Source organism: Cornus florida, unplaced genomic scaffold (genome assembly GCF_030987335.1).
Source record: "Cornus florida cultivar Cherokee Brave unplaced genomic scaffold, ASM3098733v1 CherokeeBrave_3.0.0_Hap2_Chr03, whole genome shotgun sequence".
In the NCBI taxonomy this organism is placed as follows: Eukaryota; Viridiplantae; Streptophyta; class Magnoliopsida; order Cornales; family Cornaceae; genus Cornus; species Cornus florida.
This window is the reverse complement of record NW_026775573.1, coordinates 55830904-55902992: the sequence shown is the minus strand read 5'-3', so window position 1 is coordinate 55902992 and position 72089 is coordinate 55830904. Positions and strand designations below refer to the sequence as shown.

The 72089-nt window shown below is 36.2% G+C and overlaps 1 protein-coding gene across 3 annotated transcripts; it reads right to left on the bottom strand.

Moving 5' to 3' along the window:
• Nucleotides 1–22701: 22701 nt before the first annotated feature.
• LOC132300570 (protein ZINC INDUCED FACILITATOR-LIKE 1-like) lies at nucleotides 22702–46979 on the bottom strand. Of its 3 annotated transcripts, XM_059797718.1 has the most exons (17): nucleotides 46631–46979; nucleotides 45418–45458; nucleotides 41725–41785; nucleotides 41512–41614; nucleotides 41289–41391; nucleotides 41032–41085; nucleotides 40885–40947; nucleotides 39088–39137; nucleotides 38898–38973; nucleotides 34357–34563; nucleotides 31103–31190; nucleotides 30011–30096; nucleotides 29801–29908; nucleotides 26345–26389; nucleotides 26126–26214; nucleotides 24404–24447; nucleotides 22702–23181 (listed from the first exon to the last, which is right to left on the bottom strand). In XM_059797718.1, exons 1-17 carry the CDS (start codon nucleotides 46773–46775, stop codon nucleotides 23069–23071), a joined length of 1476 nt encoding a protein of 491 aa, XP_059653701.1. In that variant the 5' UTR covers nucleotides 46776–46979; the 3' UTR covers nucleotides 22702–23068. The 3 variants fall into 3 exon arrangements, with proteins under 3 accessions (XP_059653701.1, XP_059653703.1, XP_059653702.1); XM_059797720.1 differs by lacking the exon at nucleotides 45418–45458 and having other exon boundaries at nucleotides 46631–46767; XM_059797719.1 differs by lacking the exons at nucleotides 45418–45458; nucleotides 46631–46979 and adding an exon at nucleotides 42010–42047.
• Nucleotides 46980–72089: the final 25110 nt, after the last annotated feature.

Here is a 72089-nt window from a genome sequence, read left to right as displayed (position 1 = left end):
TCAAGTTACTCATAGGAAGAAGCACATGCGCATGTCCTAAAGGTTTAATATCATTGTAAAATCAACATAGACTAATACAAGGGAGCATTCCACTTAACGTCTATGTTCATGGTGTTATAAGGGATCATCTCAAACTAATGCAATGATTCCATCATAACACAATAACAATATCAATGTACTTAACAACATTAATTCTCTAATAACCAAAATCACAAGTTACAATTAAGCATTGGTTGTCAACTTGTAAAATGAATGCAAAATCAATTAGTGGAATACTTGGACATCAAATCTTAGATAAAGCTAAGAACTAAACGGTTATTCCGGGCATTAACCCGCTGGGAATACCACCCTAGTGCGCACTATAAATGGGGAGAACTCATACCTCCCGTACTAGAGCCAAACTCTAGCCTTGTCAATTGTAACAATGTCCCAAGATAATCCAAAATATATCAAGTTCAAAACTTACACACAATATTAAGGCATATATACCACCTTCCATGCACAAGTATTTTGAAACCACACAAACCATGTCTTAGGGTTCCAAGTCTAGAATGACATAATAAATGACAAGTCTTTAACATGATATAATGTGCAGTACAATACCACCAACTTATCAATTTAAATCATGCCTCAACAATAAGCTTTATATACTAGATTACAACATTATAGTATTAAGCTTATAAAATAATTACAATTACCAATAGTAATTAACTAGAATATAGGATTAACATCACAATAGTATAGTAATTCAAAGCAATAAGAGTTCTATACAACATTAATAATCCAACTCAAGATACATACACAATATACATGCTTAAATCAATAAACCCTAAGTCAATCATAAGGATTTCCTATATTATGCAAGACTATCATATTAAAAGCATGTACACAATATATATTAAACCCCAAAGGATTATAAAACACTTAGAATATAAACATACTACCACCCATACCTCAATAGAGAATTGAATCTCTATAATCCAAGTAACCAAGCTTAAAAATGGAAAACAATTCTAGGGTTTTGTAGAGGAGAGCAAGAGGAAACTTTTGTTTCCCAAGGTTTTTGGTCTAAGGTGAGTGGAAGGAGGCCAAAATGAAGGAACAAGCTATTAACCAAGCTTTCCTCCAATGGTGGCTAGGTTTAGGGTTATGAAAAACAAATGAAATGAAAAGGATAAAGTGTAAAATAATGAGTGAAAGGTCTAGAAATCCTCCACTTACTATGTGTTCTTATACTACCTCTCACACACACACAATGCAAGACTAAATTGTGAGCTTACACTTGTCATAAATCAATGGCTCCTTCCTAGGCTTAATTTTAAGCCTACACTTGTCAACCATCTAAGCCAACAAGTACTCCAATCCTAGGCCAACAAGTGGGTGAATCTCCACCCTCCAAATGTCAATAGATTATGTTTCCAAGTCACTCCACCCCAATGCCAACAAGTGGTACCATGAGAATGTGACACTTGTCACATTTCCCAAAAATTGCAAAAAAGTCATTTTTCAAAAAATCTTCCAAATTAAATTACAAAAAGGTCCCTAAAACAAAAAATAATTATTTTACATAATTACACTAAAACCCCAAAAATCAAGAATAATTATAATTAAGTATGCATTCAGGCCCTTTACAAAAAAGTAAGTAACTAGAATATATTTTCTATAAAAGTAAAAATACAAATGTTATGGAAATCAATTATCATGAATGCATGCAAAACCGGAATCAAATCCGTGCACAAAAAGTTAGGTTATGCAAAGAAAAATAATAAACGGGAAAAAAACGAAATAAGGAAAAGATAAAATAAGAAAAAGACAAAAAAAGAAAATCACCGAAAAAGGAAAAAGGAGGAAAATGACCGGGTCATTACAGAGAAAAAAGAAGCCCATGCTTTGATGACTGCAAAATGGCGAGCGCCCACGCAGAGTCATGAAGGTGCATTAGCGGGGGCCTGCAGTGCATTGCAGCCCCTGCAAAATTCAAAATGCACTGGAGAATTTGGCGGGCGCCCGCAGCTCCTTGCAAATGCCTGTATGGTGTCATGGGTGGCACTTGGCGGGGGTTTGTAGTGCCTTGTAGGCCCCTACAAATCTCAAAACTCTCTGGACCATTTGGCAGGCGCCCGCAATATTCCTAAGTATTTCACCAATTTGCTTCATAATCTGATCTTTGCTCGGCCCAATGACGCGATCATCCTTCTTAGCGCTTTTTGCATAGAGCACTATGAGTTCCATGGATCATTAACTTGGCCAAATCGAAGGTCCTCGGCAACGGTATACTTTAATCTTCAAAAACTCATCAAAGCGTCTCTTTTAACTCTCTTTGGGAAACCAACCTGAAAATAAACAAAAGCACACAAATGAAGCTAATATGTACAATACGATCAACTAATGGACTTAACTAATGCAAATAAGGACACTTGAATATGCAATATTCGGCGCTTATGATACCCCCAAACTTACATTTTGCTAGTCCCATAGCAAAACCAAAAATGAAGAATCTTAACAAAAATGACAACATTTGCAATGCTATCAATATTCATCAACCATAGTGTAAGAAAATACACACACAGCTCACTTGCTACTTGGAACAGACAAAGTATTGGAGACGGATTCATTATGCAGACTACCTTGCGTATATGAAGCTTTGATATAACAAAATGGATAAACACAATTCAATTCTCATGCATCAACATTATAGTCTATATAAATACTTCAATTGTCATCTCTTTAATAGAAATCAACTCTAACTTCAATGAAAGTGAACCGGATTCCCAACATGTGTCTTTTACATTCTTTTTCCAATTTCAAAACACAAGTCTTCAAATCATTAAATTTCCCTTTTAAATGAGGTCTCTAAGGCATGATTTATTCAAAATACACACATTTATTATTATTATTATTATTATTATTATTTATGATACATATTATGGTCGTGCAATGCCGAAGTCCCTTAAGTTTTCTAACCTACCCATCTAGCAAGTGTTAGGCCAACAACTCCCAAACCGGATGGCTTTAGGGTGCTAAGTGTAAAGACACTCCAAGGGCTTAATAACTCGAATTGGCAAGGCTACGAACTCCAAAGAACCATATTTATTTATTTTTATTTTTATGAATGACCATGCAATGCCTAAGTCCCTTAAGCTTTCTAACTAACCCATGTAACAAGTGTTAGGCCAACAACTCCCAAATCGGATGGCTTTAGGGTGCTGAGTGTAAGGACACTCCAAGGGCTTAATAACTCGAGTTAGTAAGGCTACGAACTCAAACTAGTCATTATCCTTATTCATAATTTTTTTATTTTTTATTTATTTTTAGACAATGCCAAAGATATCCATTCATTAGGGTCATCAATTCAAATCAACTAAGTCAAGGTCAAGGTCAATTAGGTTACATGCCTCACAATTGAGTTTTCGGTGTGCATCCGTGTAGTGTGAAGCATAGAAGAGTATGAAATCCTATGAAAATCTAATTGAAGCATATATACAAACTGGTTTGAATCAACATGATCATTTTAGATTTTTTTTTATTTTCAAAACTATCATTTGCCTCTATACACAAAGTATTAAACACATGCCTCAATCTCTAACAAGTTCCAAGATTACACTATCATTGCTTTCCAAAAATGATTTTATTACTTTACATGAACAATTAGCGCATGCAAACAAAAACGTAATACTAAAAATGCAATAATGTACCCCCAAACTTGAAGGTCACATTGTCCTCATTGTGAGAAGACAAAGAATGGAATTGGAATTGAAAAAGGAGGGTATAAAGAGCAATAATACTAAGTGGAGGAAAAATCAGTGGTGGTTTAAATAGATCACCATGCGAATTCCAAAAGTAGTGCCCCCAAACTTGAGTCTAAAAACCTATCAAAACACATCTATGCACAACAAGCATCCAATAAATCCAGACAAAGAGAAAAGTAAACAACTGCAATTTATTTAAGTAAAATGAAGTGTTCATGCAAAATAGCAACACATTTGAGTTCAAAATACGAATGGAAAGTCATGCCAAAAGTGGCCCAAAATAAAACCAAATAGTACTACTAAAAAGCAAAATAGATACTGAAAGCATAAAGTCACTCCATCGGAGTGGAGGATGAGCCATCGGCGCCACCTGGGGTGCAGTTAATCAGAGACTAGAGCATAGCCTGTAAAACCTGCTGGCCCTCTTGGGTCTCTTTACGGAAATCTTGAGTCTCCTTACGGAAGTCCATAAGGGTGCCCTCGATGTTCCCGACTCGCAAGTGAAGTGCATCAAGACGAGCTCTGAGAGAGACATAATCGGCACGAGACATAGCAGGCGGCAGCGGCGCAACAGGTGCGGGAACAATCAGCGCAAGAGCAACAGGTGTGGGAGCAACAGGGATAGCCGGACCTCCCCAATCCAACACATCGCCAATGCGGGCCTGTTGAGAAGTCTTAAGCTGGACTGTACTCGACTTCTATGCCCCAAGGTCGAAAAGATACACATTCGTCTTCTTCTCCTCATTACGGGGTGGCTTGAACCTTTTGTTTTTGAGCATCTTGGTGATCAAGTATGGGAAAGGGAACGCCCAAGTGTTGGTATTGTTCGACTGCATCATAATTAGGTCATTGTCGACCTTGAGAAATTGGTCTTAGACAAGCTGCGGGACAGAAAACCAATGCCCCTTCTTCGCCGCATAGAGGGAGCTCAGAAAAGCCCTTTTATGTTCAAAATGTTTAGGAACGGGGAGGACATTTTTGGCCAAGACAGAGTCCACAAACCAGAGCCGGCACAGGAGGAATGACTTATTGGTGCTCGACTTGCGATTCTCGGTATACTGGTTATGGAAAATTTCCTGCACAATTTCTGACAATTACAGATCAGCTAGAGGGTCAACGTACAAAGGCAGGCCCGCCTCATCCACAGGAGATTCCAACGGACATGCCAAAGTCGTGGCAAGGTCATGAATGTTGAATTCAAAAGTTACGCCATCAATAGTGTCTGGCTCTACACATGTATAAAACATGTTAGAAAAGAACTGGCGGACGATGCGTGGATAAAAAGAGCTAGCGCGTGGCTTAAAGAGATTTTAGGCCATGGTCCATCAATTCTTTGACCGCCCACGCCGTTTCCGAATTGTCTTCGAAGCCGTCTATGATGACAAATTTAGCCTTGGTTTTAATGAGCCAGTCAGCCCAATTTGGCCTGGGAGGTTCCTCGAAAGGTCCCTCGGATGAGCGAGCACGTTTGGTAGAGGTTTTGGGCGCCATTTGGAAGAAGAAGTTGGTTCAGGCAATTTATCGAACACTTGGCGTGCACAAAAATTAGGAAGAGAGACAAAAGTTAATCAAAGATGTGAAATCACAAAAATTTTGGACCTGCAATCAACAAGACACAACCCCAAACAAAGACAAATTCTCCACATAATCAATCCCATCCTCCATTGTGCAAAAATTTAGAGAAAAAGAGGGAAATAAAAGCTTACCCAATAATGGAAGAAACCAAAGGAAATGCCTCTTGCTTGGCACAAAAATGGAGATGATGAGGATGATGGAAGAAGGTGAATGGAGATGGAAGAGGGAGAGAGAAAATACAGGAAGAATGATGGAGAAAAGGAATGTAAGGCGAGGGGTTAGGGTCGGCTAGAGAGAAAAGGGAATGATATAAGGTGAAATGGGCCTTGAATTGGGTTTTAAATGACTTACCCGAGGCATGGCCAGGCACCCGCGGGTTATCCAGGGCTCGGCCCGGCACTCGGATGAGACGTATGGCGGGGGCCCGCAAAAATCAAAGCTCACTGCCTCATTTCGTGGGCACCCGCGGGTTTATCGTGGGCGCTCGCAATGCTGTTGGACAGACTGCCTTCTTGAAGTGATTTTGGGCTAACAGAGGCCGGGCTGAGGTCGAAAAATTCCTAAATTTGAAATTTAAGCTTTTATGGACCCTAGACACCATCTATAACCCTCGGAATGAGAATCGGAGCTCAATTGCAAAAGCGATATTTTGGAGTCCCGAATTTCCCGTGATTTTTAGATTTGTCGAGAAAATTGCCGGAATGACCTTAAAAAATTGTGAAAATGATTCCAAGACCTTAAAATGACTAAGAAAACTGAATGTGACTTTTGGAACGCAATTCAAGACAATTCCAAAAAAGTTCACATGTTGGCTATACTTGGTTAATTTCCAAAAATTTCTTGGCTAAGGCAACTCTAGAAGATGGAAGCTTGGAAGTCGAAAGAATTGCTTCCCATGAGTGCTAAATTTAATGTCGATAGCTAGACGAAGCATGATGGTGCATCAGTCCACGTAAACTGGGTCTGTTAATAGGACTTTCTTAACTTTTCAGATCGGGACATAAGGCTTAAGCCGTTGGCCGTTAACCTTAAAGAGAGATCCATCGGTAGGATCTTGAAGTTCGATTACACCATGAGGAAAGATGGATCTGATGACATATGGACCATCCCACCGTGAACAGAGTTTACCAGGAAAAAGTCTCAATCTAGAATTGAAAAGCCGAACTTTTTGTCGTGGGGCAAAAGACTTGTTGACAATGTGCTTGTCATGAAAAGCTTTAGTCTTTGCCTTATATAGATTTTGACGCTTTCATACGCATCATTTCGAATTTCCTCAAGCTCATTGAGCTGTAATTTGTGAGTAGAGCCGGCTTGTTTAAGATCAAAGTTGAGCCTTTTTATAGCCCAAAAAGCACGGTGCTCTAATTCGACCGAGAGATGACAAGCTTTGCTAAAGACAAGTCAATATAGTGACATGCCAATGGGCGTCTTATACACTGTCTGGTAAGCCCAAAGCGCATAATTTAGTCTCAATGACCAATCTTTATGGTCCGATCGAACCGTTTTTTTCCAGAATATGCTTGATCTCACGATTAGAGACTTCCACTTAACCACTTGTTTGAGGATGGTAAGGTGTGGCAACCTTATGAGTGACAGAGTATTTAAGAAGGACATATTTGAGATAGCGATTACAGAAATGAGAACCTCCGTTGCTGATGAGGGCTCTCGGCGTACCAAATCGACTGAAGATGTTTGATTAGACAAACTTGACCAAAACTTAATGATCATTTGTTTTGGTAGCCTTCGCCTCAACCCATTTAGACACGTAATCCACCGCTACGAGAATGTACACATAGCAATAAGAGGATGGAAACAGTCCCATGAAGTCAATTCCCCACACATTAAAAATTTCTATGATTAAGATGGGGGTTAGGGGCATCATGTCTCTTCTAGACATGGATCCGAGTTTTGGCAACGCTCACATGACTTACAGAAATTGTAAGCATCCCGAAACAAAGAAGGCCAATGGAATCTGCTTTGAAGGACTTTGTCAGCGGTTTTCTTGGCACTGAAGTGGCCTCCACATGCAAGCGTATGGCAAAAATTCAGGACACTGGAGAATTCAATTTCGGGAATGCACCACCGGATAATTTGATCCAGGCAATACTTGAATAGCTCCGGATCTTCCCAAAAGAAATTTTTGACTTGGGAGAAGAACCGGTCTTTCTCTTATTTTGACCATTTGGACGAAATTTTGCCTATCGTAAGGTAGTTGACAATATCTGCAAACCAAGGAAGATTTGAATGAGAAATCTGAAATAGTTGCTCATCCGGGAAGGAATCACGAACTGCTGCAAATTTAGAAGATTTCTCAATGAGTAAACAAGAGAAATGGTCAGCAACAACATTGTTTGTCCCTTTTTTATCCTGGATTTCAATGTCAAACTCTTGGAGTAAGAGTATCCATTGAATTATACAAGGTTTGGTCTCTTTTTTAGCGAGCAAATGCCGTAGAGCAGCATGGTCTAAAAAGAAAATGACCTTGGATCCAAGAAAGTAAGAATGGAATTTATCTAAGGCATATACCACGGCTAACAACTCTTTTTCAGTGGTGGTTGAGCTTCAGATAGAGTTTTGCTAGCATAATAAATAGCATGCGGAAGCGTGTCCACACGCTGGCCCAAAACCGCACCCAATGCATAATCGGATGCATCGCACATAATCTCAAATGGAAGAGACCAGTTGGGCGGTTTCATGATTGGGGCTGAAAAGAGAGGGGTACGGAGCTTCTTGAAAGCTTCAAAACAAGCTTCATCAAAATTGAAGGGAATATCCTTGGCAAGAAGATTACACAGAGGCCGAGATATTTTGCTAAAATCTTTGATGAAGCGGCGATAAAAGTCGGCATGAACAAGAAAAGAACGGATTTGTCGGACAGAATTTGGAGGAGGAAGATTAGTGATCAATTCGACTTTGGCCTTGTCGACCTTAATTCCCCTTTTAGAAATAACATGTCCCAAGACAATGCCTACTTGGACCATAAAATGACTCTTTTCTTAACTTAGAATAAGATTTGTCTCCTTACATCTTTGAAGCACAAGGGATAGATTTTGGAGACATGAGTCAAAGAAAGACCCAAAGACGGAGAAATCTTCTATGAATACTTCCAAAAACTTTTCAACCATATCAAAAAATATGGACATCATACACCTTTGGAAAGTTATCGGTGCATTGCGTAGCCCAAAGGGCACGCATCTATAGGCAAATGTTCCAAAGGGATATGTAAATGTGGTTTTCTCTTGATCTTGCGGATCAATTGCCACTTGGTTATAGCCGAAATAACCATCAAGGAAATAGCTTTGGCCAGCAAGCCTCTTTAGGATTTGATCAATGAATGGAAATGAGAAATGATCCTTCCTAGTGGTAGAGTTGAGTTTCCGGTAGTCAATGCACACACGCCACCTAGTGGTGATGCGTTGTGGCACGAGCTCTCCGGCTGAACTTTCAACAACGGTGAAGCCGGATTTCTTGGGAACTACTTAAGTGGGGCTTACCCGCTTGCTATCCGAGATGGGGTAGATGATTCCCGCATCTAGTAGCTTGATAACTTCTTTCATGACCACTTTTTTCATGAGCAAACGACTGATTGACAGTGATGGACTGTGCTTTACCGGTGATGCCCTAAGCGAGTCTGTATTACCGACGACAAAGGAACTTACCGGCGATTAAGGATGAAAACGGCAATAGAACTTATTGTCTTTGTAGCGGCAACGAGCTCAGAACGACTAAATGGTCGGCAAGGGGTCGGCGAACAGATGACAGATGGATATGCAAGGATGACGAGACCGATGGTGAAGTTCTTGCCAACATACAAAGAATGTGTGAAGCACGTGCACTGGAGGAAGAAGATGACTGGAAGCGCATAAGGCGCGTGGACTTAACGCGAGTTACAGTTCCCAGCATGTGGTTGCGCGTAGGAATGGCAATAGGGTGCATGTTGGATGCGAGTGTGAAGATGAGTCTCTTCATGAAGCACGTGATGACTGGTGATAGCAATTGTGATGTCCCTGATTTTTCCTATTTTTCAATTTCGGGGATTTTTTTTTTTTTGAATTATTTATTTTCGTTCCTTCTCGTTTTACGTGTCGAACACCGTGGGATGTACCAGTTGTGTTGCAAGAGTTGGTTGGGGCATTACCTCGAGTTCAGGACTCTTAGAAATGCATTGGTTGTCATTTCGGTATTTTTTTCGTTTTTCGGGCTAGGAGGTCGCAGGTAGGACTCGCTACCGGATTGTTGAGCACATGAATTGTGTTTCAGGTTTGTTGCATGTCATGCATTATTATTTGATGTACAATTGTGTGATTAATATTAATTTATTTATGTGGTTGTAATTGGGTTTGTGTGTGTGTGTGTGTGTGTGTGTGTGTGTGTGTGTGTGTGTGTGTGTAGATATATATAAATATTAAAGGAAGATATTTGACGAGATAAGGCCGTTCCTACACGCCAAATTAATATAGTGAATGTGCGGTTCAAGAAAAGCCTTTTAGGTCAAGTTTAAATTTATAAAAACCACTACCACCACTACTACTAACGTAGCAAGAGTGAGTAGGGATCGTCCGAAGGGATTATGCGTGTTGGAATTTAACTTCAACTTTAATGTATCAATTGATTGCAAAGGAGAGAGATTAGTTTGATTAAACTAAGGTGCAATGAAATTAAAATGCAAGTAAAGTAAACTAGTTAAAGATAGGGATTTAAGAGATATGAAGAGAGGTCTTGGGGTGTTGGAATCACCACTAAGCTCGTGTAATTAATTACTTGCATTCCATTAATGGGGAATACATTGTTGTGAATAAAATGTAACTACCAATTGCAATATTAAGCATGGACCATCTAATTTATGTATGAATTGTCTACCTAAACTAAGTGTAGCACAACCCATCAATTTTACGCATGACCCATCAAAGTAGCAACAATTGTAGCACACATCAATCTAGAGAATCATGGAATTTGCAATAATAAGCAATGGAATATCTAAGCAAGTATAGATTGTCTACCTACCTACAAGCATGAATTAAATTGTAGAACAACCCATCAAGCATAAGTATAAACCATCAAATTAATTGACAAACCCATTCAATGAAAACCCATGCTTAGCCATCACTAGCTTTTCAATCAACCACACATAGACATGCAATTAATATAAAAAAACTAGTGTAGAGATTAATTCCCAAATAACTACACATAAGACAACATGTAATCAAATAAAGAATCAATAGAAAGAATTAATCCATATGAATCATGTAAGAAAAAATTCCTAATTTAATCACACATAGACATGTAAATAAACTAGAGAATTAATAGGAAGAATTAAACCATAGAGATCATAGAAATATACCAAGATTTATGAAATTCACAAGGCTAGAACACTAATCACAACAATATATATAAATCCCCAAAAATAGAAATACAAGGGTTTAGATTACACAAGACTTAGGGCTCATCCAAGCCCTAAGTGTAGATCTAGCCAATCATGGAGGAGGTGGATGTGGTCATGAAATCAAGCTCCAAATATGGCTCCATCTTCTTCTTCCTCTTCTTCTTCTTCTTTTTTGAAGCTCTAGAGATGGAGAGAGAGTGGAGCTAGAGATGTGTTCTTGAGATGTGCCTCCACTTCCCTCTTTTCTTCTAACCCTAATCTTTAACTTTCTAGAGAGATAAAGTAAAATTACAATGTAGAAATAAAATGATAAAAAGCTTATTTACAAATGGGTCTCTTCCCTTTATATAGAAGGTTCTTTTCTTAGTCACTAAGTTAGGAATATAGCCCCAAAAATATCTAATCTCGTACTATGTGATAAGTGGACTTTTGGGCGCGCACGGCATAAGACAGCGCGCTGCCAGCAATGTTCGATCGATCAGAGAAAAACTTGGATCGATTAGAGAAGTTGGATCGATCAGAGAAATTGGATCGATCAGAGAAAAAGTTGGATCGATCAGAGAAATTGGATCGATCAGAGAAAAAGTTGGATCGATCAGAGAAGTTGGATCGATCAGAGAAGAAGTTGGATCGATCAGAGAAGTTGGATCGATCAAAGAAAAAGTTGGATCGATCCAACTTGGCAGTTTTTCAGCGTTGGCCTCCTTTTGCTCCAAATCAGCCTCTTTTTGCTCCGGATCATCACTAAGACTTAGTTTGACTCCAAAAAGGCCTTAAGAATCCATTTTTAGCCCATTTTAACATTATTGACCTGAAATAGACAAAAACACAAATAAGTACTAAAACGGGTAAATAAGATAGATAAAGGTCCTAGAACACTCAAGCTTAAGGGGTTTAAAAGTGTACTTTTCAACGCTCATCAATATTTTTATAAAGGATGTGGGACCCACCATTTTATTAAGTTTTCATCAATGACTTATTAGTCATTACAGAGTTCTCATTTTATCTTCTCTCGGCCACGAAATTTTCTCTCTCAATTTCATTTCATTTTTTTTCTTTTTCTTTTTCCTTTTACCACACTTTCAAGCTTAGATCTAGGTTGTATCTTTGGGATTTTGGCTTTGCCACTGAAGGTAAAGTCGACGAGCACGACGAGGGTTTTGTATTGATCGGAGTAAAGTCTCGTTTGGACCATTTTGGTGATTTTTGAATTTGGGGGTTTTAGTGGATTTGCTCTTCTAATTGAGGTAAGGGTATTCTAATGCATATTTTCTTTAAGTTTGGTGAATCATCCTCTTGATTTTAATGTATAAGCATGCTTGATGTGTTAGAATTTTACTTAATATGAGTTTTATGTTGTATATATGATTTTCAATGTATTGTCTATGTGGTGAATGTCTATGTGCTAGTTATTATAATGTAAAGAAGCATGCTTATGTGTATATATATTTCTTGCCTTGTATATTTGATGAGCCGGATGGTTTTTATGCAAAAATATAATGAAATTCCTTAGATGTTTTATTTAAATTATGCTATGTTGATGAATTTTTGCTGAGAGCTTGATAGTTTTTTCTCTTAAAAGCATGCAATTATGATATGGTGGAATTATGTAAAATTTTATATTTATATTGACATTGAAAAACATGATGCATACATGCACATCATTGGGCAAGAAATGGGTGAATTGATTTGAAAGGAAATGAAAATTTTGTTTTGGGGATATAATTTTGAAAAGTATTTGTGAAAACCCGGGCGCCTATGAGTTGTCTAGTATTTCGTAGCGTTAATGTGATCTAAAGGAAACTCGGGAGAGACCCTAGCATGGTTGAGCTACCTAGGCCCAAAATGACGCCTTGGAGATGTCATGTGGTTGGGGATAGTTAGTTAATCCTTCTCTCGTGGTGCCATAGAGCTGCTATGGGTGGAGTTGCATTAACGATTTAGAACGGTAAAACCGAAATGTTTTGAAAAATAGGGAGCGGCATTGGCATATTATTGCATTACATTGACATGCATTATATACATATGGTTGGATGGCCTGCCTTGTTGTTGTTGTTGTTGATGTTGTTGTTGTTGAAGTTAGTGTGTTTCCCCAAATGACATGATCCTGTATATCTTTACTCTATGTTTTGTGTAGATTCACGGGGTCATTAAGAGGTATGTCTTAGGCACCTCCTACTAAGCCTTTGTGCTTATCCCTTCATTATTACCATTTTCAGGTCATGGGAAGGAAGTGACAGTCGATGCAGCCTTATCCACTTGTATTTGTGAGTCTTCTGTGATGTTAGAGATATGATGTACTATAAGTCTTGCGATGATGTATATATATTATGTATTGATATTGGATAGGACTTTAATGCCCTTAGACTATGTCGGGTTCAGGTAAGAACTCGGTTAATGATTCGGACCCCTGGGTTTGGGTCATTACAGTAGCGGCTCTTCGGATGATGGAGTCAACCACTAGAGTGGAGAAAAATGAGGGCAGAAGGGATATGAAAAAGTGATATATGAAAAAGATATTTGATAGATTGATATATTGATTAAGAATATCGATGATAGCGAAGCCATTAGTGGTCAATGGGAGTGTGAAATCTCACGAGATGTCGGATGTCGTTTGTGGTAATGGCAGAGGTAGTAGCCATGGTCAGGGTGGTGGTGGTGAGAGGTTGAGGCTGGGATTGGAGGGTGGGGTATAGAGGTTTTGGGCATGGTAGGGGCAATGGTAGGTGTAGCTGGATGGTGATGTACCGGTGATGAGAAGTGGGTGTAAAAGGTTAACCATGGTTAATGTTACAAGAGGCCATTTGTTCTACATCAGATCTAGATGGGGAAGTAATTGGGTATCAATGGGTGGGTATGCAACACTACCCAACAGTTTAAGCTTTTAGATAAATGATTTCAGAGCCAAACCCTGTCATTAATTTGGTGTCACGCCAAGCGTCCAACCCAGAAGGCATCCGGGTGAGCACCCCGGGTAGGTAGTGTGGCCCAAGCTACAATGAGGGCGTTACGAGTTTGGGTGAGGGAGAATATTACAAGGGATCATTTGTCCCACATCGGATCCAGATAGGAAATTGATCGAGTATAAATGGGTGGGTATGCAACACTATCCAACAACTTGAGCTTTTGGGTAAATGGGAAAGCGCCCACCCATTACAGTTAGATATTTAATCATCCAATTTGTGGATAATTTTTTTATTAACTTTTGTTTTACACGTGGCACACTCTTATTTGTCCATATAAGCATAAACAGATAATCCCTGCTTAAATGGCCTTAGGTAAGCTTTGTCCCAAGTAAAATAGGTAAAGCTTAAAGCCTCGTGTTAACCGATTCATCAACACACAAAAATGTCTTTGATAAGCACTAAAAAGTGTGCATTTAAACCCCTTGATCTTGAATACTCTAAGACCTTATTCTATCTTATTTCCCCGTTTTAGTCTAATTTCATGTTTTTCTCCACTTTAGGCACTTATCCCTAAAATAAGTCAAATCAGCTAAATTAGAGCATTGGAAGAAGCAATCCAAAGTCTAGTGGAAAGAAGGAGCAAAGTGGTGAAAATTTCCTTTTCGATTAATCGAACCAAGCTATGATTGATCACATCGTGATCATTCCAGCCCTACTATGATGGATCGAACCCTTGTCCTTATCCTCAGGAAAATGTCCTATTCGATCGATCCAACCTTTTATTCGATTGATCAAACCTTTTGATCTTATCTTCATAACCACTTTTGTCCTTGATCGGCTGTCTCATACTCTGTATACATACATGCACAAGTTGAAACCCTAGTTTTCACAGCTTCTACATACATCCTAGCTCCACTAAATGCACATTGCACTCCCCCTGTCCACAGCACCCTTGCTTGGACCTAATGAGCTATCTCAGCTCACAAAATATAAAAGAATAAAGGTGTCAACATGCCAAGTACAACTTACTTAAGCTGTTACACAAGATAGGAATGAATACACAGCTTTAAGTACAAAAATCATGAAACCCTAGCTTGCAAAAATATATACTTAATAGATTACCACAATCAATCTTTACTTCAGCTTCAGTAATGCCTCAAGATAAGTTTCCACAGCCTTTTCTCAACAAAAGAAACTTGTTCAAAACAATGGCAGTTAATGTATAACAAGCACACAACAAATTGTAGCTCAATGGGCTTCAAACACAACTATGAGGATATTTCCGTCAAATCACAGTGTAGCTTCAATACAAACCTTTCCTCTATTCCCACAGCCCTGATATCTCAATACACACTTGTTCAGATAACATAATTACAATGATCACAGCAAGATATAGTAATGACAACACCTAACAGGCTTAAAACATAACAAACCGTAGTTTTTAAGGTTTGTGATGAACTTCTTCAATGTAGCTTCAATTCAGGCTTGTACTTAATTCATGCCACAGTCCTCAATCAATAGTATATACTAGTTTAAATGAATAGCTCACTTAGTACAACAAGATTAAATATTCTCTCTTTAAACCTTAATAGTTATGGTCTTAAGTAGTCACTCTTCAATGATACTTCATACCAAACCAAATCTTTATAGCTCTAAATCATCACTTTACACTTGCTGAGATAAATAATTAAGTTGTTCAAGCAAATTGAAACAATGGAATCACAGAAATAGTTATCAAACACATACAACAAGTTGTTTTCTGCTGGAACGTAAATATCACTGATCTGAAGGGCAATGCTGGTAGTTCACCTCAACAAAACTCGAACCTTAGGTTCACATCTTTGTTTCAACACAACAAACTTCCTTGGATCAACAACCAACAATGGACAACAAGTATAATTCAATTAACAGTTAAAACATGCTCTAAATAAACTTCTACAGAAAAGCTGAACTTAGGGACAAAAATGGAATTTCACTGCAACATAGTCCTGAACTCAATACCTTCAATCACATTTCAGCTGTATATATATGCTCAGATGATTATCACATCAGTACTAGCATAATATATCAATTTTAGTTCACATAATAGACTTGTATTAGTTGAAAACCCTAATTAGTGAGTTTTACAAGTCCAGAAATAGATATAACCACTTCAAATCTAATCTCAACTTGAACAACCTTCAATCATTAATTAAAACATGCTCAGATGTTGAACAAGTAATGTATAGCATGATTATAACAGAACAAGTATAGGTTCAGAGGCAAAACCCAGTAAAACAAGCAAATAGAGAGGTCTGGAGTGTCAAATACATTTACAGCAGTAAACTAGTCAAGTATTTGAGTTCTGCAAATGTAAATCATAGAAATAACCTTGTCTTAACCTTGTTCAACATTCAAAACCACCTCAAGGCAAAACCAGCCTCTCAAACCTTGTTTCTACACCAGAAAATAACAGCTACACACCTCTTGAGATCTTCACAACTTCTGAAATCTTTTCATATGGAATTTTGAGATGAAATACAGCATTAAACTTCAAGAAGTATCTCAGATTTCACTTTGTATATTTTATGCTCGAGGACCTTTGGTGTTTTTAGCTCATATCTATATTCATAGATGCTCACTTAAGGCTCACAAAGGCTTAGCAGCTATAAGGACTATATATAGTACCTTATCACTTCAATGACATAGTCCTAGAAGGCTGTCACCACATTCCCTTAGAAGGAACATATAGCCACGTTTAAGTAACAGAGGCATTGCACAATTTCATACCAGAATTGTAATGATCTTCCATAAATACCCCTTATAGGGACACTTGGCAGATATAGCAAAGACATGGACATTTGAGCTTAGAAAATATATCACTGGTACAATGTACCTTCCTTAGAGGATTGTAAACACTCTCACTGCTATAATACCCGAAATATCCTTATGGATAGTAATTAAAGTTACAAAACTACCTTTGAGAGATAAGATATCATATGCAATGAAAAACTATAATGCAGCCACAAACAAAGTCTGAGAGATGTAAAACTGAGGTTCAATTACACAATGAACTATCCTAGATAAGTTCAATATTATTTCATAAATTGGTGAAATGACTCAACTGCCCCTAAAGATGTCTATGACCATTTTCCATAGGGTAACTCAGATTATAAATTAAACTAGATAACTTCAGTTTCACCTTTTGACATTTCAATATAAAGGCAAACATAGTCTCATGACATTATAAAGGCAAACCTTCACAAACTCACTTGGAACCAACAAGATGATATCATTTATGCAAGACAAGATGTATCTATATCTTGTGTGGTCCTCCAAGAGGTCAAAATTTGAGCCCCATAAAACTTCCATGAGATCCACAAAAAGGGGAAATTAACCCCTTTTCAATAACTAGAGCAGACTGAACGACTGGTTGTAGGGTGTCGAGGTGCTGGGTTGCGCGCGCGCCAAAGGCTGTCAGGGTGCCGAGGTTGGTTAGTTACGATCAGTAGTAACTGCTTACTTCCAATCGTAGTTTTTCTTGGCTACTGGAATTACAAAGTTGCAATTCTCAAATTTGATTTTCAAAATCTTTAATTGGACGACCGGTCGTCCATTGATCAATAATTTTGGTTTTTGTGGACTTTGGATTGGCTACATTCTTCTTTTTCTCTCTTAGTTGAGAGTGTCTATGAATCTTTGGGCCAACACTCTTGATATTTCCATTGATACAAAGGCCCGAGATGATTTGATAATTTGAAAGCCCGTATTTCCCGATTTTTATACCTTTTGAAGATTAAACCCTAAAAATTATGAAAAACACAAAAACCGAATAAATGCATACAATAAAAATACATAAAGGACTAAGACATGCATATAAGGACGCTTGAATATGTAATATTCGACACTTAGCACATGTATTGAGTGGGTTTTGAGTGATTTGCATATGTATATGTTGATGACATAGCCTTTAAATGATGTTTCAATGTTCACTCAAGATTAGCTGTGTTTAAATTTCTTATTTGAAATGTAAGTGATGATAAATTGATTTATCCATGGTTTACTTGTATGTGTTTCCTTGCACACTCATTATATGAAGTTTAAATCCTAACTTAAAATAATTCTTGTGCCTACATTGATGATAATGTGAACTCTATTTTTGGATGCAAAACAATATGGTTAATTTTGTTGCCTATCATGTCTTATATGATGAACTTGTTTACATGATGTAATTTGAGGTAACCACCATATACTATCTCATTGAGGTTATTTGCATTGGATTGCATGCCATTGTAGTATTTCGGACTTTAAGGCATGTGTTGTATGATTAATCTTTGCTTACGTGCATTTGTGAGGTGAAATTTGATCATATATTAGCATGAATATCTACCTAATTGATTGATGATTTTTGGGATATACTCTGTGGATTTGTTATTGTGACAACGAGGGCTTAGCACTCGCGGGTGAAACATGAGTTTCTCCATTTTTTAGTGGCCACTCGGTTGGTTTTTGGCTAGGTTAATAGCCCGAGAACGACCATATTTTTATTGGCGCATAACACCTGGAGTGTGGGTATGTTTATGAATTATCCCTTTTGTTGATTTCGAATCTTATTTTCAAGTTGGCATCCATGTGTAATGCAACTTGTGGTTTATTCTATTTCATTACTATGCTTATGTTTGCTTATAGTGTGGTTCTTTATGATGAGATGTTTACTTCTCTTGCATATTTATATGAATTGTTCATATGCTAGCCTAGGATTATCCCTTGGTAGGTTTCCTTGAGACTAAACATTAAGAGGCACATCCCCTTACTTTGTATGATATGGGCTGCTCTTATGAGGCCAAAGAAATATAGTTTATTTACCTAGCATAAAGCCCAATGAGCATTGTACCTCACCCCATGTTGATTCCCATTTCAGGTTAAGGCAATGCTAGAGAGGATGCTACTTTTATTTGGTTTGGATAGCGTATTTGACGATATTTGATATTTGTGGATATGTATTGGTGTAAGTGATGTGTAGTCTACTTGGGGCCTTTAAGGCAACTATATGTATACTTGGATAATGTAGAATTTTGTAACCTATTTAATGATTTAGAGGATAATTGATGTAATGAGGCCATGAGGCCATTTATATTTCAATGTATGGTTTTCTCCCTTAAATTAATTATCTTCATGATTTTTTGCACACACATTTTTGGCTCACATGTGTTTTTGCCATGATTTAGATACCCTATGTTGGGTAGATTCACCATTTTAATCTCTTGGATATTCCTAATGAGATTTAGAAGGTGTCCATAGCTTTGTTCCTTTAAAAAACTCATTTTTGGACCTTGTTTTAGTTCCTTAGGCTTGCGGAACCGGTTGCGTGCCTGTTGCGCATCATTTGTGTCTCCAAAAATTGGTTTATTGCCCTGCAAAAACCGGTTGCATTTTTGCACAATCGGTTGCGCTACAATTCATCCCCACCGTTTCAACTCCCTGGCTTCAAACGGCCAAAATTTACTCATTTAAAATCCAAATTAGATCATTCGTGTGTGTTCAAATTGAATGTCTCAAAGTCAAATTTCCAATGGTACTAGTCTCATTCAAAAATTCCGAACATAGAAAGAGTTATGACTATTTTAGTGAAGACTGATATTGTTTTTTTTATGAGAAAAATAATGATTTGTGACGAAACCATTCCTCTAGGGTCTAGAACCTTATAAGATGTCTCTAAATGTTTTGTATGACCTAAATGGTCTTCGGTTGACATATAATTCATGGTCACATTATCCAAGTAGGCTAATGTGGGTTTTAGCTTCTGTATTTTGGTCTCGGTATTGGGTTAGGTTTGGGTTATACCCATTAATGGGATATTGTTAGATTACCTCTATGGAAGAAAATAGTTAGGTGTTGTTAGGTATACAAAATCAAATATAAAAGTGATGGAATCGTGGAATAATATAAGGCAAGACTTGTTGCTAGATGGTTTACTTAAACCTATGGAGAAGATTATATAGAGAAATTTACACCTTTCCAAGAAGAATACATTCTAAGTTCTCATATCTCTGGTAGTGAATCAAGACTGGAAATTTTTCCAGATAGATGTTAAAAATGCGTTCCTACATGGTGATTTAGAAGAAGAAGTTTACATGAGTGCCACCCACAAGAATCCAAATTTGGTTTTCTTTGCAAGCTGAAAAAAGCTATATATGGCTTAAACAGTCTCCACGAGCTTGGAATGCTAATGTCACGAAGTGATTCCTAAGACGCTTGTAGGATGGAAGACATACATGCTGGTTGGCAAAGAGCAGAGTTTAACTGGGAATGGTTCCAGGGAAGGGGGGTGCAGGAGCACAGGATGGTACCTTTTCAGAGTTCAGGCAGGTCGACTCGGTTGAGTGCGAGGAGCTTGTCGCTGGTCATGGACTTGACTATGAAGAAGGGAGTTGGCCATCCCTGCATAAACTGGTCGGGAGCTGGAGCCGTTCCCCTGACGAGGCCAAGGCAGGCCGAAACCAGTCAACATGTATCCTTGGAAGGGCAGGTCGTGGTGGCTGACCAGGGCACTTGCGCGAGCTGAAGCAACGCCTTGGTGCCGCACGGGCGGTGCCGCTGCGCCAAATCTCTAGGCCCGTGACAAATGGTATCAGAGCAGGACTTGGGGTAAAGCATGGTGGGGTGCCCCCTTGTCCGTCCGGGAGGGGTCAGAGAATGAAGACGGTGCACTGAAGCTGTGTCGATGAGGAGGAATCAATGCAATGGGGGGAGAGCCTCCATTTCCCCAGGATGAGGCGTCAGTTGAAGTTGCGCACTGGAGGGCCAGAGGGCCGCGCGCACCAAAGTTCGTGCTTAGTCTTGGGTGATGCAAACCATGGTGAAGGGTGAGCATCAAGTCAGCAGGAGGCCCTTGCTTACTCGGGATGTCGCGGAGGCGGCATGATGGAGAAGAGTCATGTTCTTGAGAAGTGGACGTCCCCTTGGTCCGAGGCCTATCATTGGGCTAGTGCAGTGCAGGGAGCTGCACAAAGAAACGATGGTGGGAAGGCGAGCATACCGCATGGAGGCAGACTTTGGAAGGGAGTGGACGCAGTAGTGAAGAGCCGCACTGCGACGAGGGCGTCGCAGGATTTGGGTGGGGGAGAATGTCACAAAGTGATTCCTAAGACGCTTGGAGGATGGAAGGCATGTATGCTGGTTGGCAAAGAGCAGAGTTTGACTGGGAATGGTTCTAGGGAAGGGGCGTGCAGGAGTACAGGATGGTACATCTTCAGAGTTTAGGCAGGTCCTCGGCTGAGTGCGAGGAGCCTGTCGCTGGTCGTGGACTTGACTATGAAGAAGGGAGTTGGCAATCCCTGTACAAATTGGTCAGGAGCTGGAACCGTTCCCCTGACAAGGCCAAGGCAGGCCGAAACCAGTCAACATGTATTTTTAGAAGGGTAGGTCGTGGTGGCTGACCAGGGCGCTTGGGCGAGCTAAAACAACGCCTTGGTGCCGCACGGGCCGTGCCGCTGTGCCAAATCTCTAGGCCCGTGACACTAAGCTCATATCTGTTCTCATGATCAATGGGTTAAAAAAGAGTGTTGTAGATGCTTTTCTATTTGTCAAGAAAGGTATTTCTGGTACAACTGCTGTTCTGATTTTTGTTGATGATATAGTGATCACTTGCGAAGATGAGATGAAATATCAAAGTTCAAGACTCTTTTACACATGCAATTTTCTATTAAAGACTTGGGAGTTTTAAAGTATTTTCTTGGATTAGAAATTGCCTACTAAAAAAAGGGCATTTTTCTTAATCAACAAAAGTATGTTTTGGATCTCTTATGGGAAACTAGAAAATTGGGAGTCAAACCTTTAGTCACTCCCACGGATAGTGGTAGCAAGATTGGTGATGAAGGTGAATTATTTTATGATGTTGGCCAATTTCAAAGATTAGTTGGAAGACTAATTTATTTAACCATTACTCAACCAAATATCTCATATGCAGTTAGTTTGGTCAGCAGATTTATGCATGCACCAAGAGTTAATCACATGAATGCTGTAAAAGAATTTTGTAGTATTTGAAGGGATCACCAGGAAGAGGCATATTAATGCATAAGAATGAGTACAATTCTATTACTGCCTACACTGATGCTGATTGGGTTGGGTGTTCAATTGATTGAAGGTCTACAACTGGGTACTGTACCTTTGTTGGAGGTAACTTGGTAACATGAAAGAGTAAGAAACAGAATATTGCTGCACCATCAAGCGCATAACCAAAATATCAAGCAATGGCTTCAAGAAGAAGTGAAGTTATTTGGCTTCGAGCTTTATTGCAGGATTTGGGTTTTAGTTCTTTTGAACCAACAAAATATTACCAACAAAAATATTTTGTGATAACCAAGCTCCAATACACATTGCTTTAAATCCAATCTATCATGAGTGAACTAAACATATTGTGGTGGATTGTCATTTCGTTTGAAAAAACCAATATTATTTGTACATATTTTTACCGAGGATTTGCCCGTTGTCAAGCTTTAAGAAAGATTGTCTAAGTTGGGCTCTATCAATATTTTCGCACCAACTTGAAGGGGAGTGTTGGTGGAGAAGAGAGATTTATTAGATTTGTTCTATTTTTGTGTTGATATGGTGAACCCTAGCAGTAATTTCCTTATATCCTTATAACGTGATCCTTAATTGATACCACTATGGAAAGTTTCCTTAATTGAGATGATATTGTAATATTTTTTATGCTGTTGTAATCTCCATTGAGACAAACTGAATAAGAAGAATCTTTCTCTCTTCTCCTGTGTATGAGCCCTAATGACTAAACAATGTAATATTCTTCTATTGTTCTTTTTCCTATTTTCTCTTTTCTTCTTCTTGTCTTAAATTATTCTTCACAGGGCTATTCACCGATCTAGCAAAAAATCAAATTGGACAAAGCGGTCCTCACTAACCTTTTGCTGTGGCCTTAGGACCAGAGCACAAATCTATTGGTCAGAAAACGCATCCGTCTACAGCATTGCCATGAAAAAATTTAAGTTGAATTGTAGACAACACAGCACACTAAAGGATTTTCCTTAGGTTAAATGTAACACATTCCTTCTTTAGAAATGAATACCATCATCTACTCCAGGAGCAAATATATCATGAAACAATGAATTATATTGACTATATTTCACAAACATGAATTAATTGATATCAAATCCTACAGTCTCTCATGAAACAATTCTAATTTCATAAATACAGATTATTCAATGACCTAAAGCATTCGGAAAGAATACACTGTTTTTGATCAATTAGTGCACCAGCCCGTTTTTTTTTATTACATATGATATAAACCAAGCAAAAGAATCATGTTGAAGATAATCTAGCAACCTGCATTCTGACCGGTAGTTCAAGAAATAGTGCTTTGGTTTATATCACTACATCATATGTAATAAAAAAAGACTAAGCAAAAGAATCATGTTGAAGATACTCTAGCAACCTGCATTCTGACCGGTGCTTGAAGTTCAAGATAATGTTTGATTTTTTCTATTCATTCGTTGAGCTAGAAATGGTCTGAACGTCATCAGCACTCCAATTGCCTCAATTACATTCAGGAAGAAGAATATCATCTGGTCACCTACATTGATTGTAATTAGGATGGTTATCAGATGGAAGAATGGAAACCCAGTACAGAACATGTTATAATAAATATCAGATAGAAATAAACATTACTCTGGATAGCAATAGGTAATAAGCAAGAGTTAACTTCTTATAATAAATATGAATATATGGCATGATAAGGGTAATATCGGATTAGGGTAGATTTACTGAAAACAGAATAGAATGTCATACTTGATGTGTACACATACAATGCCATGGAAATTGATGAATAGAAAAAAGTTAGTTTATGGAAATGCTTTGTAAACAGAATTTTCAGCAAAGATATCACAAACAAGTCTGAGTTTTATACTAGGGTGTTTGAACGAAGTGTAACTGAATCTTGTTGCTCATTTTGGTCACCTTGCCAATGGAAATGAAGCTCAGTTTGGGGTTTGAAGACTGGATATTGAATATCTTAAAACAATGTGCTCCATGAGGTTTGAAACTTGAGAAACTTTATATATTTACCTCAGAGGATTTTGGATACTTACGAAAGGTTTTTAAATTTTTTAAAAGTAAAAATATGTTTTAAAAACCTTGTGTTGGGAATATGAGTCACGTGTTAGCAATTTCTTACTCAAAACTTGTAATGTGTTTTAGTGTTGTGACTCTTTTGTATACAACCTCAAATATGATGGAGATGGAGCTTAGCAAAGAACACAGCAAAAAATTTCTCAAAACACAATCACATAAATATAAAGGTCAAGGTAAGTTGAGACCATAGAGACCAATTATGACCTATAAAATTTCTCAAAATTAAGCCACTCTTGGAAATGTGAACGTCATTAATAATTGAGATGATCGATTTTGAAGTTGGAAGTTATGTAATTAATATGGGTAATTTAGGAAAGATCAATATAATATGAAATTAAGGTTATACAATAAAAACCACAAATGTATCTGTAAAGAAAGTTAGAACTGGTATCAAGAACAATGATTTAATATGTTGTTTTTCTCTGATAAAGAGTTGAAAACAGGTGAATATCTCGCACAACATAAGTCTTCTTTAAACAAAAGATATGGAAAAAGAAAGAACAACTAGCCACAATGTTCAGAACTTGCTCTAATGCTTATGTTTAGGATTCATTTTGTAGATCTATTTGTTAAACCCACTGTGAAAGGAGGAACTTACAGATAGATGTATTAGACATAATAACAAAAAAGTGTCCAAATTTATATGACAAAGCTGAAGAAATTACCTGGAAGAAATGCAGCATCAAGACGCGATTGTGCCCAGGAAAAACTGCATCAACCAAATTTAAATAAAATAAATAAATGATTAATATTAAAGAATAAAAAAGATAAATAATTTGCAATATAACTTGTTATTATGTAGTACTAGTGCTATATATTTTGACAAACTACAAAATAGTGTAGGCAAAAATATAGACACTGGTACAATAGCATTATTTTGGAAGGACACGCCAATAAATTAATCTTATACTGTTCAGAGAACTAAACCATCCATGAATTGTTTTAATCTTTATAGTATGTTTCTGTTCTTATAAATTCTGTATTCCATAATAACAGTAGATGGTGGTGGTAGGGATGAATGGAGGCTCTGCTTGGATGAAAACCAAGGAGGGAGAGATGTGGGGGGGAGGGGGGGTTTGATGGTCGGGGTGGAGTGAAGAGGCAGTATGGGCCTAGGGCTGTGAGTGCAAACACAAGGGGCACTAGGGCTCAGATCCAAAAATCCTATACTGTTCTTGCCTGGAACGAAATGGGATGGCCTTCTATGTATGCGTCCATAATACTACTTTCATATGCAACAACTCATTTGGCTAGGTGGAAAGAATATCTTTCATATCATGGTATCATCATAACCTGCAATTTTTATTTTTTTTTTACAAAACAAAGTGCTAATGCATTTTTAACAAATCAAAGTGCTAATGCTACAACTAGTCCCATATATTATTAAGCTTCTATATATAATAGAGTAATCTAGCTTAGAAAAACATTTGATGACATAAACATGAATAATATTATTAGTCGGGTGGAAGTTTGCTGGAAAGCGAACACTAGCCAGCTCAGCCTAGGAGAAAGTGAAGAATCCAAAGGATGCACTGAAGACAAAGTGCATCACAGAGGAAACTTGATCTCTCTCTCTCTCTCTCTCTCTCTCTCTCTCTCTCTCTCACATACACACACAGAGATGGTCTTAGATGTAACTCTCTCGGCTTACGTAAAGTGTGTGGGCACAACTCCACAAGTCTTCGAGCCTGTTTGGGATTGCTTTTCAACCACTTAAAAGCACTTTTATTTTATAAATTTTTTGTTTGGAGTGTTTGGAAACCATTAAAATCACTTTATTGGTTACCAATTTTAGCTCTGTAGAGCTTTTGAACGAGCTAAACTTTCTGGCTTTTAAAACTGCATTTTGAGTGTAGGTTTCATATTTTAGGTAATTGTTTTTCATTAGACAATTTCATCCCTTTTTATATTTTATTAAGACAATTTCACCCATTCCTTTTATAAAGTCATGCTATTATCAAATTCACAATTTCACCCATTGTCTTAAGGTAATCAAACTTCTACTCAGGTTGCTCAAACAATTAAATAGTTTCCTTCCCTCTACCCTAAATCAAACCCATTATAGATGAACCAAATGTGTCCTCTAGTCTAACTGAGATCGTATTGTACTTATTCAAATTCTTTTTTTTCCTAAATGAGTACTTATTCAAATTCAAAAACTCCAAAAAATTAAAAACTGTAATATCCATATCAATATTATGACAATATCCCAAGTTGGATGTAAAATTGTTATAAAGAAATTTGACATTTCCACATGCACATTATATACTATTATTGATGTACCGCAGCCCATTTGACACTTCGAAAACCCAATATAAGTAGCTTTCCATATGCTACCAGTTTCTCAAAAACTTAAGAAAAAGAAGCTAAAAAAATAAAGCACTCACAGTGCTCCTCCTCCAGCTGGACCGGCTGCTTTAAAAAGTGACATTGCAGTCATAGAAATGCCATTAGCAGCACCCCTTTGGTGTTGATCCTGTTGGGATTTTATCAGGTCAAGTCAAGTAAAGACATAATACAGGTAAGAAAAGGTTGTTTGACACAGAAGAGAAAAGAATGGGAAGGGAATCAAACCAGATTAAATCAAGAAGAGAATAAAAACTTACCACAGCATTATTTTGCAGAATGAACAAACCTGTTATAATGGACACCTGATAGCAGTTAAAAGTTACAAGAGAAACATTAATTCTTTAATAGTAGAAGACTGAAAATCACCATTTCTGATGATATGACTATAAAATTCACTCAGGTAAAAATACTATAAAATTCACTCAAAGTTATATGTCTGTATTAGTATAATAGGAAGATCATATGGCAACCGTAAAAGCACTTGTATGCAGTCTTTTGTTCATAAATGTATTTTTTTCCAGTAAATTGTTCACAAACGCATTTGAATATGCATGATTTGGTATCCATTTGAGTCCTTCTTCACATCATGTAACATTTGGAATATTCAGTATCAATAGCATTGAAATGTTCACATGCCCACAAATACAATAATTTCAACTGTTTACTTTTCAATCCCATCTTCACAACAAATGGATCATTCGTAGGCATTTGCCTTCCCATTTGCTGCACTTACCCAAAAACTGCATTGTTAGGATTATTAGGATTCAAGTCTTGTGTTGGCAAATTTCGTAAAACAAAACTTGCTCAACGAATTGTAATTTTTTATGTTTTTAGCGAGTGAATTATAAATAGGTAGTTAGATATAATTGAGTGTGAAGACTACATTTGGTGAAGAATATACATCAAAAGGACTGTATGTTAAGCTTCATCTACAAATAGTAAAGGTTTCATCTTTTCAAGTCTAAGGTTAACAGGTAAAATCACACTTGTTATCATCTGTCACCATCTAGGTTCATGCATACACGTGTTACATGCATTAAAATTGAAAATTGCATTTAGAACCTACTCTTATACTTTTTATATATTTTTATATATGCATAAAAAGGAAAACGTGTTTTAGCACGTGTTTATATTATATATATGTTAAGGTTAAGATTCTAGAGCTTACTCATATATATGTGTGTGTGTGTGATAGTGCGGCCCGAATTTTGCTTTGGCCCGGGTCACATTGCAACCTAGTTTCAACTTGAAATGGGGAAATAAATTGACCCATTTTTTCTCTTGCGGGTCATGGACCCTATTTAGTACTCTATTGTAGACTGATGTATAAAGGGCATTTAGGGTTAGGAGTGGGACAATGAGAGAACACTAATAATTGCAAGAGAGAGAGAGAGAGTAAGAGTGAGAGTGAGAGTGAGAGTGAGAGCGAAAGCTAGGGTTTGAGGGCTAAAACTTGTAATCTCCGTTTTTTGCATGGCTATTGTTTTGTTCTTGTTTCACTACGTTTGTCCCAACAATATACATATACTTTCCTTGTTCATATTAAGAAAGATTACGTGCTACAAACTATATATGCTAAATTTCCAAGATTCCTTACACTTACTTAGGTAGTTGCTTATGCATCAAGAAAAAGTTCTCCAAATATGCATTCATGGATCCAAGTTTTCTAGAACATAGACATCCTTCTGCATTAAGAAAATGTTTTTCTAGAACCTTCTGTGACCTACAAACTTGGGGATCGAAGGCTCATAGGTACAATCAATCGTAACTAGTATAAATATCAATCAAAAAAAATTCTGTAGGCACGATCGAAGTGACTCTGTTCATCTATTGATCTGATTGCAGTGCTACATGTATTGATCACAGGAATATACTCAAGATTTGTTTCCTAAACTGAGTTTTTATAAATTAGAAGCCTGTAGATTTGTGGAACAAGTCGTTCCTCTATAAACACTAGTGTGTCCATTGGTGTCGAGTGCCCTAGAATGCTAAGAGTCCCCCTCCCCCACCCCCCAGGTCTGTTTAATGCAATCGTGATCAGAACGATCTCGTATCGCTGCGTTCTTAATTGTTACTGTAATGTCTGAGTCAATGCCAAACTATCAAACGGTCTTTTTAAGAAGCATTCTGTTGAAAATTGTGTCTCAATTTCCTATTCCAATTAGGTTTCAGAGATGTATTATGTTAGGAAATTTATTCTCAAGCAAGTCTTGGGTTCTAAGAAATTGTAATCCTTGTCCAACAAGGAATTGGGTTTGGAATTCTATAAATAGATATATAGGCTTTGGGTTGAGACTTATGAGATTGAGAGAGATGTAGTCTCGCGAGGGAGTTGATGAGTAGAGGTAGTTTATAGGATGGTAGAGTATGAAAAACACCAATGACATTGGTAGCGAGGAGATAAGACTCGTGGAGTGGTACATGATGAAAAGACATGCACTTGGTGTTGGTACTCTATTGTTCTAATATCTCTATGAATCATAGTGGAATCTCTTCTCACCCATGGACGTAGCCCTGAGTTTGGGTGAACCATGTATATCTTGTATTTGTGTGTGATTGCTTTGTTGCCTGTCCTTGGATCTCGATGTTCGCATGTTTACGCTGCTCCAACACACTCCCTTTCAGCCAGACCGTCTTCCAATAGCATATACCACTCTGATCAACCTATCTATCAGACAACTCCTCTTGCTATCTATTAATAAATATGTTTTCTAAGAACAAAACGTAAAACAAAAGCAAAAAATGATCCAATTTCAGGAACAAATTACTTATCTGAAAAGGAGAAAAGGTTATGGCAGCAACAGGAATCACATATAAACATGGTCAAGAATGTTGGATTGTGGTGCCTTTTATGATGCATCATTGTAAAAGCAAAAGAGAAGAAAGAAAAAGCATCAAAGAGAAAATGCCAACTAAAAAAAGTAAAACTAAAGAGTGTGGTTATAGGACCAATAAATTAACGCTGGGATTGAACCAATAATTCTCTTTCTTCATCATCAATAGAATCACTGTTCGCGACCCAAGATTCTATTTTATCATCAATCCAATCCCCAATCACATTTTTTTCTTTTTCTTATCGATGAATAGATCTCTTTACTTGTGTGACTTAGATGTCTCGTATTTCTCGAAAAAGTGATCCGATTGATAGGATTTGGTATGATACTTATGAGATCAATGAGATTGGGTTACTGTATATAGGGTCATAACTACTGAAAGCAAAGACAGGAATAGTAGATTGAATTTTAGTGTAGACATCTTACGGTTCCCATGAGCAAGCAGACCCGGGATGACAAGGTCAGCTGGGACTTTATAAGAAAAAATTACTATTGCCAGCAGCAGCTCAGTATATTTTATATGCATCTCTACTATACCATACATAATTTCTTATAACACCCAAGTGTTTTTAATATATGAGGAGAGCATTATGGTGTCTTTTCATGCAGCTATTAGTATGTAGATGATTATTTCCCTTCAATTGTCTGAGGAAATAACCTACTTTGTATAAGAAGTACTAATCATCTTGGCAGAAGCATAAAAAATGGAGCTTGTAATTTAAAAATAAATAATACATTTGCTGCAAAAGATATTAAGCATTAACTATAACTTTACCATTGCTAAAACACTAGCAAACATATCTATATATATATATATATATAGCATACTTCATAGAGGGGTTTAGATAGTAGAATCTTGGAAGTTTTAGATGCACTTACGGATAAAACATTCTTCATCACAGATGCGCAATTTAACACCAATGAGAGGCTGAATCCAGATAGCATGGCTATATAGTGGTAACTTGTCAAAAGAAGTATCGCTACAACCTAAATAAAGGGCAACATAAAAAAAAAAGGAATAAATACATGTTAACATAAAAATTGGAAACATGGAGAGTACATTGGGCTTTACAAGGTTTGATTGCTTACTCCTGCAATGCGAGTTATCATGATAGGGCCAATAATCCTCTCCACAACAGGATAGAGAGAAAGTTGAAAGACTAAAAGGCCGAAACCTAAAAATTGAAAAAGTGGTTAGCAACACAAGGTCGTGTATGTATATTAAGCAATACATGTATTACATGTTAGAACGATAAAGAATAAAAAATTACCTAATACGTTTATTTCGACTAGAGAGGGGGAGAGAGAGAGAGAGAGAAAACAGAGTTATCGTACCATATACATTTCAATCTGACCCAAAAAAGAAATAAAGGCATAAGATTCCTAAGGGTGTATTTGATAATATGATAAAATATTCCAAGTAATTGGAAGGATAAATTGGTATGTGATGATGGTATTGAATCTCAGCTTACTAGAGTCTATTTCCGAATTCTACAGGATCCTTCAAGAACTAGAGATGGCAACTCAAGAAGTTCAACTTTGTCCTTGATCTCGTTTTTCTACAACAGAGCCTACTACCTCAATTGATCCAGTACCTTCCAGTTCTTTAGGTTTGATTACACTAAAGAGGAAAAGGACACACACTGTCTGTTCTACATGTCCCTGTAATTTCAAATATTTTAACAAGTAGCAGTACCAGTAAGGACTCAAACTGAAATTACATCTTTGTTCCTATTCATCTTGTCTTTTCAGATTAAAATGCAAGGAGGACAATAAGGAGGCATATGGAGAACGATAATCTATAATTTCCATGTCTGTAGACTGCTAAGAGAGTTGAAATTAAGCAAGCACCTTAGCAATTAGTCTGAAAGTTCTTCCATAACAGTAAAAAGGAAATTTCTATGGCATCATTTATAAAAGCATCCATATTTTTCTGATACAAATTTAATTTCCATTTTTATCTTCTAAACTAAGTGGTGCCGAATTTTGCTTAGGAAACTATAATCCTGCTAAATTCAACAGAGTTCAATTCTCTTCATGTTTGAATGCAAAAGAGAAAAGAGAAATAAAAAAATAAATGCAATAGAAGAAACCGATTCTCAAGCCCGTGACATTTTTATGCAAAATAAAGCTTTGAACATATTTAATAATTTATGGATGGGATACCATCCATTATTGTACCTGATATTGCAAGAACTTCACCAACATTCTCAGTTGAATAGCTCAAGCCCCCATACTTTCTGGGGCTCACAGCCCATAATGAGAATATCTGTAAGGACATTGTTTGTCAGAGATTCACAGTAAGACAATCAGATACAAAATTTTAAGAAAAAGAAAATCATATGTATTAGAATGAAAAAATAGTGAAAAAAGAAACATGATTACTTTATCAGTGATGCCAATATTAGCTTAAGTGACATTGTTATGTTTTAGAGTAGGATATAAATGCCATTAATCATTGACTGCTACCAAGGGCTGTAGACTAGTGGCAGTTCCTCACCTTCCAAAGTAGAAGGTCGAGGGTTCAAGTCTCCATAAGAGCAAAATGGCAACTGGAAAAAAAAAAAAATTCATTGACTGCTCAAGTGCATATCAATATGCCTAAACTAATTAATTGTTCAATGAAAAATCTTCACTATACTATTCATTCAATATTTTTCTTTCCGCCATTACAATTTGCACAGCTGTAGATGAAAATTCAAAAAGAAATGAAAAAAGATATATAACAGGAAGTTTCGCTAAAAAATTATCTTCTCCTACAACTGAAGGAAAAGTTCAGGACTAAAAGAGAAACTTGAGATCGTGTTTATCGATTGACAGAAAACATGGAGACTTTATGCTAAAATGAGGTTCTAAGAATATATAACGGTAATAAAGTGACACTATAAGGGAACTAAAACTTGCATTAGAAGAGATGGCAGTGATACTAAACAAGGTAAAAGTAACATTGTTGAAGAAAAAGAAAAGGGGACAATAATAAGAACCAAAAAGAAAGAAAGGGAAAAAGGTAATGCGCCTAAGGCTGCCATGTATTCCAATTGACAACCACTGAATGGTCCCTCCTGTGATCAGCATGCGTCACCTCCCATTCAGGCCAAGTGGCATAACCTTCAATAATAAGTGGATCCAGCTCTTCGATGTGTGTAAGCCTAACAATTGTGCAAACCCAACAAAAATCCTACCTTAGGGGACCTTGATTTGGGATATCACCAAGGTGGTCTTGTACAAAGACTTTCACCAAAGCCCTCTTCCAAGCCCATCCCATGGTGCAAGCATTGAGAATATACCATCTGGGATGCTTGCAACGTGCCCTCTTTCGGACCATCTCATTGGCATTCCAAGGAACTCCTTCACCTCAATGTGGTGAACTGAACATTACACAACAGACCACATAGGATCCTTGGAATCCAGTGGCTTGACAGCTTGAGTTTGGGAAACTCATGATCTCAAGACTCTCAATGACAAGAGACTGCTTTTTGGTCAGTGAGAGAGAGAGAGAGAGCACATCTCCTCTGGGAGATTTGTCATGCTCAGTGGATTTTACGGAGCTGACAAATTCTGATCGGTAAGCTGGTATGTCCAGGTTGCTATTTTGGCCTGTCACATGTCCTGGCCTTGCAAGTTGGCTGTACAACCCTCTGACTCTCTATATATGAGCAGTTATACAACACCAAGTAGCAAGTATATCAACTCTTGTGTTCTCTTGTCCCTCATGCAAAACCGACACGTCCATAGGTGTTATACTGCTAACCTTCTTTCCCTCTCTAGATCCCCGTGCCCCACCAGACCAAGTTCAAACTCATACGACTCCTGCACTATCCTACACATATTACTTCCTTGGCTAAGAACCCATAAATCACCATCAACATTTTTTGTGACTCTAAACAGGAGTATTTACGCATGATAGCAATAACATGAAGCAGTGTTCATCATTCATAAGAAATGAGTCTTCCAGTCACTCCTTCAACTCCTAAGAGTCCAAACTAATGGGACCAAGCAGGCTGACGAACAATACACTACATCAGATTCAATGGCACCCACTGACATAAAGGCATTGCTCCAGTAGAAAATACCCATGCTACTTCCTCCTATCCTAGAATCAATGTACAAATCCCTGAATCTGTTGACTTTCTAGCTTGCCCTATACCGAGTAGAAGACTGTTCCGAAATTCATTTGCTTGAATGGACACTGTTTTTATGCTAGAATGTATGGTGTCTGTCTTATCACTTATGTTACCCTTAGTTCTCATGAAGCAAAAAATCTAAACTCGGCTAATTCTTTGTCTCCAATTAGTTGTGCATATACTTTGCAAACCAATTATTCAATTTTAACGGATATCTTGGACACCTAACCACCAGATTATCATTAATGCAGAAGACAGGCTAATTGCACAATGTCAGAAAAGGAACACAAAGCAGGCCAAGGACATTAACACTTATTTTTGCTACTTATGCAAGAAGATAAGGAAGTGCTATGAGTCTAACTCAACAGGTCAACGGGACAAGAATATGCTCAACTGGTACAAGTCAACGGGATTTTACTAACTCGTCCTGACTCTGTGAGACATCACAGAGGCTCAGTGCCACAACTTGTGCGTCAATTTTCAGAATTATTGATCTGCTACACCATACCTCTCCGAGCATGTTGGGATTGATTACCATCTAGCAGTGGCATGTCGACTCTCCTGCTTTCCTTCACGTACCCATGTCAACATGACACTGGTAGGGATACAGGATATGTGTCCAACACAAAAAGCCAAATCGGATATCCTGATCATAGTGAGATAGATGGAAACCTTTTCCTTTACAACATTCCATTTATATGGAGTAGTAATTGAGTACATAATGGTAATAATATATCTGTAATGGTAGTAGTGTGACCATATCCGGTGTATTGGTAATGACGTAACGGGAATCGGTTACTACAGCCATGATTTTTTAATCAATAGAAAAATCACTTAAATGAAGAAAATTTACTTCAACAAACTCATTTCCTATCAAAAAATTACATTCTAAAAAATAAACTTCCTATAAGATAGCTGCTTCTTAGTTTCATAATGCAAATTGCTATTAATATGTGATCAGTTTCTGCAGACATTGTTTTTGGAGGATCAACCATAAGTTATTTATGATTATTTATGATGATTTCTTCCAATATTAAAGAAGCAAATCCTCCACTTCAGTTGTTTATGTGTAACTAACCATGTCACTTCTGCCTTGCCATTACAAAGAAAATTTCTTTTGTCATATTATTACTATATATGAGCTATTGTGCCAGAGGGAGTTTTTTTTTAAGCCATGCAACAAAATGCTAAATCCCAAAGGGGTTGAAATCATGGGTAGTAAACCAAAATATAAGAATGGAAGACATCTGATAAAACAGTATGCAGATCAAACCACATTTCAGAAACCAAAAGTTAGGCTGTGGAACCTACCTCTGTATAAGCCATATCATGAAGTGAAAACACACAATAAACTATGATAGATGACATTAAGGGCCAGTTCTTGAGCAGGCTTTCTTTAGAAGTAGGTTCTCTTTCTTCAATATCCTGCACTATTTCTTTTGCATCAGATCCATAGCAAGCAGCCTCAAGAGCTTCAGCTGAGTTATCACGTGATTTATGGTGCATGTGCAAAGTTTCCTGCATTTTTCCAGATAATTTGAAACCAAATTGCAGTAAATAGTCAGATTTAGTGAAATCAGGTCTTATACGAGTAAAATATAAAAACTAAAAGAATTACAATGCTATAAATAATCTTTAATTGTTCCTAGTTGCATTACAATCCCAAGGGAAAAGATAAGATCCTGGTAATTTAGACTAAATAAAGAGGCTGGAAATTTGTGGGCAAACTGAGAGAAAAGATTTTCCAATGCAATGCGAGTAATTGATGAAGGTAAACAACTAGTTGCTAAAGATCAACCACAGAAAAGGACCAGCATGAATAAAAAGTAAGGCACATTTTATCTAACACATCATTATCATCCTTGTCTATATCCCATATAATGGAGTCGGCGACACGAACTCTCTTTTTCCATTTTCTTCTATCACAAGTTTACAAGCCATTTCTCCAATTGTATATAAATATATATTTTTAAATCATTTCTTATTACTTCACCCCATGCTAGTTTGGGTCTGCCTCTTTGTCTCTTACTTCTTAGTCTCTCTTTCGAAACTGGTGCATCTATGGATTTACATTGTATATGTACATACCACCTAAGTCTACATTCTCTTATTTAACCAGTAACCGTCACTAATACTACTTTTTTCTCACAAGTTTGATTAATTATTAACCCTATCATTTCTACTCACTCCAATCATCCATCTCAGCATTCTCATTTGAATTACATTTATTGATAATCTTTTTCCATTTTTTAACACCCAACACTCAGCTCAACTTGTTGAATGACCATCCAGTAAAATTTTATTTTTTAAATTATTTGGTATTCTCTTACACATAAAGCACCATTAGTCTGCTTCCATTGTCTAGCATGTTCAGATCCTACTAATTACATCATCATCAATCTTAAATATCGAAAAAAATGTCATTTTGAGAAATCCTTTAATCCTAGATTATTAGTGTTATATTTTAATTTTCTGAGACTTTATTAAGTTTGCATTTTATATATTTTGTTTTAACCTTTGTTAAATTTTAACCCTATTTATATTTTAACCCTTTTGCAAATAATATATTTTTGAAATACATTGACCTCCCCTGAGGTTTAGCCTAATACACTCGGATGAAACTTTTCAAAAATTTTGCATCATGTTCCCCTGAGTTTGCTCACTTGCTACTATTACCCCCACCATCCAAAAAAAAATAGAAAAAAGAAAGGTGATCTGACCAAAATGCCCTCACTCCATCTGAAATTGCTTAAATAACCTTTACAATAGCATTTATTTACTAAAATACCTCATATTTTAGGACAAAAATACCCTTTCCATCTTTTTAGGATGGAGTACTAGATGCATAATATTAAAACTCCGAGAACTTTTTACAATTAGGAATTTATTAGGGTCTAACTTAACCAGAGAAGCCACTTAGATTTGTAGATTTTACAAATCTGCACAAATGGTGACTGATGAAGGTCACATCAATTGTATGGCTTTCAGGGTGGAGTACTAATTGCGTAAGACTGAGAACACTGAGACCTTTTTTACAATTCTAGTCTAATTTAGTAAGAGAAGACACTTAGATTTTCACAGATCTATGAATGGAGACTGATGAGTGATGACATCAATAGCATAGAGCCAGAAAGAAAATTATAGGAACTGTAACTTAAGGGGAATACACACAGATTCTTTTGCCCATTTTTGTGATATAAGGAAGGTAATTTCTGAATTGACACTTGTGGAAACTTGCGTTTAACATATTAATCGCCAATATAAGAAGGCTATACATTTATAAGAACTATATATTATTAAGTTTTTCAGACATGTTTTCAATGTATTTAAGCAACTGCAATAGGAATGCATCTAATAATCTTAGAAACAACACAGAGGAAGTGGACAAGTCAGAGACTGAGTTGCTATGTATCCCAGTGTTGATCTTGCGCCATAAGTTCGTCGTCAGTTGATTCCGAAGATGTTGAGATGATTATTTTTTTTTCCCTAGTTGGTACTCACACACACATGCCTCCACTGAGGCTCGAACTCCTGATCTCTCTTTGAGAAGTAGGAGCTTGGTACCGCTAGGCCACTGGCTTGTTGGTGTTGAGATGATTATTCAGTCTCAGGATGCGAAAGGCAGTGGAAAAGGAACAGAGGTGGTGCCGCTGCCGGGATAAATCAGTGAAATAGCAACTTCCCCAAGATGAACCAAGTGGAGGTCAAGTGACGATGGAGGAAGAGGAGCGACAGCGATCGGCAGCACAAAGCCCGAGGACTCAACGGTGTTGCTCTGGCTAGGGCTCCACATGTTGGGGTTAACGACAGTGGTGACAATGGTTGTTTTGTTGTCGGTGGTGGCGGCGGCAGCGACAGTGGGTGGAGAGAGGATGAAGTGGAGAGGAGAGAGAGAACGGAGAAGAGAGAGGAGAGGGATGGTGGTTGTGGCGGCTACAGTGGGCGAAGAGAGAGAGAGAGAATGGGGGTGACCAGGTTATGATCAGAAAATCCTAAAGTCTTCATTTATGGGAAATTTGGTATTTTTATGCTGAAATTTTGGGGGTATAAAGGTAATTTCACCTTAAAAATTAACGTCATTGCAAGAAATTTGAAAAGTTTCACCTAAGTGTAATTTGTTTTTCTCTATACTACGATCAGTATCCATTGTTTTCCAATAAATATTCAATTTTTAAATAAGTTGAAATCTTTTAATTTTTAAAAGCCCTTTTCCAAGAACTTATTTAAAGCAAAACATTGAGCCTCCCCTAGATCAATCTTGGTGAAATAAGGTCTTTCAAAGTCAATTTACCTGTGCTCTAGACATGCGATTCAGGATGCAAATTTCATATTGTATTATATGCAAATTTGTTTCTGCTTAGTCTTTAACAAATGTACTCGAAGACTCAAGATACTTTGACACAATACAACACATGTTTTGAATAGAAATTTTCCAACATATGACTCATATACCTAACAACTAGCCCATAATGACTTAGGTAGGTATGGATTCCATTTGAGGTAGACAATAAAGATACACCATGATGGTGTCCCATACCCCATGTTTCCAATACTCCCTCGGGTCTCATACTTCTTTCAAAATCCAAACTCAACTTTCTAAATCAAATATAGTAGTAGTGTTTCACAAATGTTTTAAGGGGGCATAACACCTTCCATTAGAACTGGTAAACCCCCAATATTCTAAATATCAGTACACATAGATCATTATGGAGCGACGACCCGTTTATGTTGGGCCTTTTTTTAAAAATGATTTTCAAAATCAATTTCTCAATTTGTTTTCAAAACCTCATCTCCAAACTGTGACTTAACACACTAAAACTCGGTGTTATGTGACGACTCCATATAAATGTACCTAAGGTCCTACCCTATGATTTTGTCACACAAAACCTTATTTTAAAACCATAACCTCCATTGACAAGCCTTGAGAAGGTAGGCCAAAAACTAGGCATGAGAATGAAAAAAGAGAAAAAAAAAAATCTTGCTTTATCTTGCTTTGATACCATAAAACACTAAATCTTTTATTTCTGTGACTTGTATGTTACATAATAGATAAATAGATTACATTTGTATTACGAATACATTGACTTTATTTCACAAGGAAATATTTCAAAAAAACAAAAGAAGAAGATACAAACACATTACATTTTTATTTCCTGTTACTCAGAAAAGTTACAATATAAGTTAACAAATAAACTTCATGAGAAAAATACATACACTAAGAAAATAAAAGAATGCTGAAAATATGAGAGAAATCAAGACTAAAGTATTGAGGATGAATAAGATCATTGATATGGATTGTTTTATATCCTTTCTATCATTCTAATTACATGGATCACTTAGGGTTTGCATTGGACTTGAACACATTCTTTCCATTTTAAACGTTGATTTCCCATACCGATTTCAGGATCAATTTGGATTTTGATGGGACCCACAAGATCCAACTACTTTACAAGCATTAAATTGCATGGATAATTTGAAGTTTGCATAGGGTCCATGCTACAAAATATGAACTGACTAGAACCACCACCCCATCAATGAAGCCCAAAACTTATCCAAGAAAAAGTAAGGTGAAATTATAGATCATACCGTTTTTAACATAAAGGGAAATTGTTTTTATCAACTTAATATAAAGTCTAGATGTCTCTCTACACAATTGTTAACACGTCAATTTTTATTTTAACTAAATTAAATTAATATTATTATTGCTACACTATAAAATTTAGCAAGCTCTGTTCAATTAAAAGATCCCAAGCAGAAGTTGAGATAAGATAAGTGACAAGAATGAGCAAGATGCTTTTGAAAGACAACAATAACATAAATGGCATGCAAATTAGATTAACAGAGAAACTTACCGGAAGCCAACAAGAAGCAATGGTCACAATCAATGCAAAAACTGATATGCTGAGGCAGGGTAAGAAATAAGGAAATCTGCATCACAGGTGGATTTTTGGAACAAGATAGATTTAGTACACTGACAGCAAGTTTTGAAATGAGATATTTGAGCTGCATCATTACAATACAAAGCAATGGAAGCAAAGTTACCTCCCAAAAACAGAATCTTTCGAAAACAGAAATGGATATTTCTCTGCAGGCTTGACGACCAAACACCAAAAACATAATTTAGTTAGTAATGTTAAACCATGCATAAAGAGGAGACAAATGAATAATCATATAACACATTTGGGAGGAATTCAGTTTAGAAGTTCTTCACATCTTAAAAATAACATATTGTGTACGAAGTGATTGTAAAATAAATATTAAGAAAAATAAAATTCAAGAGAAAAATTAAGCATGAACAACACAAGAATATAACGTGGTTCAGCCAGTACGGCCTACATCCATGGCACACAAAGCCCAAAGGACTAAATCTCTTTCATTATATTCTCTCTTAAATTTTGTTTATAATGACCACCGCTATTTATAGGTGAAAGAATACAAACATGTGATAAATAAGAAAAATATATTGATGGAGAGATTCTTAAGATCAATCCCATAAATAACTCCTATCAATATTCTATCATGGGCTTAAATAACTCCTTAAGAGATATTCATTATTATCATCATTATCATCCTTGCCTTAACCCCGTATGAATGGTGTCAGCCAAATGAATTCTCTTTTTCCATTCTTTTCTATTAAAAGCCATCTGTTCTCTAAATTTAACTTTTAAAGTCATTTCTAATAATTCCAATCCATGATAATATCAGACGCCCTCTTTGCCTCCTACCCTCTATGCAGATAATTGTTCCTCTTCTCACCAGTGCATCTATAGGTCTTCTATGTATGTGTCCATACCACCTAAATCTACTCTCTCTAATCTTGTTCCTAATAGGTGCTACACCTAATTTTTCCCTCACATTTTGGTTTGTAATCCTATCATTTCTAGTCCCTCCTATAATCCATTTTAGCATCCTCATTTCTGCTACATGAATTCTTTATTCTTGCTTCTTTTTTACCGCCTAACATTCTACACTACATAAAATAGTTGGCTTATGTTCTATAGAATTCCCCTTTTAGTTTATATGGTATTCGTTTGTCACACAAAACACCACTAGCTTGCATCCATTTTGTTTTAAGTGTTCGCTTTGGATAATCTTTTGATTTTGAAGTGTAGCCATTACATCATTATCGGATTCTCCTATAAAGATATTCTCTAGCAATAAAGGCTGTTGCCAAGATCAACAGTATGTGCTTGGATTCTCAAGTATGAGTGTAACACTCTGAACTTTTCACCAGATTAAAAGCATTAATCCGAGCTTAAGTCACAAATTCCAAGTGAAATTAAGAGTAATTAAAATGTAACAGACTCTACTGATCATTAAATAGCCTCACACATAAATAGCATTTATATTATATTTCAAGCTTTCACACGTGTTTTTGAACTTGTATCTTTTGTGACAGTGGTGAGAGCTGAATGTAATCGGTCAAGGTAATGCATTAGCATTACAATTAGAGAAGGCCTTAAAATTATTCATGTTGAGGAACACTGAAAATGTGTATTAACTCAAGAAATGAGACTTCCAGATGCAGAGCAATTTTGAAGAAAAAAAGAAGAAGAAGAGCTGATCCTATTTATAGGAAGCAAATTAGGCATCAGACTGCCCAGCTGTGCAGAGACAAATCATTGGGGAAAATGTTCAGCGAGAAGAAGAATTTGCATCACATTTAGTGGTTAAATCCTCAAAGGACCTCAGCCGGCCCTCCTCATATAGGTTGGTTAAAGCCTAGGTTTCTATAAAATATATATATAAATAATAAAAATAAAATGATGCTCATCCCGAAAATGAAACTCTGGACCATGGAGTTGCTTCTTTTCAAGCAAAATAGATAAATAGATGTACCTGGGCAAGGAAGCCTCCCAGAGCTGGGCCAATGATCAGACCTATACCCCATGCAGTACTAACCTGACATAAAAATTAACACTGTCAAATGCATTGATGTAATCCAATTTTAAGAACTATTAGTATATGCAGACCACAAAAGCTTACTGTTGACAGTCCTAAAGCTTGGTGCTCTTCACGGAAAATCTCAGATGCATAGGCCTGGTGATGGAGAAATGTTTAACAATACAAGATGAATTAAATACACAAAAAAAGTAGCAAAAAAATAACATAAACCTAGTTATACAAGATGAAACTGAATTAAATATAACAAAAAAAAGCAAAATGTAAAGCAAACATAACTATCTAAAATATAATCATTCAGCTATGTGTTAGCAATCAAATGGATATTCGATAAGGGATACCTTTATTGGTCCAAGTAAACCATTAAAGCTTCCAAGAAGAAACCTTGTAGCGATTGCCATCCAAAAGTTCACGCTAAGACCAAAGAGAGTGTTGAAAATAACCCTAAAACCAAAAATCAAAAATAAAAAAATCAAGATTGTTATGCAAAATAGATAGTACATAGTTCCAAAAAATCAAATAGCCAAGTTAATTGCAAATATTCGCACAAGTTCATATACTAACACTGTGAAAGTTCCCATAATAATAACTGGTTTTCGACCATATCGATCAGCAACTATGCCCCAGAAAACAGATGTCAAAGCTCTTCCAAGCATAAATGAGGACCCTTCATGTTATCAAAAGATTTATTAGGACTACTCTGAATGCAACCCAAAAAGTGATGACTGATTGATGTGTATCATCAATGCTGAAAAGCTGAAAAGAAAATTAGCTCACCCACATAACCGGCATAGTAACCGATGTCTTCTTCTCTTTTTGCAATATGGAAATCCCTTATCTACAACAAAAATAAAACTTAATTATACAACAATATGCATGCATAAATAATTACTTATGTATATATAATTGTCTTAAACGAGAAACAGAGAGTACAGATATTACAAATACGACAGCATAGTCAAATTTATTGAAGTCAGCTCATCAAAATTTCTGATTATGTATGGATAAAACAGGCTACATAGAAGAAGAATTAGAATCCAAGATAAAAAGAAAGAACATTACTTCCTTAATCCCTCAACTCCAATCATTATTACATTGGCACCCAGAGTTGCGCTAATAATAATATCCTGACATCATAAAATGGTAGCATAAAAAATAAAAATGTTGAAATGAAGTTAAAATAGCTCTCATGGAAAGAGCTGATAAATAGAAGCATAATTATATTTATATTGCATGACCGACATTCCTCGAACATAGTGGAGAACTCAAAAACTAATATTTCTGGTATATATTTGAAGTTCAAGGCCTCCAAAGTTAGGTCAGCTGCACTTGGAAAATAAGTAAAAGGGACCAAAAGCAATTTGTAGGAGGAAAGAAGTTTGTTCTGACTTAAATGTGCTGCCACCATCAGCCACAAATGGGCTTGCCATGCCATCATGTCCAGTGCAGCCCACATGCACCGTCACGTCATGACCTTGCCCCAGGCAAGTTGCCACCACCAAGAGTCCATATGTGATTGCCGTGTCATGCCCCTTCGCTTGGGGTGTGCACCCATATGTTGCCCGCCCTTAGGGTCACGCCCTACTCATTTAACCGTCGTCACCTGTTGCACAACCATGTCCAATGCATGTTGGCACCTCCCAAGCTTGCCTCAGGAAAGTGTGCCTTGCCTAACTAGGTGAGGTGGTCCCAAGAGCACCCCCACATAGGGGTAGGGGTTGGAGGGTGTGAGACCTCACCCCCCCTATATGTGCATAATTCAAAGTCAAGGCTCTGGCAGGAAGAGACATGACCGCCACTCTAGGAGTTTTAATTCCACAATAAATTTTAGGGACCTCCAAAATTCGAGGAGTTGTTGCAATGCGTTCTAATGGCTTGGAGAAGATTCCATATTTTTCCAATTCCATTCTACAAGGTGTACCCCAACTCTAATTGTTGGAATATTCACAAAAATGTCACTGACAACCCACTTGTGCCCCGGGCATAGTTCCCTGTATCAGCAGAGTCTTGGCGACTCATCCAAGTTGTAATGGACTCGGACTCAGCCTAGTCTAAGTCCAGTTATTCCTAGGGAATCAGCCGAATCTCTTATGAGTTCTAACAACTCAACTGAGTCAGCACATCTGATGGTGTGCAAGGTAATAAAATTTCACAACCACAATAAATGATTCTATTACATTACGCCTGATACGGTCTCACACCCACGTCGGCAGCCGCATCCGCATCTTCGAACCATGGACCCAAGTTGGCTGTCGAGGCCTAGCAAAATATCACTTTGGCTATTCCATGGTTTAAGCTTGCCTTCAAGGGTCTAACACCTTGCACCATCGTTCTCCTTATTCTTCACCACACTCCGTGCTAGGGCTAATATTCCACATTAAGCCTAACTACCGCATTGAGAGATTCACACTTCCCTGATTATTAATGTCTTGTCCTCTGGACATGCATCAAACTCATTACATTCAAGACCTTTTTAGCTTGAACAAGGCATAACAAGCTTATGACCTCACTGTGAGGCAATCACAAGTTATATATTAGTGGCATAAGATTTTGTCATTAGCATTGGGAAAAACCTGATAGAAACCTACAAACCTCAACGCACCTTGTCTAATGGCTCCATCCTTTCTACCAATGGCACTTGGAGTACCCCCTCTGAGATGGCTCATTTCTTTATGCCATTTAGGACTTACTGCCATAAGAAATCCATTTTCTTAATGGTTGGACAATTACTTCTCTAGCAACAACTACTACTACAACCACCAAAGCCTTTTCCTAATCACATTTCTAGCATGCACTTATTTCCTATAATGCAGTTGAGGCACACCAAAACAAGCAACAAATCTCTGTCAGCTTGGGGGTTAAATAAGGGAATCTGACCTCACTTCAGCACATATCTCCCTCATTGATTTTATTGTGACACTCGCAACCACACCATGCAGCAACACTGTGTTGACTTGTGTGCCACATCTTCATTTCATTGCATATCACCTACTAGATGATGATCCTCAGGACCACAACATGTATTGAAATGATCCTCAGGACCACAACATGTATTGAATCTCCATAGTGTTCTACAATAATCCAAATTCCACAGTTAATACATGTGATGCCTCAACTTGATTTTGCAAAATGGGCCTAATTTAAGTTTCTTAGTATAGAGCTCACAACTGATACAAAACACCTCTAGAGTGCATAACCTCTGGGTTGTGTCATGGTTAATTTGGCATCCTAGGAGTTGTGTCTTAATAGCTGTGTTGAAGGATTTAAATATTAAAGTAAAACCCTCTCTAACAGCTAATGATTTTAAAGTAGATGGTGGTTAACATGGTATCGCAGTAGGTAAGGCCTTGTGTTCTAACCTCACCGTCACCCTGATAATTAAAATTGAAACACGTGTTGGACCAAAAGAATACCACACATGAGGGAGCGTGTTGAAGGATTTAAATAATAAAGTTACACCCTCTCCAACAGCTTAAGCTTTTAAAGTAGATAGTGATTAACAGGCTGAAATCAATGATTTGTCAAGGTTTACTTCCTCTGTGTCTTATATGTTAAATAATCTCTAAAATAGAGAAACATGAGGGTGACCTCAAGACACACAATCACCACATGTCTTGCTCAAAACACACTATTTTTCCATTATATATTCTCCATAGATATGTCAATACCTCCATTTGGCCACATTACTCTTAGCCTGTGAATGTGAATTTATTATTCTCCACACCTTTATATTCTCCTATAAACAAGACGTGACTACTACCTTATATTAAAGGAAACCGCAAGACACCGTATTTGAACTCCTTACCCCCCTTCAATTGGGAATTTTTTTTGAAACATAATTAGTAGGGTTGCGATGACCCTAAAGTTCTCTCGTTTTTCTCCATTACTACAACAAGACAATACTTGTGTTTGATCTTGTACGCCAACCTTGATATCACAATGTTTCTTGCAAGATGTGAAGGAACAAGATTCCAGATAGAGAATTTAAATAAAAAGTACAGCAGAAATTGAAAAAAAAAAATCCTAAATCCTAATCCTATTTTAAGTAATGTGAGCACGTTCAAAAGTTTAAATTCCCTGGCAAACCAAGATTGCTTTTTTAAAATCCAGCAAGCACAGTCAACTTGGGACATGATAACTTCATTATAATTAAACACAAGAATAATGCAATTGAAGGTACAAGTACCCGAGATATGTACACAAAATTGTACAAAAATCTGTTTGGTTGACAATTATTTGAAAGCTGTTTTCAGAGAATTGAAAAATAGTTCTCGAAAACAATTATTGAGAACAGTTTTTAGAAAATTGAACCAAGCAGGCCCTAAATCGTCTATTTAAATTCAAAACAATCCATAAGGAAACAATTATGTGCTTAAGTGAATGTAAAATGATGAATTAAATCTAGAGTTCTTTATATTGAAACACATGTCAAAGGTAAAAAATACCAAATCCAAGATGTTATATACTCACCATGAAGTAGAGGAATGGAAAAAGAGATGATATTGGCAGTGCTGAAAATTAAAAAATAAAAAATAAAAATAAATAAAAATAAAAATAAAAAAGACATTAGAGGGTCAATAAATGACAGAAAACTCATTACGAAGCAGATAAATCTCATACAAGTGATGCACAAATTTTATATCATACAAAAGGAGAAAGAAAACTACAGAAAATATAAATATAAGACAAGCTTAATGATCCAACTTTCAACAAAGCAACAAATTTAATCAATATTTAAGGGTTTTAAATGTCGTATTAAGTTGATGATGTTAGCTTAACTTTTAATTCCAAACAAAAAGAATTTTTTGAATAAAAAGTGCATCACCTATAGGGGAGAAAAATCTGACACAAACAGAAAACTCCTACAGCAATGTAGTATTATTCACACTAACAAATTTCTAATATACACTTTGTGGAGAAAAATTGCATGCATAATCTATAATATTACAAGTTTCCTTTCCAATGTTTGCTGCTTTGTCCCAATTGGGCTTAGCCACTTATAGGTCTTAGCCTGCAACTTGGCTGCTTTGTCCCAATTGGACTTAGCCACTTATAGGTCTTAGCCTGCAACTTGATTAGCACCCTTAAAAAACATTTCGTTCTTTCCAACCATACCCGATTGCTGCACTTCACACATATATCATTTTTCATCTTTATGGCACCCAATTCATCCAATAATTTCATGTTTTAGGCACATTTCAAAGATTAATTCCTCATATCAACTTTCTTATAGACCTCCCTTACAAAATAACCCCTATTTCAGCTTTTGAATTAGTAATTACTTCTTACTGAAAATTACAGTTTTCAACACCCCCACCCACCAACGACTAAAATCCTCTTTTATCAAAAAGTGGTCATATTCCGTCTAATTAGTAAAGTATTTTACAAAAATGTTGTGAATGAACAGAACATAGGAGAGAATTTTGTTCTCTACACACATGTACAAACAAGCACACAGACATAAAATATTATCAATAACAACCCAAAACCATGCAGCCTATTGCTGTCAAAATACAAAATAATACTAGCATGGGAGGCAAATACTCATGAATAACAAAGTGACTTAGTTGATAGAGCAAGTAACTTTTCGAGCTAGGCCATCGGTGTCCGATCCCTCTCCTAATTTGTTAAAAAAAAAAAAAAAAAAAAAAAAAAAAAAAAGGAGAGATAAGCGATTGGTCACCTGTGCAAAGCACCACAATCCATATAGAGACCAGTTCCTTAATAGGTAAGCCTCTCTTCAACGCTTTAAGCTCATCCGTTTTACATCCCGGGCAGTTCTCATAGTAATAGGTCTTCAGCAGTGGCTCTTTATGCTCATCTGCCATTTTTATCTGAACCCAACTACAAATTCAGCACCAAATGGCTCTTAGGAGAGACCAAACACTTCGAAAAATAGGTTCTCCCACAAGATATTAAGAGCTTGGCCTACGGTGTCTGGTTGGACTCGTAATGACCTGTGAGGAGTATAAATATGTGGAACGTGGGCATTGTTCCCATTGCATCATCGCTCACGTTGGTCAGATAATAGGGACTGACAAAAGTGACCAACACATTCACGCCATTCATTATATATGCATGTGTCTGTAATCTATTATAATATAAAATAAATAAAAGAAAAAAAGAGCCACATAAAAGAAAACAAGTTGTCATCTTAAAGAGTCATTTATTCAAACATATGAACGTACATTAATTCCCATCAATGTCGACAATGATTCACAAAAAGACAAAAATCATTAAAAAGGACAGGACAATTGACTTTATATATACATATATATATATATGTATATATGCCGCATGCGTAATGTCATAAGTGATGCTACTTAGATCTATATTTTTTTATTAGAGAGAGAAGAATTTTTATTTAGTGGAGCAGAAAAAATCAATACTCACCCTGTCTACACAGGCTTAGCGTACGAATACTTCACAGAGAATCCATAAAAAATTTCATTAATAACTGATTATTTTAATCCTCAGAACAAATCAATGAATTTAATTAGGTCGAAAAAAATACTTCGACGACGACACAAATAAGAAGCATTTTTCAATTTTGATTTCTCCTTCAATGGATGAAGAGCCATACCGTTCGTTCGTTATGGGGAAGGTCCAGAACAGGAACCGATAAAAGGTATATGTTTGCGGGACCCGCAATAGTCGTTTCCAACTTTTCTTCCGCTTTTCTCTGACGTGAAGCCATCGTAGAACTATTTTATGCTGAGATTCCCTTGTCATTTCTATTTGTCGGATTCGGATGCTCTCCTCTAAATCCATGGTAGATCTATGAGCATTTCATTAATACGAGGTGCAGACATGTGAAATGGTATCGGTTCCTATTAGCGTTAGTGAAGTATGTTTGGATTCTTATTAGTATGTTTGAATTTATGTCATTGTGGTTATTAAAAATGGTTAGTAATTATACGTTTTAAGAAATTGATGGCTAAAAATAAACTTGATATGAAATAAATTAAAACTAATCATACCATATATATATATATATATAAAAAATTAAAAAAATTAATAAAAAAAAATTGAAAATTAATATAAATTAAAAATATTATTTTACCTACATCTAAAGTAAACTAGAGGACAAGTGAAGGAAACACCTTTGAAATATATTCCGTGTAGCACTTTTACCCTATTTGAAAAAGTGTACAAAAAACATTCCTAATATTTTCACATTGTGCAAAAATACCCCTCCTGATATAAATTAGTATTGTAATACCCATTTTGTCTTTTTACTCTTTCAAAAATGTCTAAGGGATATATATTCTCCTAATATCAAAGTATAGGGGTGTTATGTGTACATTACCTTCTCTTTTTTTTTTTTTTTTTTTTAACTTTGAAAATTTGTAGAACAAGGATTTGAATTTGTTAAGATTTCAGTTCAATGTTTCTACTATTTTTTTTTTTTTTCAAACAAAAAAAAAAAAGGAAAAAAATTTCCAATATTAGTGTGCACTGATTTTCGGAGTTTGGAGCAGATTTATTTTCTTTAGTTTGCACTTTATTTTCGTTTTTTATTTTTTATTTTTATCTTTTCTTTACTTTTATTTTTATTTTTATTTTCTATTTTTATCTTTACTTGTCCATTACCGGTATCCTCCAATAGTGTCATTTTACAAAATTATTTATTTTTGTATATTTTATAAAATGGTTCAATAAGGGTAATTTAGTCAACTTAGGATTTAAATTTGTCAGAGTGGCCTATTTGCACAAAATTGAAACTTTATGGGTATTTTTTGCACGTGAGGGATATCTTCCAATAGTGTCATTTTACAAAATTATTTATTTTTATATATTTTATAAAATGATTTAGTAAGGGTAATTTAGTCAATTTAGAGTTTAAATTTGTCATATGGACCTATTTGCACCAAATTGAAACTTTAGAGGTATTTTTTGCACATAAATGGTGTGAAATACATTGTAAACATACTTTAGGAGTATATTTTTCACTTAACCCAATAAACTAGGCACACAATATGTGATTTTATAATAAACATATAAAATAAATTAGACATATATAATATGTGATTTTATGATTGTAATGACCCAGTCATTTTCCCTCCTTTCCTTTTTATCAAATTTTACGAATAAATTTTTTTCGTTTAATTTTCTTTTCCAAATTTTGTTTCTCGTCACTTAGTGCCGTCTCGAGTGCTTAGAAATAGTTTTCGAGACTCTTTCGTTTGGATTGACAACTTCCTTTAAGGACCGAGTCATTTCCGTATTTTCACTTTTTGGATATTATTCACTTTTCGTCATCTTCCCTATTTTGTCTTTTCCCCATTTGTAACTTTTTGGCACAACCTCACTTTTCGTGTTCGGAGTTGGTTTTTAACTTTACGTATCTTCATTCTAAGTGGTTTCCACGAAATACGTATATTTACTTTTGTAAAAAAGTGCTCTGTTTGCTCCCGATGTCTATAGGGGCATGGATGCACAGTTTTTCAGAAACTTTTTCTTTTTTGGGGTGTTTTCCATAAATATCTTTTAGAGATATTTTATTTCAGGGGTTTTTAAGAAAATATTTTTTAAAGATATTTTCATTCTGGGTCATTAGTACAATTAACCCTTTTTGGAGGGGTCACTGTGCAATTAACAAAAGTTATTACAAATTACCCCGTTTTGAGCCTGGATCCTTGTACGGGATTTATTTTCACATTTCGTCTAGTCGTGTACTCTTAGAATTTCCACCTGGTCGTTTTCCCCAGTTTTAGGGATTTCTGACATCGGTTGCTGCTGAACTTGTTCGGGGCATATCTCTCTGCTCGGGACTTGATTTTAGACGACGTTTCTTCCGTTGTTCATATTTTCTCATTTCAGTTCTTTTTTGTTCACGGAGTTTCTCTATTTGAGCCCGTCTACTCAAATTCCACCTTTCCGAATCCGGTAGGGCCCTTTCGGGGCACTTTTAGGGTTTTGCTATAAATAGAATGTCTTAAAGTGAAAAATCACTTTTTCCATCATCTTCCTCCCTCTTTGGCCGGCAGCCATGGAAGCCCCTTGGGCTTCCACCTTTTCTTCTTCTACTCCACTTGATTTCCTTTGTAAAAAGTCTCCTGCCTTAACGTTTATCGTAGACCTCGTCGTGCTCTACCTTTTCCCCTTATTTAGAATCGATTTCTGACCATTTTTTAGTACGAGTTTCAAGTTCAAGTTTGGATTTTCATGGTACCTCAAAGGTTAAAGTTGCTTCTGAGATACCCCTCGGATCCGAGACACAAGTTGATCAGGCCCAGGCCCAAACCCGAGGGAATATCAAACAATTAATATTTTATAATGAACATGGAATACAAAATAAATTAAGAAATGAAATTAAAGCTGGAAGGAACTAAAAATACAATCCGCAAAATATTATAATTATTAAAATCCATCAAACCCAAACTCCAAAACTCCATCAGTTTACAACTTGGGAATCCATCTCTAGTGGACCCCTATTAAACATCCAAACGGAAGATAGAACAATTGTAATAAACGTCCAGAAATAAAACTATAGAGAGAGCCCTACATCGTCGGAAGAGTGAATAGAGACCTTTGCTCAGCACGAACACGTCTAAGCCTGGAACTGTCGTGTACCTGAAAAATAGAAGTGGGTCAGGCCCACGCGCAAGTTCTATACTACTACAATCCAAACAGAGGCCCGATACGCATGTACATCCTAAACAATTCAACAATAGCTAATAGTCCGTAAATATATATATAGTCACACTAAAGGACTCTCACTGGACTACAGGCCGGTCTCAACCTGAATAGATGTAACATGCTAAAACGCACACGAAGTGGGCATATGTACCTATACCTAAACAGGGTACACCTCCAACCATCGTAGCCAGCTACACATCCCGATGCATATACGCTCCCCAACCATCGGTCCTGAGGCTCAAGCTCATACCGAGGCACCATAACAGTACATATATAAAATCCATTCAAAATCCCTGGTATTGCCGCTCAACAAGTAGTTGCCATGACAATACAAATCCACGGGACTTAACTTTTAGTTAATCCCATTCTTATTCCAAGTAGGTGGGTAATGGTATTGTTTTAAAAACCAAACCCATCCTTAGTATGCCACCGTCCCATACCGGTGCCTACTTTCCAATCCTCCAGTAGTCAATAATACCAATAAATCAAGTATATATCAACTAAATTCCAACATCCAACATTCAATGTTAGCAGTGATAAAATAAGCATTGATAAACAGGGTCACAACAACAACATATACATGCCTAATTTAAGTTGTTCCCTTTAGTCTGATATAAAGACAGAATTAATTAAAACTTCCATTTAACACCTTACAAATGACATACAGATATGTAGGGTATATATCACAAAATCCTAACCTCCACAGTTGATACTAACTGTGATAATGTAAGCATCAAAACAATATTCACAGTATGTATGTAGACATGCTCAAATTATAGTGTTCCACAAAACCGATCTAGTGTTAAACTCAAATCCTCCTAGTATTTAAGTTCCAACAGTTGCTATTACAGAAGTTAAGATAGCTATCATCTACACCCATCCTTCCAATAATTTATACTAGCAGTGGTAAGGAAAAACGTGAACCACAGAACCACAATGCATCCACAAACATGCTTAGTCTAGGTTGAACAAGCATACAACACTACTGTAACTACCAGTTTCATAGCAAAACAGATATCATTTTAGTTTGGTTTAATCTTCATTAATCCTGAAATCATTTAAGAGTGCAAAGAGTATGAAGCCTAAGGGAAAGAGTAAGGATAGAATCTTGCCTCAGAAACTTTTGTTCAAAGTTTCAACGTCGTCTTCTTAAAAAAATCCCGGCGAGTTCCAAAACCCGGTTACTGTTCATGGGTACGAAACACTATTCCTGAACTCAAAATCTGATCTTCACCGTTCAGATTGTGCGACACTGAGTCATGAACCTATCCTCCAAATTTCAGCTCGATCGGACCACGGACGAAGCGGGATCGGATGTTTGATGAAATCTGGGCAGAATGGAAAAAAACCTGTGCGACCTAGTTACTGTTCACGAGTACGAATCACTGTTCCCGAAGTCAAACTCTGATCTCCACCGTTCAGATTGTGCGTCACTGAGTCATGAACCTCTCCTCCAAAATTCAGCTTGATCGGACCACGGACGAAGCGGAATCGGATGTTTGATGAAATCTGGGCAAAATGGAAAAAAAACCAGTTACTGTTCACGAGTATGAATCACTGTTCCCGAGGTCAAACTCTGATCTCCACCGTTCAGATTGTGCGTCACTGAGTCGTGAACCTCTCCTCTAAAATTTAGGTCGATCGGACCACGGACGAAGCGGGATCGGAGCTTTAATCAAACCTTGGCAGAATGTGAAAAACTGCGTTTTTCCTTCTCCACTTCCACAAAACGTGTGCTTTGTTTTAAAAAAACCCTACACAGACGTCTACCTTTTTTTCCTTCTCCACTTCCACAAAACGTGTGCTTTGTTTTAAAAAAACCCTACACAGACGTCTACCTTATACTTATAGAGTTTTCCTAAACCCTAGGTTCATTTAAGTCCAACTCACAATCCTAACCGACCCATCCAATTAACGTAGAAACCTACGACGGCTATAATATAAAACCCTAATTTATAATATAATTAAAACCCTAGTTAGATGTATTTACCTAATTACCCTATTCACCATTAAATACTTAACAAATAATCTAATTGAACAAAATAATAATTAGTAAACCCAATTAAACCAAATAAGACACACATAAAATAAGACACACATAGAATAATTAAACCAATTACACTTAAACCATTAATGTCAATTAAATAATTAAAACACTAACAAGTAATTTCAATCAAATAACTAAACCAATTACACTTCAACCATTAATGCCAATTAAATAATTAAAACATTAACAAGTAATTCCAATCAAATAACTAAAAATAAATATCATTTAAATAAATTAAATCACCACAAAAGAAAAAAATTAAGCACCTAAAAAAAAAATAATGACACATAATCAAATAAAATGCACTTAAATAATAAATTAAATACCATTAAATACCAGGAATATCCTTTTTAAAATTAGGGGTATTACAGCTTCCCTCGTTGTCCCAGACATAACTTAGAAGTATCGTCGAATTCAGAGCACTTTTCTTTCGGTGGGGATTTGAAATTTTCATCTCAAATTGAGGTAAAGGATGTTATAGTTTATATTCCTGATGTATTACATGTTATTGATGCTTATACAACTCATTTACATGTCTATGTATTAAATCTAGAAACTTTATTTATTTATTTTCTTGTATGAGATTTAATTCTCCAGGTTGGTTAGAGTTTGGTTTAAACATGTGGTATGATATTATATTACACATTGATATGTTCATTGACATATATTAAATTGAGAGCATTTGGACAAGTATTGAAGTTTTTATTTAATATTTTTCTAGAATGAAAATTTAATTCATGTGGCCTTATCTAGCTTGTAATTAATGTGTGATGTCATATTATATTAGGCCCTAGCATGCTCTTCAACATATTTGATTAATTAAAATCTAGAGATAATTAATTAATTTGATTAATTAATTTTTTCCAAGTGCACTATTCACTTCATTGGAATTTTGACTTTATATTATTGATGTGCATGCCATATACTTTCACATATATTATATCGGAAATATTTGATTAGGTTTTGAAACCTTTCATTTATTATTTTCTTGTATGAAGGTTTAATTATCATGGTTGTAGCTTGCATGGAAATCACTTGTATTAGGCTATTAAATCAAGTCTTGGCATGTTTTATAACATACTTTAATTTGAGATCATTTGGGTGAGTTTAAAAATCTAGAGTTTAATTAAAAGAATTAATTAAAATCTATTTAATGGTTCCATTGGCTTGATTAAGTTTTTAAGTTGATATTTGCAATGACTAGGACTTGTTTACTAGTATTTATTAATTTGGGACTATTTGAAGTTGCTTTAGAATCTTGGGATTTAAATTAATATGATTTAATTAAATTCTAATTTATTATTCCAATAATCTAATTAAGTTTTTGAATAGATATATGTGATGACCATGCTATGTCCTTTAACATGTATTGATTTGAGGTTATTTGGAATTGATTTGGAATCTAGAGAATTTAATTATCTTTATTTAATTAAATTCTATCTAATTGTTCCATGGATTTAATTATGTTTTGGATGTTGTTTCTATGTTTAAATCATGGACTTGGACTTGTTGTACATTCACTTGGTTGCATTTTGAGTATTGGATAACATTGTTATTATATTTAGATTCATGAGTTTACGTTTTCAATATTGAGTAACATTGTTATAACGTGTAACGAATCGCACACTAAAAATTCGACATTTGTCATGCCATAGTAGTTGTAGACTTAGAGCATATATTGTATGTGTTTCCAAATTTGGTTGTGCGTGATAGATAGTTGATTATCTTGTATATGCATGTTGATATATACGTTGTTGCACAACTTGTTGATTTTGGAAACTTGGGGATGTCGTTGTATGTTTACGGCTAGGACATGATTCTAGTGCGGGGGATTGTCCCTTTACAAGTCTAGTGCACACATAGGGAGGTTACCTGTGTGCTAGTTACCCTAAAGTAACTATGGTGTCGGTTTGATCAGGCGTGATGTCGGAGTATCCACCTTGTTTGATTTCGCATTTCATTTCCAGTTGATAACTAGATGATATCGTAACTTGCTGTGACGACCCTGGTTTTTAGGCCAGCGTGTCCTGTGATGAACCATAAGGATGATCCAATAACGGATCCGAATGCGGAAGCGAAAACAGAAAACAAGACTCTAAGAAGTCAAAGTGGCCTTCCATGAGGTTGTGGAACTCAACAAGAACTGATGCGAAAGTAAAAAATCGAAAATATGACAAATAAGCCCCCAGGGGCAAAATAATCATTTCTGAAAACTGTAAATTCGGGTGCCACTGAGCACACCGCTAGAAGGACAACGAAAAACTAATCAAGATGGACTCAAGAATCGCATGATTCGGAGTCCGGACGAAGGAGAAACGGCATGACGAAGAAAAACGAGCACTTAAGGCAAAAGGGTAAATTGGTAATTATCCAGGAAGAACCGGATGTAACCGAGCACACCGTTGGAAAGACAGCGAAAAATTAATCAAGTTCAAAAAAAATTCACTTGAATCGGAGTCCGGACGAAGGAGAAAAGCCCAAAAGAAGAGTTGACGTCGCGGCGGCCCGACAAGGGGCCATGACAGCCCCATGCGCACGCCCATGCGCGCGCCCATGCACGCCGCGCACGCGTTGGGTGCACCATGGCTGGTAGCAGCAGCCCATAAAGCTGCTATGGGGTTATTTTTCAGAAAAGTCCAGAACAAAGGCTGAATTTGGAGGCCTAGATGAACTTTTTTGCAAAAACACAAAGCAAAAAACCCCTTTCAAAATTGAGAGAATTCAAAAAAACCTCAATGTAGAATACCCGAAATGCCCCTCCATGAAATCTGGTCATGGAGGTCCAAAAAGCTGCTATGTTGAAAAACTGAGAGCTGAACTTCGTAAGCGATTTCCGATATCAAGACGACATTTTCTGGAAAAACACGAAGAAGAAACCCCCCCTAAAATAATGTTTTCTATTCAACCATGTCAAAAGAAGAAAATAAAACAGATGTGAAAGGTCCATAATGCCCCTAGATCAGAATATGCAAAAAAAATGCGAAATGAATTCACAAGAAGCTCAAAACACAAACGATAAGGTCTTGCCCGGAAACGACCATGCACGCAAACGTAATTGACCTATTTGGACGTGCTACAATGGTCTATGACTTAAAAATACCACCGATACAAAATCCGACCCCCCAACAGGTAAAAAGGCAAAAATGGAACTTGGAATGAAAACTCGAAATCCAAAAATACAAAACGGGATCAAATGACCGTTTGGCCCTTGGCCACACTTCAAACATGATTTATGAGACCCTATGAAAGAATGAGAATAGAATTCCCACATCCGATGCAACCATGGTGAAGCAATGACTTGCGATTTTTCAAGATTTTCATAATATTTCATGAAGTTGAAAAGTACATAGAATACAATATAATGGTCATTGGCCTCCGGTCTCATCTCATACATATCAAATACATTGAAAGAAGTGTACTTAAGTACACATTACATACATGGAATCAAATATACATATTTTGACATATAAGTCTACAAAATGACATTTCATGCTAACATTCGCATGAAATGAAAACTCGAAAGTTATACGACATCCAAGGAGTGCTAGGCGTCACGAATCAAGTCTTCGTACCTGAAATATGCCCCAGTATCGTAGGGGTGAGTAACATAAAGCTACTCGTAGGAAATGAGCATGCATCGACCTAGCATTTTACAAATTTATCTCCTTAAGGTGAAACATGTTAAAGGGGCTCATGCCACATAACGTCTATGTTCAAGTGAGACTCGGGGAGCATCCTAAGCTACCTTAGAGTCTAAGCAACAAGAATCATGATATACATACGTGTATGAAACGAATCATGGTTGGGATAATCCAAAGAACACGACAAGAAGAATGCTTGAGCATAGATTAACATGAATTGCATTTTCAATACAATTGAACTAGGTCTAGAGTAATCCATACAACATGACAAAAGCATATTTGAATACAAGTTAACAAGAATCACATTATCCATGCAATTCAACAACAAAAGAGTATGTTATACAATGTAACAAGGTTTAAGTTCTCAAAGCCATCAACTTAGAATCTAAAGCACAAAATAACAGTAGTGGTTCATGCCATCTAATGTCTATGTTATAAATGAATCAATAGGATCAATCATAAGCTTTATTAGAACGTCAAAACACGATTTTTAATATCGATGCAATTTGACCAACATTGGAACTTCCAATACAACGCATAAAGCACAATTTCGCAAAGTTAACATCCTGTAACTTAAAATGGAACGACAAATAAGAAACAACAAGTTACAACATCATCTTGTTATCAACTTGAGAATGAAATGCGAAATCAAACAAAGTGGATACTCAGACGTCACGCTGGATCAGACCGACAACATAGTTACTTTAGGGTTACTAACCCATGGGTAACCTCCCTATGTGCGCACTAGACCATATAGAGGGACTATCCCCCGTACTAGAACCACGTCCTAGCCATAGTCAAACAACGACATCCCCAAGTTTCAAAAATCAACAAGTTGTGCAACAATGCATATATCAACAGGAATATGCAAGATAATCAACTATCTACTAAGCACAACCAAATTTGGAAACCTATACAATACATGCTCTAAATCCACAACTAATATGATATGATGAATGTCGAATCTTCAGTGTGCGATTCGTTACACGTTATGCATGAAAGATGTTAAACACGAAATGTGCAAATCATTACACAAGGCAACAATATATTCAATAAGGAAAACATATTATCACGAATACAAACATAGCAACTATGTTATCCAATGTTCAAAACATAACCAAATGAATATACAACAAGTCTAAGTCCATAATTTGAATATAGAAACCACTTCTAAAACACAACTAGATCATGGAGCAAATTGATAGAATTTAAATAGATAAACACAATTAAATTCTCTAGATTCCGATTCAATTCCAAATAACCTCAATTTAATACATGTTAAAGGACATGGCATGGTCATCACCTATATCCATTCTAAAACTCAATTAGGTTGTTGGAACAACAAAGTAGAACTTTAATTAAATCATGCTAATTTAATTACCAAGGTTCTAAAACAACTTCTAATAGTCCCAAATTAATATATACTAGTAAACAAGTCATGGCCAATACAAATATCAAGTTAAAACCTTAATTAAACTAATGGGACCACAAAATAGATTTTAATTAATTCTTTTAATTAAAATCTCTTGATTTTCAAACTTAACTAAATGCTCTCAAATTAACCTATGTTGGAAAACATGCCAAGGACTAATGTAATATCATATTACAAGTTTATTTCATTCAATTTACGACCATGCAAATTAAACATTCACTAAAGTTAAATATAAAACAAAAGTTGCAATTCTCATGCAATAAATCCCAATTTAATATATGTGAACAACCATACCAAAACTTAATTTTCTAGCATGACACAATACAATTCCAAGTTGTATATCACCATGAGGATTAAATCTTAAACATGGAATTTAATTAAATAAAAGGTTTCAAAACCTAACCGAATATTCTAAATCAAATATATGTGAAACTATATGGCATGTAAATCAAGAATATCAAGTCGGAATTTAAATAGAGTGAATAGTACACTCGGGGAAAATTAATTAATCTAATTAATTAATAATTACTAATTTTCAAAACACCTCCAATCACTTTCAAATTCAACTATGTTGGAGAGCATGTTAAGGCCTAATTTAATATGCTAACACATATTGATTTTAAGCTAGTTAAGGCCATGTGAATTAATCTTTCACCTAAGATAAATATTAAATAAAATTTTTAATACTTATTTAAATGTTCCAATTTTAATACACGACAATGAGCATATCAAGGGGTAATATAAAATCATGCTACATATTTAAACCAAGCTATGAGCAACCGAGAAAATTAGATCCCGTACAAGAAAAATAAATAATAAAATCTCTAGATTTTATATTTAATCATACAAATAAGTAGTATAAGCATCACAAGCATGCTATATAACAAGAATTTAAACCTAGAAGATCTCCTACCTCAATTTGAGATAAAAATCCTAAAGGCCCACCAAAATGGAACGGCTCCGAATCCGACGAAACTACTAGGTTTTGTCGGGGACAACGCCGTGAACATAACCCCCATGAAAGCCCCATCAAAATTATAACTTGACCTCAAAACCAAACTCAAGAAATGATCAAAACTAAATTCTAATAATGGGGAAAGGTAGAGCACGGTGAGGGGAACAACAAACGTTAAGGCCGAAGACTTTCCATCAAGGAAAAGTGAACCAAAAGAGGAGAGAGAAGATGGCAGCACCCCTTGGGCTACCATGGGAGCTCCAGGTCGTGCATGAAGAAGGGAGAAGATGAAAAATGAAATATCTCACCTCATTTTATAAAAATCTCAAAAAGTGCCCCGAACGATTCCCGTCGGGTCCGAAAAAGTAAAATTTGAGTAAACGCGCTCAAATGGCAAAACTTTGTGAACAAAAAAGATTCAAAATGATAAAATATGAACAACGGAAGAAACAGCATCAAAAACCGAGTCCCGAGCAGAAAGTTATGCCCAAAACAAGTTTGGCGCAAACCGGGGCCAAAAACCCTAAAACTAGAAAACATCGACCAGGAGGAAATTCCAAGAGTACACAACTCGATGAAATGTGAAAATGAATCCCGCATAAGAATCCAGGCTCAAACAAGACATTTTACAATAACTTTCATTAATTGCACAATGGCCCCTCCAAAAAGTGAAAACCGCACTTATGGCCCAGAATAAAAATATCTTCCAAAAATATTTTTTTAAAAACCCCTGAAATAAAATATTTTCAAAAGATATTTTTGAAAAACACCCCAAGAAAAGAAAATAATTTCAAATAACTTTGCATTCATGCCCCTGTGGACACCGGGAGCAACCAGAGTACTTTCTTGCAAAAGTAAAGATACGTATTTCGTGGAAACCACTCAAGATGGAGATACATGAAGTCAAAAACCAACTCCGAACACAAGAAGTGTGGTTACGCCAACAAAGTGTCAAACGGGGAAAAGACAAAATAGGGAAAATGACGAAATAGGGAAAATGACGAAAAGTGAATAGTGTCAAAAAACGAAAAATGTGAAGATGACTCGGTCCTCAAAAGAAGTTGTCACTCCACGGAAAAGAGTCTCAAGAACCAATTCCGAGCACTCGAGATGACACTAAGCAACACGAAACAGAGCTCAGAAAAGAAAATTAAACGAAAAAATTTCATTCGTAAAATTTCAGGAAAAATGAAAGGAAGGCAAATGACTAGGTCGTTACACTTGTTGTTCCTTATTTGATTTCCCATTTTGAGTTTCAAGATATTGACTTTGAGAAATCATGCTTTATGTGTTGTATTAGAAGTTTCAATGTTGGTTAAATTGCATCGATATTATGATTTGTGTTTTATTATTCTAATGTAGCTTAAGAATGATCATATAGATTCAATTGGAACATAGACGTTAGGTGGCATGACCCACTTTAGTTGTTTTCGTATTCTAGATTTCAAGTTGATAACTTTGAGAATCTATGTCTTGTTGTGTTGTATAGTATGCTTATATATCGTTTAATTGCATAAATATTGTAGTTTATGCTAGAAATGTTCTAAGGTAGCTTAGGATGCTCCCTGAGTCTCACTTTGACATAGACGTTAGGTGGCATGAGCCCCTTTAACATGTTTCACCTTAAGGTGATATTTATTGTAAAATGTTAGGTGTATGCATACTCATCTCCTACGAGTAGCTTTACGTTACTCACCCCAAAGTTACCGGGGACATTTTTCAGGTATGAAGACTTAGTTCATGATGCTCATCATACTTTGGATGACTTGTAGCTTTTAAGTTTCCATTTCATGCAAATGTTAGCATGAAATGTCATTTTGTAGCCTTATATGTCTAAACTTGTATCTTTGATTCCATATATGTAATGTGTACATAAGTATAGCTTTTACAATGTATTTGACTTGTGTGAGATGAGACCAGAGGCCAATAACATTTATATTGCATCTTATGTAATTCTTGATTTCATAAAATGTTATGAAAATATTGAAAATTCATAAGTCATTGCTTCATTACTTTTGCATCGGGTGTGGGAATCCCATTTTTATTCTCCTATAGGGTTTCATTAATCATGTATGAAGTGTGACCAAGGGCCAAAAGGTAATTTGACTCCATTTCATATTTTTGGATTTCAAAATTTCCATTTCAAGTCCATTTTTCTTATATTTGGCCGTCGGCGGGTCTTATTTTGAGTTGGGGCTTCTCAAGAGTTGCGGACCATTCCTGCATGCTTAGAATCATTTATTACACTTGCTTGCACATTCGTTTCAACCTAGAAATGCATTTAGGGTCAAATGCATACTTGGTGCAAAGTTGCATTTTTTGAGTTTTTATTCCTTTTCTGATCTAGGGGCATTTTGGCCGTTTCACAGTGTGTTTTTTTCATTTTTCTCTCGCATGGCCGGGTAGAAAATTTGATTTCGTGAAGGGTTTTTTTTTTTCGTGTTTTTCCAGAAAAATTTGTTTGATAGCCCGTTTTTGCTCTCAGATGTGGACAGTTACTGTAACAACCTTTTTCCCTCTTGACTTCTTCTGATCTAGGGGCATTTTGGGGATTTTGCAGTGAGTTTTTTTCATTTCCTTCTACGTTGTCGGGTAGAAAACTATTTTAAGGGGGGTTTTTCTTGGTGTTTTTCCAGAAAAATTCATTTCGAACCTTGTTTCAGCTCTCAGTTATGGCTGATTTTTTTTGTCTTTCCTAGAATGTCATGGTGCTCGTGGGATGCTCGTGGGGTGCTAGTGGTGCCCCGTCTCGATGTTGTGACGTCGATTTTTGTTTTCACTTGTTTTTCTTCGTCCAGACTCCAAATTGAGTGAACTTGTTTTTGAACTTGATTAATTTTTCGCTGTCTTTTTAACAGTGTGCTTTGTTGCACCCGGATCTTTCTAAATAATTACCAGTTTACCATTTTAGCCTTAAGTGCTCGTTTTTCTTCGTCATGTCGTTTCTCCTTTGTCCGGACTCCGAATCATGCGATTCTTGAGTCCATCTTGATTAGTTTTTCATTTTCTTTCCAGTGGTGTACTTGGTGGCATCCGAATCCATATTTTCAGAAATGACTATTTTGCTCTTAGGGCTATTTTTATTTAGTTTTTCTTGTTTTCCGCATCCCCTACTTTCTTTTGAGTTCCATGACTTTATGGGAAGTCACAGATGTATCTTGAGAATGATATACATTCTAGGGACATCGTAAAATGACTATTTTGCCCCTAGGGGCTAAATTGTTATTTTTCTAATCTTTTGCTTCCGAGTCAGTTCTCATTGAGTTCCACGACCTCATGGAAGGTCATCAAAGTGTCTTAAAGGTGTGTTGTGCCTTGGGAGACCGTTGTCTTATTTCTTACTTCCACATCTGGATTCGCTATTGGGTTAATCTTCAATTTATCACAGGACGCACTGGCTTGAAAAACCAGGGTCGTCACAGGTGGTATCAAAGCGTCTGGATTCGAATACCTTGGACGACGAGTTTTGGGTGTATATCATGCTCACGTTGTTTTACTTTGATATGTCATTTGTACCTTGACAACATGTCTTGTTTGATAACATCTCTTGTATGATAACATGTTCACATGCTCAGGTGTTTTGAGACATCAATTATTTGTTAAGCATACTTTTTGGGTATATATGCTTCCTGATAGCATAGTCTGGGTTGCTATCATGTCCTAGTGTGATATCATGTCTGTGTGCTTATGTTAACATGACCGTATGCAATGTATGTCGGCATACCTTACATTTTTCATTCACGTGTATTGTCATACCATGTACTTTCGTGCTTCTTGATAACATATTTTGATTTGATAACACATCTGTTTGCTTATGTGGCAAACTGTTTAGAAGCTTACCTTGACTGTCTTAGTGTATGATATATGATTGTTTACCTTAGCACATGGTACCTGCTTGTTATGTTAGCATGTGGTATATGCTCGTCTGTCTGATTACATTGTATACGCTTGTTCATTTTGACATGATTATGTGCAGCATATTGTTATATTTTACGTTCTTCTCCTGTATACACTGGTATGTTTTATATGATCTTACTACTTGTGTAGTGGATAGTCCGTTGCTAAGTTACATGCCAGCTGTTTAATTTCATTCTAGTTTTGACATTATCTCTTTGGGTCTGTCGTATCCTTTGGATGCATTTTATTTTACGAAGTTCTTCTTTGGATAGGAGAAATTCATTCTGTAAGGACCCATGTCGGGAACCTTTTTGTCTGTTTTGTTGGTTAGATGTTTCGAGACCTCAGTCTGATGGTTGATGCGAGTAAGGCTCATGTGAGCATAGAATCGCAGTCTTTATCTGGTGGAGTGAGACGTAGGCCAGGGAGGCACCATTTCATTTCTTTTTTCTTCGTGGCTTTACGACGTGGTCGGGGAGTGTCAAAGGTGTTTTGCAATGTAGGAACTGCTGGTTCTACTTACACTGAGGATTTAAGGCCTTAAGCGTAGCGGTACCTATGACATTGTTGTCAGAGTTTTGGGATTAGCCAAGATGGTCTGGCCATACATCATTGGACTATATCCCACTCTCGCAAAATGCCTGGTTCCCATAGTACTTTTGGTAATGATTATTTCTGACATTGATGTAATTAGTATCGATAGGTTTTTCCGAGTTGACCTGGTTGGGGCAGGTTATGAACTAGCACCTTATACTGTCATGCTACCGTACCAAGTTGTATGTTGTGGGCGAATGCTAGTTGCCGTCGATGCTACCTTATTGACGAGTAAGTGTGGGCGGGCACTAGGCACTGTTATTGCTACCATACATTTGAGTACGTCGTGGGCAGGTTCTGGTCGCTATTTGTACTGCCTTGTCGCTCTTTCCTTTTGTCGTGTTTCAATGTTTCATTGTCTTGGAATTCTCTCGGTGGTTGACGTTGAGTTAACGTACCGATTCGTATGAGGTGTTGTCTCGGTTCGTGGTTTCGTGTTCCTTCAGTTGATCTTGAGACATCTGGAATTGTCCTTTAGTGCTTTATGAGTTGTCCTTTGGTTTAACCTTGTGTTCAGTCTTAATTCGGTTCTCCTCGGGATGTTCCTAATTTCGGGGACGAAATACCTTTAAGGAGGGTAGGTTGTAATGACCCAGTCATTTTCCCTCCTTTCCTTTTTCTCAAATTATACTATCGTGTTAAACCTAAACCCACTTATTCATGTCATATTCAAGTTATACTATCGTGTTGTGTCAAATATTGTCACCCAAGGGGTGAAAATCACCTCCAGTTAAATAGGGTGCCATTTCCACCATTTTGCAATAAGTGGAGGAGAATTGGCCACATTAATTAAAAATCTTGGGTAACTAAATTTTCACCACCCTTGTATTTCATATATATAAGCTTTAAATATTGTATTCCATATATATAAACACATTTAAATATTGTATTCAAAATACGCCAATCTTCTTCCAAAATGTCGTCTTCTTCATTTCTCTCTCTAAAAGCTTCATCAGCTTCCATTAATGGACTCTCCAAGTACTCACAATAACTTTTGAACTTCAAAGCTTCACTTCAAAACCCAAAAAGACTCCAAAAACCCATGTAATCTCACTGGAGTATTATGTAGAAACTCTAGAGTATCATCCATAGATCTAAGGTTTGTTTATGTAAATCTCGATTTTTGATCTGTTTTTTCTTATCTGATTAAAGAGCACAAACATCATTGGTTCGTACTCTTTTTAATAGAATTTTGTTGGGATTTTACGTATAACAGAAGCATGAAATAAAGTACGTACTGTTTGGGATACAAAATACTTATTGCTTGGGATGTTAAGTAGGAATATTTTGGGATGTTACGTACATTTTATACTAACTTAAATTACAAACTATTCGGATGTTATGTACAAATAATCTATTAGGATTATGTTAGGATGTTGCGTATAACTTATATTGACTTAAATTACAAACTGTTTGGGATGTTATGCAGTACACAAATAATTAAACAAAAAAACCATGCCAGTCCAAATGTTGCTTTGTTCTAATATTGCTATATTAATTTGGAATAAAATGACATAGTATACGAAGAAAGGGAAGTAAAAATTTATGAAAACAAATGAATGGAGAAATAGATCTCAGAAATTTATGGAAACAAAGGAATTGAGAAATAGATGTGTGATTTGTTTCTGATTCATTTTTGAAACAAATCAAAGAGAATTATCGAGATTTGAAAGAAAAAGAAGAAAATAAGTAAAAAATGATCTCTTTCTCTCTCTAACTTTCTCTCTCAGAAACCTCTCTGAAACTTTTGGGCAAATCTAAGTAAGGCGGGATTTGGGTTGATTGAAATATCATCAATGGTCTTTCTCGTGTTCCAAATCTCCACGCAAACTGCAAAATCTGGGTTCCTAAAATATTTTGAAAAGAAATCAAAATCTGGTTGCTGAAATGGTAGGATTTTGGAAAGAAATCAAAATTAATATTTTGGGAGAGAAGAAAATGGCGAGAAATGGGTTGCTGAAAATAAGGGAGGAAAGAAGAAATAGTATTTGTGAACAGTGTATATATATATATATGTGAAAATTATGTATAAAATAAATAAACATTTTTACCCACCTTAGTAACTACTGTTCATTAACACAAAAAGGAGGAAATGGGGTACTGTTGGACTGGAGGTGATCCTGGTCCGTCACCCAAGTGACCACATCTCCAAACAAAAGGAATGGGAATCATAAAACAAAAGAAAGGCAACTTAATATATATGGAAACTGGATCCCAGATGATCACATCGGTGGGAATAGCTCAGCGTTAGGGATGATCCAATGAATATTCAAATTTCAGACTCATGAATTGAATCGCACATATATGTTTGTATTTTTACCTCTCTCTTCTTTTTCTTCTTATTCTTTTTAATGTAAGAGATAACAAATATTTTGAATTTTGAAAGCAAGTTCTCTTCTTCTTCTTCACTATTCTAGAATAAGAAGTAAGAGATTTCAAGTTTTTTGAGTTTTAGAAGAAAAAGTTGAAAATCAAACTACGCAAGATACTAAGAATCTGGTTCTAGGAAGTATATTCGGCTGAGTATCGGTCAGTTTTTAGAAAACCTATTGATACTAATGTGCATACCAGCACTCACCAATGAGTATCAGTATCGATAACCTAAGATAAAATAAGAACCAGCTGATACTCATGAGCATACTTGCACTCAACGGTACACCAGTGAGTTTTAGTATCGATAACCTGAGAAAACGTTGTGAACCGGCAGGTTTGCATAAACACGTTTTAGACTAAATCGGAATAGAATTGATTCCAACAGTTCCTAAAAAAAAAAATTAGAATTGAAACCGGAACCATTGAGGTTTGGAACCGAACCGAACCGTATCGGTTTTGAACCACTAATTTTTTTTTTTTACCTTTAAAAAAAAAAAAACTCAATAATTCACTACTAACTATACGAATTTGGCTTATCAAATAAAATACAAATAAACCTCTCAACCAAGAAATAAAAATATATTTGTAATATGTAGATGCAAAAAATCTCAAACAAGCACAAGAACTCGAACCAGAGCCCTTTGCCTATGCAAACTCAAGAAAAAATTTATGCAAGGTAAATATAGAGACAATATTTGGGAATTGCTTGCTTTTATTGGGGACTTAAACACTTATTTATAAAGTACAAAACCCTAGCGCAATTTATTTTCTTATCAATCAATACTTCCTTATGTTGTAGAGTCCTTGTTTTAGTTTGACAAGGAATACTTTTGGGCCGAATAGGCTTTAAGGCTTTGCACAATCTTCAAGGGCGTGTTGGGCCATTATGAATGCTTCATTCTCGAGTTAATATGAATGGTTCAGGTTGCACGAACGGACCTATGATGCGTCCTCCTCAAGCCCGATTCTTAGACGTCCATTTGTGGTTTTGTTATTGGATTCTACTGTATATGTGCCGCCCCTGACTAGAGGAGAGTTTTCCCTCCACACTTTGCCTTTAATTCTTTCTTTGAATAAGATTCAATGAAGGGATATTAACTGCCTTTGGAAGTTGAGGCATTCATGCCGATCATTACATCCCTTGGGAATCGCATCATAGGCTCTTGTGGAACTACCTCTATCATTACGTCTTTCTTCGCTTATGGTTTTATATATTCGGAGATCACTGCTGTTCTTACTCCTACTTCTCATCCATAATTTACCCTTTCTGCATGTGCTAACAAGTTCTTCGAATAAACTCGTGACTCCTTCAACTGATTCATTCTTCTAAGGATAGTTCCTTATTTTTTATTGTTAAATTTCTATTTTCCTTTCATCTTATCTTCTAATCATGAGTGAAGAGAGTAACAGCTGCACTATTAGTGCTAGGTTTCAAAATCTGAACCCCAGGATTTAAAGATTGACGCCGAAGTAGAGGGTGAGGTGATTCAGGAAGGGCCTGTTGAACGAAGAGGGGGGGTGGGTGAATTAGTTAACTCCTTTACTTGTTTATACTTTGTTTAAATAGATAAATAGGCATTCAAGATCAATCAACACACAGTTTACAAGGAAACCCTCTTAACTAGGGAAAACCTTGGTTCTTGGCCAATGCCAATATGAAATCCACTACAAGCTGTTTGTATTTTGTTACACACTCAGCTGTCTTACTCTTTGCACACACCCAAGCATAAGAATAGACACCAGTTTTCACAACCAATACAAACATTAGTACACCATTGTGCATACAAGCACTACACATGTCTTAAGCAACCATGCTTGGACCCATTAAGCTCTCAAAGCTCACAACACACACCATTACAGATGTAAATTAATATAAGAAAGTCTCCCTTACAATTACAATAGGTTAGACAACACAGAATTCCAAATTACCGCCTCACAACAACAATCTGCTGCACTTAGGGTTTGAGGGGTAAAATGGGAAATTCCTCTCGAGATCAATTTAGCTACACTTCACACAATCTTCTTTCACTATTGTACTCATGTAAAAAGCTTTGTACAATCAAACACAGCATGAGCATATATCACAGTTCATTCACAGCCCTCATATCAACACAAAGCAGCCTTAGTCTTAAGGTTTGAATACTCAAAAACACAGTATACCATTTTTCTGAGACAAGGCCAACTTTAACAATCTTGATTCACCAAAATATACTTACTAGCAGTTTAATAACTTAAGAAATAGCTCAATATAACATATTAGTACTTGAATCCAAGATTAAAACAGAAAAATAAGCTTAACTAGTGATCTTAGAGTCCAAATTCATTTCCAGCATGTTTTCAACACAAACACAGTACTGAGCAAGTGTAATTAACTTGTGTATACCTGACACAGCTTTTGAAATAGACCACAGCAGCTTGAAACCCAAAGCCACTACTCAATCCAGCCCTTGCAGCAGTAATTCTGAAAGCAGTATCATCTCAGCACCTTGTACATTCTCCTGAGTTGGTTCAATAGGTTTTTCTTGTATGGATCATCATCAGAAGGCTAAGAAAAACTTGTTTGACATTGGATGCTTGAGGGTTCTCAGCTTCAGCTCTCAATTCAACTCAAGACTCAAGGCATAAACACTAAAAGGCCTTATAACAATATATTTATATCTATAAACACATAACAGCCTTGGTACAACTACTCCAATACACCTGTCACCTTTTACAAATCATTAAGAGAGAATAATTTAGATATTTTTCAGAGCAATGCACCAATGTAGGGCTGCCACCTAAGCTAAGTTGTCACTATTCTCACCAGTTGTAGCAGGTTACAGATATGAGTACTGAATTCCAATTCTATCCAAACTTAGCCTCTAAGCAATACAATATTTCTGCGTATATCATCTCACTAGGACCACTGAGACGTGGAACACTCTTGAGCACAGCTGGAAAAGACCACAATACCCTTGTAATAGTTTTTATTCTTCTCAGCCAACAGATAGTCCTGAGACTACATAATTCACAATGCAAGTTCACTAAAGGCTGTTCAGTGCAATGCAGCTATCAAGACAAACGTATGACAATGGAATACAACTAAGAAAAGACCATAGTACCCTTGTAAGCACCTGTAGCTAACACTGGAGTACTGAACCTTCATTATCACAGTGATTTTGATCAAAATAGACTGAAACATTCCAATGCACTATTAAAAATCACTGAGAACAATGTGATATAAGGTAGTAAATGTCAATACAACCCCTGGACCTTATTTCAATACATAATGCAGAAAGAAGTCATACTTGAAGCCACTGAAACCATACTTTTTGACATTAAAAGGCAAACATTCCTTAAGATAACTTAGGACCAACAATCTCCCCCTTTTGCCTTTAATGACAAACAGTGGCGTAGCCACATAGGGACAAGTGGGGGCAGTTGTCCCCACTGAATTTTTAATTTGTTTAATTTTTTTTTAATTTTATACGGAAAGATTTTTTTATTTGTATAATTATCCCCCCTAAAAGTTGACATTGCACATATATATAATATTATATATATATATATATATATATATATATATATATATATAGATATAACCAAATAACCATTCACGGTATTATAAAATAAAAAAAAAAAGGAATATAATCTTTCCAAAAAATATGATATTTTTTTCCACTTTCTCAAAATATTATATTCTTTCTCACTTTTCCTAAAAATACAAGATATTCTTTCACACTTTTGACTTTACCACAAACAAATGCGTTGTTAATTTCCATCACATTTTCAATCTTCAATATTTCTCTTTCGACGAGTCTTCAATATTCAAAAATTCACAAAATCCAAACAAATACTACAGTGCGAAGACAGGTAATCTGATATATATTTTTGTATCATCTAAATTTACTATTATTATGCCATGAACATTTTAAAAACTCAACTGCGCACTTTCAGAATATGAAAAATATTCTGAAATATTTAGTACTGTTTAATTTTTACATATATTATTTTGGTTCAAATTATATATATATATATATATATATATATATATATATATATATTATTGCTGTTAAAAATTGCCCCCACTGAAGGAAATTTCTGGCTACGCCACTGATGACAAAAACCAATTAACCTTGAAATAAGATATTGAGAATGAGAACTTTCAAAGATAAAGATTCAGTAAATTAGAGCAACCCAAATGCAAAAGGAATAGCTTCAAGCTATCTTTATTTCAATCTATTTCTCTCCCTTTTTGACATTGAAGGTCAAAAGATGAGTAGGACCAACAATATAAGTTCAGAAGGGAGGAGGAACAACCCTGAGAAGAGCTCTAAGGGTTAAAAATCTCTAAGGAAGAAGAGGTTTGGTCATGATATCTACAAGTTGATCTTCAGTTGGCAGGTAAGTAATATCAATAAGGCGTTTTTGAACTTTGTCTCTAAGAAAATGATACCTGATATCAATGTGTTTACTTTTCCAGTGTAGTGTGGGATTTTTGCTGATAGCAATAGCACTTTGGTTGTCACAGAAAAGCTTTGGAGGACCTAGAAATTGAAGGCCAAGGTCTGAGAATGTATTTGTTATCCAAAGTAGTTGAGAGCCAGCTTGTGAGGCAGCTATATACTCAGCTTCAGAGGTTGAGAGAGAGACAGTTTCCTGCTTTTTGCTTAGCCAAGAAACTTCATTGGAACCAAGAACATAACAATAACCAGAGGTACTTTTTCTGTTAGGTAAAAAATCCACCCCAATCAGCATCTGAGAAGGTTACAATAGACATTGAGGGTGAGAAAGTGTAGTATAGACTATATGAGATGGTGCCCTTGACATATCTGAGAATTCTTTTGGCAACTTGAAGATGAGAAACCTTTGGATTACTTTGAAATCTGGCCATTAAACCCACTGAATACATTATATCAGGCCTTGAAGCAGTAAGATACAACAAACTACCAATGATTGACCTGTAAAGTGTTGAAGGAACAGCTTCAGTGGTGCACTCCAATGAGAGTTTGGTATTAGGACATAGTGGTGTTGAGACAGCCTTACAATCATCCATTTTGAACTTTTTAAGTAACTCAGAGGCATACTTTTGCTGAGAGATGAAGATTTCAGTGGATGTTTGAGTAATTTGTAGGCCTAAAAAGTATCTGAGAGTCGCCAAGAGTGACATTTCAAACCTTGTCCTCATGAGATTAGCAAATTCTGAAGCTAATGAGGTGTCTGAACCACAAAACATGATATCATCAACATAGATTTGCAGAATTAGAAACTGTTCTTGATGAGTTTTTACATAAAGAGTATTATCAACCTTGCCTCTGTGAAATCCTTGTTCAACTAAGAACTAATGCAAGTTCTCATACCATGCTCTAGGGGCTTATTTGAGACCATACAAAGCCTTACTTAGTTTGTAAACATGAGAGGGAAACTCTGAATCTTCAAAGCCTTCAGGTTGTTCTAAGCAGACTTCTTCATTTAGATCTCCATTAAGAAAAACAGAACTGACATCTATTTGGTATACTTTGACTTGTTTGTGACAAGCAAAAGATAAAAGCATTCTAATGGATTCCATTCTTGCAACTGGAGCAAAAGTTTCATCATAATCAATACCAGCCTGCTGAGAGAAACCTTTACACACCAGTCTTGCCTTGTTTCTGATAACTAATCCTTTTTCATCCATTTTATTTCTGAAAAACCATTTTGAGCCAATTACATTTTTGTCTTTAGGTCTGGGAACAAGTGTCTAGGTATCATTCTTATTGATTTGATCAAGTTCCTCTTGCATAGCAACTAGTTAATCTTTACTTTCTGAGCTTCAAAATAAGACTTTGGTTCAATGGATGACAGCATAGCAAAGTGACTATATTCTTCACGATCTTCAGCATCTAATTTATTTAGCTTCTTTTTATTTCTTGTTTGAACTCCAGCTTGATGTGAACCAATGATGTTCTTAGCTTGAACCTGCTTTTGCAGCACTGGATAAGTGGTTTCTCTTGGATCTTCAGGTTTAGTAACTGAGGAACTGGTTTCATTTGAACCAAAAGTATTGTCACAGTCTTCAATAGGTGTAGACTTAGGATTCTCATCAAATTTCACATGAATGGATTCAACTACCTTTAAGGACCTTAAATTATAGCACCTGTAGGCTTTGCTTTTTGTAGAATACCCTAAGAATATACCTTCATCTGCTTTTGAATCAAACTTACCCAAACTGTCAGTGTGGTTCAATATATAGCATTTGCTGCCAAAAATTTTGAAGTAGTGAACAGTTGCAGTAGGTTTTCCATACCACAATTCATAAGGAGTTTTGTTTGAATTAGGTTTGAGAAGAACCCTATTAATTATGTACACAGCAGTACTTATAGCTTCAGCCCAAAAACCTTTTGCCAGACCTTTTTCTAACAGCATTGTCCTTCCCATTTCTTGAACTGTCCTATTCTTCCTCTCCACAACCCCATTCTGTTAAAGAGTGGCCACAACTGAGAATTCTTTCTTAATTCCTTTATCATCACAGTAGTGCTTAAATTCTTTCATGATGAATTCAGAACCAAAGTCAGACATGAGCCTCTTCACAGTGCTACCTCT

Coding starts and splice junctions, on each gene's coding strand:
- LOC132300570 (XM_059797718.1), bottom strand. CDS start 46,775: ATGGCAGATGAGCATAAAGAGCCACTGCTGAAGACCTATTACTATGAG. Junction 39,138..40,884: donor TGGGAGGCTTCCTTGCCCAG/GTACATCTATTT, acceptor TTGGTCGTCAAG/CCTGCAGAGAAATATCCATT. Junction 30,097..31,102: donor TGAAGTTCTTGCAATATCAG/GTACAATAATGG, acceptor TTCAATTTTTAG/GTTTCGGCCTTTTAGTCTTT.